Source organism: Trichomycterus rosablanca, chromosome 14, assembly GCF_030014385.1.
Source record: "Trichomycterus rosablanca isolate fTriRos1 chromosome 14, fTriRos1.hap1, whole genome shotgun sequence".
NCBI classification, from domain to species: domain Eukaryota; kingdom Metazoa; phylum Chordata; class Actinopteri; order Siluriformes; family Trichomycteridae; genus Trichomycterus; species Trichomycterus rosablanca.
The window spans coordinates 3,570,564-3,642,652 of record NC_086001.1 but is presented as its reverse complement, the minus strand read 5'-3'; the positions used below and the strand labels follow the sequence as shown (position 1 = coordinate 3,642,652).

At 38.8% G+C, this 72,089-nt stretch overlaps 1 protein-coding gene and 1 pseudogene across 1 annotated transcript in view; both read left to right on the top strand.

The window, feature by feature from the left end:
- Nucleotides 1-1,387, top strand: part of LOC134327094 (CD209 antigen-like protein E) — a 3,675-nt gene extending 2,288 nt beyond the window's left edge. The window contains exons 2-4 of the mRNA XM_063009174.1: nucleotides 239-451; nucleotides 1,033-1,166; nucleotides 1,271-1,387. Of these exons, the coding sequence (XP_062865244.1) occupies nucleotides 239-451; nucleotides 1,033-1,166; nucleotides 1,271-1,387 (464 nt within the window). The remainder of the gene's footprint in view (nucleotides 1-238; nucleotides 452-1,032; nucleotides 1,167-1,270) is intronic.
- A 20,923-nt stretch (nucleotides 1,388-22,310) lies between these two features.
- On the top strand, nucleotides 22,311-71,271 carry LOC134327093 (C-type lectin domain family 4 member F-like; annotated as a pseudogene).
- Nucleotides 71,272-72,089: the final 818 nt, after the last annotated feature.

The following is a 72,089-nucleotide window of genomic DNA, read 5'->3' as shown; positions in this document are numbered from 1 at the left end:
CACGCTGTCAGCATTCAGCAGGCACGCATGATTAAAGCCAATATTAAACTGCATGATTTTTCTGCTCTCATATAAAATTGGACGAGAAATTTTATAATAATATCATAAAGTCTCCAAGTAAATTCACGAGGTGAAACTGTTTAAATTAAAATGTTAAATGAATTATTAAATGTTTAACTGCATGTGGAGCTCACTGATGGATATGACTAAACGTGTCCTGGTGTCTCTTCTTCTCTAGGCTGTGAAACTGCAGGAAGCAGATTATACAGAGGTATTACAGTGGGCTTGTTACTGCTCTGTGTTCTCCTGCTGGCCATCATCATAGTACTGGCTGTAAAGAACAAAAACCTGACCACAGATAACAACCAGTTACAGACCAGTTACAAAGACCTGATCAAAGAGAAAAAGCAGTTACAGAAGGAGAAGGATAAATGTGTCGTTTCTAACCTTGGTAAGTAAATACTAAAATCAAATCAGAAGTCACAGTAGGATTTTATTGCTGTGTCAGTATCAGAACTTCTAAGTTCTCTTTTAATAAAACCAGTTCTATGCAGCTGCAGTTAACACATTTCATGACAAGTTTTTTTCACTGACCCAGACACCTTCTTGTCAGAAATGGTGTAAAAACTATTGAATTGTTTGCTGATTATGTTTTTTTTTTTTGGCAAGCCATGACCCATACATGCGTATGAATACTAGGACTTTCCTGAATGCCTCATAATATCCAAATACATTAAATACATTATACACATATATACAAGAAAGTATTATCTATTAAAAATAGAGCTGGAGAAAGACAGCTAAATATCTTAATAAGCGGCTAATTTTAATGCAGTTGCCTTATGGTAAATGTGTAGTGGTTAAAACTGAAGTGGTTTGCTGCATCCTGCTACTGTTTATAGTGGAATGTGTGACGTATCTGAGGTCTGAGGTTTAAAACTCAGCAAATACAGTCATGGTCAAGTAGATTTTCCACTATGTTCCCAAAGAGCACGTACTGAAGTGTCTGTCTACTGTTACATGAATGTCCAGAACAAATGTGGGGATACAAGTTCGGTTCCAGTCGCTACTACTTCTCTACTGGGAAGAAAGACTGGACAGAGAGCAGAAACGACTGCAAGGAGAGGAAAGCAGATCTGGTGACAGTAAACAGCCGAGAGAAACTGGTGAGTGTGTGTGTGCGTGTGTGTGTGTGTGTGTGTGTGTGTGTGTGTGTGTGTGCGTGTGTGTGTGTGTGTGTGTGTGTTCTTCATTGCTCTCTTTCTGACAGAACTTCATCATGGAGAATCTTGTATGTGAACATGTATGGGTTGGTCTGAGTCAGGCTTCCAATGAGGGAAAATGGACATGGGAGGACAATACAGAACTAAACACAACCTCTGAGTAAGAAACTCATTATTTATGTACTTATTCCAGAGCGACTTACAGAAGAGCTTCCACAGTAAACATTTCCTCACACCAGTTCTAGTAGACGACAGTCCAAGAATACAAATCTGTTGAAACCCTGTTAGAACAAAAAGTACAGTAGAAAGTTTTTAATCAGATAGTACAGAAGAAGTGCATGAAGCTAACCCACGCCCCCTCCGACACGTGGGCAGCAAGCTGTATGCATCTTATCACCCACACATTGACGAGTGTTTGTGCCACGTAGCGTTGTGTACGGATAGACACACCCTAGGAGCACTCTTTCCTCATCTCTGTGTAGGCACCTCTAATCAGCCAGAAAAGATTGTAATTGTACCAGTCTGACAGAGAGAGAGAGACCCCATACAGCTTAGTCCCGCCCATCTGAACAACAGGCCAGTCGTTCATGTGGCCTCTCAGACTTAGCTGGCATCTCAGCTCAGCCGGCAAGGTTCGATACGATGTATTCGAGATCCCAGTCTGGTGGCAGTATGTGTTTTTACCGCTGCACCACCTGAGCAGCCCAAAGCAAAGACTTTTCTAAGGTAGCTTGGAGCTGGTCCAGTTTATTTGGATTACTTCAGGGCACACTGGTTTCATCCCACCAATACAGAACATACTGTACACTGGATAAACTGGTATAAGAAAGAATGAAGGAGGGTTTGGTGCCCTGTGATGGACTGGCGTCTTGTCCAGATTTTCATTTACTGTGTCCAGTGTTACAATAATATACACAGGATGAACGTACCAGGATGAAGCAGGTCCTGAAGATTCGTGCATGGACACACAGACGTGACTGCAGACCTACAGATCATAACACTGCAGTAGATGAAGCCATGCTAATGCAGCCACTGCTGCTCATGTCTCATTATTGATGAGAAGTTCATTTATTGTCAGTTACCAGCACTTTATCCTGGTCAGAATATCAGGTGAAAGTGTGTAAATGTTTACAAGTCCTGATGAGATTCTGGTTCTTTGGGTTTTAGGTACTGGAGTCCTGGACAACCAGATAATCATAAAAACAGTGAGGACTGCGGTGAGGTTTGGAATACCCCACAAATGACTAAATTGAATGACAGGAACTGTTCTTTCAAACAAATGTGGATCTGTGAGAAAAGTGATCCTTAGGGCTAGCTTAAAATGTACAGTAACAAAGCAAAAACTATGTTAAATATGCCGTAAATACAGGCTAAGGTCTAATTTAAAGCTTGCAACTCATTAACCCTAGTGTGACAGGGTACGTACATTTTTTTAAATATTTGTACTTGAAACGATTGTCTTGTTGGTGGTGGGTAAATGTATAAGAGTGCGGCACCACCAGGGGGTCTTTATTTTTTGATATATTAAGAAGAGATTATTTGTTTTTATTGTAGTGGATGATCATGTTCTATTCTGTATGATTACAGTTTGCTAAAACGTTGTTACCTTGCTTACAAGTTTCTGCTCGTTATGTATATTGAACCCCCCAAAATCTTGTACAAATATGATGTAAACATGGCTGAGGAAATAAATCTTTAAGGTTAATGTTACACTGGTAGATGTGTTGAATACTTCTGTGTACATTCAAAATATGTACACATATACTGAGGTGAAAGTTAAAAATAAACATATTCCACTTACTAGCTTTACATAACATTATGATCTGTCAGTGTTTCAATCAACTGCTGATTTAGAATAGCAGGGAACACCCCACCTTACTATCTTGATAAAAAATGCTGGACGTCCCTGGAAAAGACGACATCTTTAAGGCAGCACATGTTGCTCAATGTACTTTTCTGCATTAATTATGTTTCAATATTTTCTCTAATCTTCTCTTAACACAATATGCACTTCAGGGCAGAATTTTGCAAAAAAAGTAATAAATATCCTTATTATAATATCAAACACTAAATCTCCCATTATATTAAAGGAAGAGCTTGTAAAACTCAAGTAAAGGGAATATAGAATGCCTTTATTTGTCATATATACATATACATATGTACAGTACAACAGGAATTCTGAGTTAATGCAGCTGAGTGTAAATGACCTTTACCAAAGACACTGACACACCCCCATACCATGACAGACCCTGACACTGACACACCCCCATACCATGATAGACCCTGGTACTGACACACCCCATACCATGATAGACCCTGGTACTGACACACACCATACCATGATAGACCCTGGTACTGACACACCCCCATACCATGATAGACCCTGGTACTGACACACCCCATACCATGACAGACCCTGACACTGACACACCCCCATACCATGATAGACCCTGGTACTGACACACCCCATACCATGATAGACCCTGGTACTGACACACACCATACCATGATAGACCCTGGTACTGACACACCCCCATACCATGATAGACCCTGGTACTGACACACCCCATACCATGACAGACCCTGGCTTTTGATAACAATCTGGATCCTTTTCGTCTTTTTGGTCCGGAGCACACAGCGTCCATTTTTTCTAAAAAAGACCTGGAATGCTGATTCATCTGACCACAATACTGTGTGATGGTCCATCCTAGTTGCCTCCGAGCCCAGAGAAGTCGATGCCGTTTTTGGACATGGTTAACATAAGGCTTTTTTTTTGCACAGTAACGTTTTAAGTATCATTTGTGCAGTAACTCTGTATTGTAGAGCTTGACAAAGGTTTAATAAACTTATCCCTCACCCATGTGGTTATATCAGCTATTGTTGAGTGGAGGTTCTTGATGCAGTGCCGTCTGAGGGATCGAAGGTCACGAGCGTTCAGATTAAGCTCGCACCCTTGGCCTTTACACACTGAAATTCCTCCTGATTCCTTGAATGGTTTAATGATATTCTGTATGCAAATCCCTTCTAATCTTTCTTTGAGGTTCATTGTTTGTAAAGATTTCAATCATTTTCTCACACATTTGTGGACAAACTGGATCCTCTGATCATCTTTGCTCATCAGAGACTCTCAGCCTTTCCTAGATGCTGTTTTTGTACCAAACCATGATCACAATCACCTGTTTGGAATCACATCATTATTTAGTTTTTTCACCTCATTACTAGCCCTAAATTGCCCCATCCCAACTTTTTTTGGAATGTGTTGCAGGCCTGAAATGCAGGAATGGATGTTTATTAATATCAAACTGTTTGCAGTTAATAGCTGTTTGAAGTAAATAGCCCAAAAAATCTTAATGTTCATAATGTAACAGCACACCTGATCACCACCCATTCAAAACATACAAATAATTTATAATACTTTCATTTAATCTATTACTTTTATTTAATTCTCATTTGACTGGTAGGTTGTATAAATAAAAACTGAATTAGAGCAATCAGTGGATTCTACACAATGAATACATATCAGTAAACACAAATGCATAATACAAACTTTTTCAATACAAAATTTTCCGTTCAAAAGAAATAATTAATTTTACTCCTTAAATCTAAACTTCTTTAAACTTTAAATCTGTCCATGCCAAGTTTAGTAAAAATGTATTAAATGTCTCACAAATTACACAAGGAGTAGCAGATAATGATAATTAATAATACAATCCATACACATTATTCCAGACAGAAGTTTTCAGGTTCATGAGCTCTGGAGTACAAACAGTTTCTTGGTCTCTGTGTTTACCGTTACAGCCGTATGAGTTCAATCTGAAAATACGAGAACAGATACAGACTGGTGAAGTTCCAGCACATTCCAGCCGCTCAGCACATCTAGCTTTGTTTCTTTATTAGTATTTTATTATTTCAAGATACCCTTCTCAATACTTACCAATATAAGCACTTCGCTCACAGATCCACTGCCTGTGTTTAGCGCAATTATCGTCATTCCAGCCCTTGCTTGAAATCTCAACACAGTCCTCATTGTTTACATTATTGGGTTCTCCTTCGGTCCAATAACTAAAATCATAAAATACACTGCAGTGACCCATAAACTCCACAACTTCACAAAAAAAAAAAAAAAACATCAACAAAAATAAAAATATGTATGTCCCAATAGTACTGACTGAGCTCTTGCGGTAGAGCAACATGGAAGAGCAGGCTGCCCATATAGCATCATCCATAATTACAGTGGAAACATGTATTTTATGTTAAAAACTGATATCCCTCACTCACAAAAGTATTCAGACCCTTTGCTGTGACACTCTAATGGTGGTCAGGTACATCCTGTTTGCTTTGATTCACAATGAGACGTGTCTAGAACTGAACTGGATTTTACCTGTTGCAATATGAATTGACTGAACATGGTTTGGAAAGATGCAAAGCTGGGTCTGATAATCTGAGGAGGTACCTGATGGATGGGTGGATGGATGGATGGATACGGACCAGGCATAACATTATGACAACTGAAAGGTAAAGTGAATAACACTGATTATCTCTTCATCATGGCACCTGTTGTTTGACATTTTATTCTCAAAGTTGATGTTAAAAGGAAAAATGGGCGAGCATGAGGATTAAAGCGAGTCTGACATGAGCCAAATTGTGATGGCTAGACGACTGGGTCAGAGCATCTCCAAAACAGCAGCTCTTGTGGGGTGTTCCTGGTCTGCAGTGGTCAGTATCTATCAAAAGTGGTCCAGGGAAAAAACAGTGGAAAACCGGCGACAGGGTCATGGGCGGACAAGGCTCATTGATGCACGTGGGAAGCGAAGGCTGGTCCGTGTGGTCCGATCCAACAGACAAGCTACTGAAGCCCAAATTGCTGAAGAAGTTAATGTTGGTTCTGATAGAAAGGTGTCAGAATACACAGAGCATCACAGTTTGTTGAGTATGGGGCAGCAAAAGGGGGACCAACACAAGAAGGTGGTCATAATGTTATGCCTAATCGGTGTGTATATATATGTATACCTAAATATATATACACTAACAAATATGCTGTATATACTAAAATATATACTATAATAAGGTAAATAATTACTATGTGGTATGGTAAGGTTTTAACCTCCCTCTGTCAGTATCAGCATGGATGAATAATTCCCAGATCTAACTACAGTATATACATGCTAATTCAGTAAACAAACCAGCGTTTACCAGTTAGCACAAAGCACATTAAGTTTTGGAAAAGGTTTTTTAATAAAATATGCTAGCTTAAATGTAGAACAGGGTCTAAATCATTAAACTTGTGGTATATTGATGTAAATGTTTAAGGTTATTTGATTTTATTATAATTTACCCCAATAAAGCCAAACTGCAGGATATAAAACACCTGTATAACACTTTCATTTAGCACACTTCACACTTCATCTAACTGCAGTGTGTTCACCTGCCTAAACAAATGCACCGAGAGGAAACACACACATTTGACTCATGTAGAAATGTTCTTACTTTGTGGTCAGTGTTGATCCATCCACCCATTTCCAGTCGTTCTCATTTACACTGTCACTCAGACCGATCCAAACAAGACTGTTGCCCAACAGTCGAGTGATGAACTCCTTAAACAAAACAATAGGAGATATGTGATTTGCTCTTTCTCTTTTTAGAATCCCCCCCCCTTCCCTACCACCTCTCTCTCTCTCTCTCTCTCTCTCTCTCTCTCCTCTCACCCTTACCTGTTCATCTTTGCTGTTTATCATCACCAGATCTGCTCCATGTTTCCTGCAGTCCTGTCTGCTGTCAATCCAGCTCTTCTTTTCAGTAGATATGTAGTAAAGACTGGAGTTTTTCCATGTGATTATATCATATGTATCTGGTCACACAGTAAGACATGCATATTATTAGGGCTGCACCTAACGGTTATTTTCTTATTGATTAATCTAACGATTATTTTTTTTCGATTAATCGATTAGTCTAAAAGTTTTTTTTTTTTTTCTTAAAGGGGTTTATGTGTACACTTACATAAAATAATGAAAAACAGAATTCATCTTAATGTTTCAATATTTTCTCTAATCTTCTCTTAACACAATATGCAATTCAGGGCAGAATTTTGCAAAAAAAATACCTGCAGTAATACATATCCTTATTATAATATCAAACACTAAATCTCCCATTATATTAAAGGAAGAGCTTGTAAAACTCAAGTAAAGGGAATATAGAATGCCTTTATTTGTCATATATACATATACATATGTACAGTACAACAGGAATTCTTTCTTTGCATATTCCGCTTGTTTAAAAAGTCCTCCACACTTCTTTAATTGACCCTTAAAAAAGAAACATAAAGCAGATCAGAATTACAATGATTGTGGCATCACTTCTGTGTTGTCAGATGTCTAATCAGAAAAACACTAGACCTCAGATTTAGTTTAATTTCATTACTGTATGCCACAGCAACTCTTTACCTGAAATATAGAATCAATATTCTACTTAAAAACTACAGTAGACTTCAAACTTAAATTGTTATAACTGGGAATTACTTCATTCTGGTGTAACATGTAGTTACAATAATCACTGGTAAATGTATTTTTACATCGATGAAGTGCAAGAAAATAAATAAAACTATTTACAGGCTGTAGCGACAGGCTGTAATGTTAGTTTAAACTTTTCTGTTCTTCCAGCGCAAGTAATATACACTGCCCGGCTAAAAAAAAAGGTCACACACACTAATATTAGGTTGGACCGCCTTTAGCTTTGATTACGGCACGTATTTGCTGTGGCATCGTTTCCACAAGCTTCTACTGTACAATGTCACAACATTTATTTCTGTCCAGAGTTGCATTAATTAATTTTTCCCCAAGATCTTGTATTGATGATGGGAGATTTGAACCACTGCACAAAGTCTTCTCCAGCACATCCCAGAGATTCTCAATGGGGTTCAGGTCTAGACTCTGTGGTGGCCAATCCATGTGTGAAAATGATGTCTCATGCTCCCGGAACCACTCTTTCACAATTTGAGCCCCGATGAATCCTGGCATTGTCATCTTGGAACACGCCCGTGCCATCAGGGAAGAAAAAATTCATTGATGGAATAACCTGGTGGTTCAGTATATTCAGGTAGTCAGCTGACCTGGAAATGCTCTTACTGTCACTATTAAACATCCCTGAGTTCTACGGTTGTTTTTCTACAAATTGATTTCACCAAACGTTTAAGTGATCGCCGATCACCATCATTCAACATTTTTTGCTGACCACATTCCTTCCTCGAGGATGATGTCCCCCCCCCCCCCCCAAACCCCCCCCCACCCCCCACTGTCCTTCCACTTTTTAATAATGCGTTGGACAGTTCTTAACCCGATTTTAGTAGTTTCAGCTTCTCCTTAGATGTTTTCTCTGCTTGATGCATGCCAGTAATTTGACTCTTCTGAAACAGATGAACATCTTTTCCACGACCACAGGATGTGTCTTTCCACATGGTTGTTTAACAAATGAGAAGCTACTTACTGCATCAGTTAGGGTTAAATAACTTGTTGCCAGCTGAATCATAATCACCCATGCAGTAATTATCCAATGGGAGGCTCCTACCTATTTGCTTAGTTAAATCCAGGTGGTGACCTCTTTTTTGGCCAGGCAGTGTATAAAACGGGTGAATAATATTACCCTTCTAACCTGGCAGGTGTCAGGAAGGAGGGTGTCCATAAACCCTGTATGTAGAAACAAAGAGGCAGAACTCTTAACAGATACTTAACTTGGCTGCCGGGTGTATTCTCTTTTCCAAAAATACAAAAATATTAAACATTTTTAACCGACTGCAAAAATAACTCAAATAATAAATCTGTTTACATCATGTTTCAATATACCATTGTCTTTGCAAACAAAAATACACCAGTGGATATAACTGCATGAATGTTCTTAAGTTTTATTCTTATATTGCCTCCTTCTCTGTGTAGTATACTCCTCCTGAGCGCCATCTATTGGCTGCACTTTGTATTACACCAACAACTATAATTATAAAAGCCCTGAAATAGACGTCCACATTTGTTTTTAATTAACCCAATAGAATAACAAAAGAAAAAGTATTGGGGTGCCCTTTTTTAAACTTAATTGTTGCCTTGTGACCTATTAAACTGTCATTGTGATTATTACCTCTTAACAATAACAATAACAATCTTACAGCTGCAACTGCAACGATGCAAAAATTACTTTAATTGTTACATTTATTTTACTAACATGGGGCGATAAAGACAGAGAATCTACTACTAACAGCGACTACTACAAGCGTTAGCACCGTAGCTACATGTGTTAATAACCCTAAGTAATAGTTAGTAGTAGTAAGTAAGTAGTAATTAGTAATATATAACGCTAGGGGTAAAGAAGTAAATGTAAACAAACTTACCGGCGTGTTTTGCTGACGTCATGAAAATGCGCTCCGGGATGCTTGTGCTTTAAATACTCGTGCATAGAAGTCTTACTGCTGCGATAAACCATCTTCACTTTCAAGTTTACAGAGCAGCACATTGTTGTATCTTTTAAAAAACACTTTTAAACTTTAGATGCTCGTGTGCTGGATCCCCAGCTTCCCCAGAGAAATCCACCTTTTTAGTCGGCGTGACCATCTTTCGACGCGTCGCCCCACGCCTAAATATCACATCTTCACATGTTCATAAACATATATGAGTGTTTTAAACATTATTTACACAAACATGTTTTACACAACATGGTAAAAAACAGCAGGAAATGAAGTGGGGCTGAAGTAGCCATCAACAAGCTTCTAACCCAACTTTTGTTTTGAGTCTTTGTCCTACTGGAACACCAAACTGTGTCCAAGATTCAGTTTCTGGCTGATGCATTTACAATACACAATGGTTCTGCTGGGTTTACATGCAACTTTTCTAAACTATTTGTGTTTCAACATAATTCTTCTCCAGTCTCTAACTGGTGGCACATTGTATTTTAAGGCAGTTCTTTTCATATTACATTCACAATCTGAAACTTCTAAGTTTGCAGATGACACTACGATCATTGGACTAATCCAGGATGGAGATGAGTCTGCATATCGGCAGGAGATTGATCGGCTGGTGCTCTGGTGCAGTCAGAACAACCTAGAGCTGAACACACTAAAGACTGTAGAGATGACAGTGGATTTTAAAAAGAAACCTTCGACACTGCACCCCATCACCATATTCAACAGCACTGTGTCTACCGTGGAGAACTTCAGGTTCTTGGGAACTACTATTTCCAATGACCTAAAGTGGGAGGCCAACACCAACTCCATCCTCAAAAAGGCCCAGCAAAGGATGTACTTTCTGCGTCAACTGAGGAAACATGGTTTGCCACAGGAGCTGATGAAACAGTTCTACACCGCAGTCATTGAATCTGTCCTGTGCACATCCATCACAGTGTGGTTCAGCTCAGCCACAAAACAGGACAGATGCAGATTGCAAAGAGTGGTGGATAGAGCGGCAAAAATCATCGGTGCTCCTTTGCCCACCCTCCAGGACTTACACAACAAGGACCAGAAACCAGGCAGAAAAAATGATCACAGACTTCTCACACCCTGGACACGAACTCTTTAACCTCCTACCCTCTGGCAGGCGCTACAGAGCCCTGAACACAAAATCAAACAGACACTGTAACTGTTACACATCTAGTACACAAGATGTTGTAGCAGATATATCCTGTGAAAACAGGAGAAATAAAGACACAGGAGAACAGTAGTTGTGCTTCGTTTAGTGTCTCTTCTGGAATGGGCCAGAGAGAGCAACTTCCTGGTTAGCTAGAACATGTTCTCCTGTACAAGAGTGCCCTCTAACGGCCATAGCTGGAATGAACTTACAAGGGTTTTTCTTTTTTTTTAGATTTGAAGAATGAGTGACCCTAATAATTACAAGCATAAAAAAAAAGAATTATTGTGACCATGTATGAATTTCTTTATATAGGGGTCCCACACTCCCTGACAAAAGAAGATGGCTCTTAATGCAAAAAAAAAAATCAAATTAGCCCATATACTACTATCCATCATACTACTAACAGGCAGGCGTTTTAATTCACTTATACACATGTGTAGCAACGGTGCATAGGCATTAGTGTAGTTTGAGGTATACTAGTGTGCCTAACTGGAATGCAACAAGCTGTATTGTCCCAAACAGGTATAAATGGCGTCCCATATACCCCTACACTATTGAGTGCGGTGTAAGGTTGGTATGTGGGGTGACCTAATGACTGGTAGGTGAATATGTTAGGCGGTTTTCTTTCCCGTACTGATTTTCTGATCGGATATGACCTCTCTTCAGTTTGATGCAGGTCACTTCCTGTTTGCTCCTCACTGTTGGCCACCAGATCCTCAGCAGGTAGGTACTCTTTCTCTGATTCAACTGGTTCTGCATGTGGAGGCTCCCAATGAGTTGTTTCTCTCTCAGGATGGCTCACCTGGGGTGTGGGATGTCTTTGGACTGCTGACTGTTCGGTAGGCACTGTCTGGCTCTGTGATACCTCTGTTGCTCGGTTCCGTGGTACTCTGAACCAGTAGATAGGAACTTCACTTTCACTGGAGCTTGTGTCACTGTGTTCCGATCTGTTTTCTGATTGTTTAACTTGTTTCTTGTTTCTTTTAGGTCGTTGTGCAGGTAGATTCATCGATGGACCCGAAGGACTCTCCACTGGTAAGTCATTCACCAACAAAAGTAAGTTGCGATGTAGGGTGCGTTCCTTGGTTTTGTCATTCTCAGGGGAAACCTTGTACACGGGACTGTCACTCAGTTGTTCTCTCACTAGGTAAACTTGTTTTTCCCAGTATGATCTGAGCTTTCCAGGCCCACCCCTCTCCTTCAGATTACGGACTAAAACTCTGTCTCCAGGGTGAAGAATAATTCCTCTCAACTGACGGTCATAGTATTTCTTCCCCTTTTCACTTGACTGTTTGCTGTTCTCAGCAGCAATCTTGTAGGCTTCCTTCATTCTCTTAGCCCACTTCTTAGCATAAGACGCTGGTGAGTCAGCAGAATCTTGAGCCTTCAAGTCAAACACTAGGTCGACTGGCAGCCGGGGGGAGCGGCCAAACATCAAATAGAAAGGTGAGAAGCCAGTGGCCTCATGTCTCGTGCAATTATATGCATGAACAACATGTTGCAGGTGATCTTTCCATTTCTCCTTTTCCTTGTCTCCAAGTGTCCTCAACATTTGAAGTAGAGTTCTGTTTAACCTCTCCGCTGGGTTTCCTTGTGGGTGGTATGGTGATGTACGGGAGTGTCCTACCCCAGAGAGCTGCCTTAAGGTCTTGAAAAGCTCGTTCTCGTACTCACGGCCCTGGTCGTGATGCAATTTTAAAGGGAATCCAAAGTGGGGAATAAAATCATTGAATAGCTTTTCTGCTGCTGTCTTCGCTGACTTGTTTTTGGTGGCATACGCGTGAGCAAACCTTGTGAAATGATCTACCACGACAAGTATATATTCAAACCCGCCTTTACTTCGCTCCAAGTGGAGGTAGTCGATTGAGACAAGCTCAAGGGGCAGGCTGGTGGAAATTCTACCCATTGGGGCTCTAACATGAGTCACTGGTTTCTTCTGTTTGATGCATGGACATCTCCTTGTCACGTGAGTCTCAATGTCCTTTTTCATGTAAGGCCAGAAGAATCTTTCACGAGCTAAGCAAATGACTCTTTCCACACCCACATGGCCCATGTCATCATGGAGGTACCTTAATGCCATGCTTCTGTACTTGGTGGGTAGAACAAGTTGGCAGTGCTGACTGGTTTTACGATAGAGCAGCCCTTTATCAAGGACCAGTTTCCCCCACTCATACAGAAGCTTTCGACTGGAACCATTTACTCTCTGTATGGCTTCATTTGTAAGTATTTGGTGTGTCTCTTTCAATTTTAGTACGTCCCCAATAGCAGGATCTTCTCTTTGTGCTTTTTCCATTTCATCATGGCTAACAGCCAACAAGGGACTCTGAACACTCTGCTCTGTTGACGTATCCAAAGTGGCCATCCAGGCTATGTCTTTACTTTTGGCCACTTGACTGCCTTCCCATGTTGCATGTATGGCTTCAGGAGACAGCTCTTCTACACAATCTGCCACATACTTGTCGATGTCTAATGGCCAGTGAGACAATGTATCCGCATCAACATTGTCGGCACCTGGCCGGTATTTGATGTCAAATCTGAACTCGGAAAGTTCTCCCACCCATCTGTGACCAACTGCATTTAGCTTAGCTGTTCGCATAACGTAGGTCAAGGGATTGTTATCAGTGTATATGGTAAAGTGAGGGGCATAGTAAAGATAGTCCCTGAATTTATCACACACCGCCCACTTCAGTGCAAGGAATTCTAATTTTCCTGAGTGAAAGTGATAGTTCTTTTCTTCAGGTGTAAGTGTTCTGGACCCATAGGCGATGACCCTCAATTTTCCATTTTGGCACTGATAAAGTACAGCTCCAAGTCCCTGCTCAGAAGCATCAGTATGAAGTACAAAGGGCAACTCAAAATTTGGGTAAGCGAGGACAGGGGGGTTAGTCAGAATGTCAATTAACTTCTCTAGGGCATTTTGGTGCTCCTCTGCCCACTTGACCGGGTCTTTAGAGGGTAACTGAGTTCCTTTCCCTCTGGTCTTACTCATTTTCTTTACCCCTGCAGCTGGTGGCTTTGCTTGCAAAAGCTCATAGATGGGTTTGGCAACTCTGGAGAAGTCTTGTATGTAGCTTCTATAATAGCTCAAGAACCCCAGTAATTTTCGTACCTCTCCAACAGTTGCTGGGGCCTTATCCCTAAGTGAAAGTACCGCCTCCAGATCCTTTGGATCGATTCTTACACCATCTGCTGAAACTAGGCGCCCCACGTAGCGGACCTCGCTCTTGAAGAACTCACATTTGGTAAGCCTGAGTTTGACTCCCTGTTCCCGGAGGGCTTTTAGGACTTTCCTTACACCTTCCACATGATCCTCAAATGATTTGGAATAACACAGCACATCATCAAGGTATGGGATACAATGTTCATCACGCAGTGAGTTCAACATTTCCTCCATGCTTCTTTGAAAGGCTGCAGGAGCATTTGATAAACCGAATGGGATACGCACCCATTCATACAATCCCCAAGGGGTAATGAAAGCTGTGAGATGTTGTGATCCATCAGCTATGAAGCCTTGATAATAGGCCTTCCCTTGGTCCAGGATTGAGAACCAACTATAGCCTCCAAGAGTGTCAATGAGATCCTGGATCCTGGGTAGGGGATGCCTATCTAGAATGGTCTTCTGGTTTAGCAACCGGTAGTCAATACACAGCCTTAGTGTACCATCTTTCTTGCGTACACATACTACTGGAGCAGAATAAGGAGATTTAGATCTCACAATCCATCCCTTAACCAATAAGTCTTGAATGTACTCTTTGACTTCTTTGTAGAGTGGCTTTGGGATAGCAGAATAGGACTTCTGAACTGGGATATCATCTTTAAGTGAGATTGACATCTGGAGACTAGGAATACAACCAATGTCATTCTCATCACGAGCGAACACTGTGGATTCTTCATAAAGCATCCTTTTAACAACTTCCTGCTGACTTTCTTCTAAGTGGCTTAAGTTGACAGGAGGGTGCCATAATTCTGCCCGATGGGTTTCCTCAACTCTCACCTCAGGTGTAACGCCAATCTGATTTACAGTGTGGTGGGCAGCCTGGTCAGTTTCAATTACTTTGGAAATGGCATGGATGGTACCAATTACTGTCTTCCGTGGAAGCATGATATTGTGCTTGGTATAATTAGTAATGGGCACTTCGACATATGGACTACTAGTACGACTGACTTCCACGAGCCCTTCAGCCACATTCAGTTGCTCTAATGGTGTGCTATTGTCGTCTGGCTCAAACAGCACTACTGGTTCATGTGGACTAAAGTCAACAGGGATATTGCACTTTATGCGTGTAACTTTGCCTGGAAGGACAACAATGTCCTGGGGCCCCACCTTTGCCGGAGCTTGTTCTAAGTCAGTAGTCCTTGACTGGATGAAATTTACAATGACACTAGCCTCCTCCTCTCTAATCTCCATTGCCCCGCTCAAAAGGTTGGCCAGCGTAAGCAGTATACGTGGTCCACTTTCTTGCCCTTTAATAAGTTCTTCAATAACATTGAACCCTAGTACTGGTCTTTCAAGGCTCATGTGGCTCAGTAAGAAAGGCACTTGAATGGACAAATCTGGATCATCATTCCCTGGCAGGTTCACCCTTGCTTCTACCCAACCATCAAAGGGGAGAATTTCTCCGTTTACTGCATGGACATTAAGAGCTTTGGTCCCCATCAGCTCACTTAGAGATCAGATAGGTAAATCAGGTAAGTACTTGGCTCTCCATGAGTGATCAAGAATGCTCACTTGAGCTCCAGTGTCGAGGAGGACTGTTACAGAATATCCATTTATGTAACACTTGAGCAGACATTTACTACCAATTAGCTGAGCCACTTTTTCATTATTTGGTGGTCCCTCACAAGTGGCTGGCATCAGTGTCGGCGTAGTATTACGTGTTTCGACATCAGAGTGGGACTGCTTCCTTAAGCCGGTCACAGGTTGTCCCTCTGCCGTGACCGAACCTCGTTTCCCGAAGGCTTTGGTTTCCTCATGCATCCTATGACTTTATGCCCTTCTTCACCACACAGGAAGCAATGAGTGCAGTTCGTTAGGCCCTTTCGCACACACTCTGGGCATCCGTAAGGTCGACTCCTTTTCAGCGTGTGGGGCTGATTAACACTGCATGAATATGCATGTTCATTCACTTTAGATTGTCTCAGCGAATCAACAACAGTGGTAAGTGCTTCAATTTGTGCTGTTAATTGCTGTAGTGTTTTGACTTGGCTCTTGGGTTCTAATGTCTTTTCTTGGTTTTCACAGTCAGGAGATAGCTGTGCACTATGGGCAGTAGGTGGCCTTTGACGAGGTTGGTGTCCCAACCTGAGTTGTCGTTCACTTTCATCACTTGTGAGTTTAATTACCTGTCTCAAGAGCACTTCATCAGTGACTGTATCTTCAGAAAGAAGGGACCTTAATTCTCTCCTTATGTCACTGCATTTAGTGTTGAAACCTTGGTAGACTGTGTGAAGAAATACGTTCTGGACAGTATGGGCATCATACCTAACATCCGAGCCAGCCTGCCTGGATGCGAACATCACCTTTTGTTTCAGTCCTATCATTCTGTAGAGAAACTGTTGGGGGGTTTCAGATTCTTTTGGCAATCTGGAAGACTTCATCGGTGGTTAACTTGTGCAGGCTTTTCTTGATGGCCCAGACCAGTCCCTTCCTCTCTGTGTCAGACATGATGCATGCTTTTGGATGCTTGGCTCACTGTGGCACACGCTCCTGGCTAGGATTCCCCTTTCGCTTGGTCACCTTCGCCTCTCTAGCTGCCCACTTGGAGCTCCAGCTCCTTGCACGGACCTCGCGCCTCACTGTCACTCAGGAACCACTGGATCTGCTCAACCAGACTGGACAAGCAATCCCGGACAAGCCCCCATGAATCTGTTACACATCTAGTACACGATGTTGTAGCAGATATATCCTGTGAAAACAGGAGAAATAAAGACACAGGAGAACAGTAGTTGTGCTTCGTTTAGTGTCTCTTCTGGAATGAGCCAGAGAGAGCAACTTCCTGGTTAGCTAGAACATGTTCTCCTGTACAAGAGTGCCCTCTAACGGCCATAGCTGGAATGAACTTACAAGGGTTTTTCTTTTTTTTAGATTTGAAGAATGAGTGACCCTAATAATTACAAGCATAAAAAAAAGAATTATTGTGACCATGTATGAATTTCTTTATATAGGGGTCACATAACAGTTTCTTTCCAAATGCCATCAAACTCATCAATAACAGAAATTGAACTGTTGTTTACTGTTGTTTACATGCCACACTGCACTTTATATATGCTGTATAATACCGTAACTGCATCTTACCTTACTCAACTATTTATTTTACACTATTTTTATATTTTCTGTACATATGCAAATTCTGCTGAACATGTAAATTTGTACATTGTCTACATAGTCTTGTCTGTATATTGTATTGTTTGTAAATTGTAGAGTCTACATAGTCTTGTCTGTATATTGTATTGTTTGTAAATTGTAGAGTCTACATAGTCTTGTCTGTATATTGTATTGTTTGTAAATTGTAGAGTCTACATAGTCTTGTCTGTATATTGTGTTGTTTGTAAATTGTAGAGAGCTAACAGCCGGAAACAAATTCCTTGTGTGTGTAAACATACTTGGCGAATAAAGCTGATTCTGATTCTGATTCTGATCTGATACACGGGTGTGCTTCATTAGTTTGCTTGTTACTTAAGAAAGCAAAATAATTTTTAAAAATCGCTGTCAACAATCTTTGATGTTCGCATTCTGAATAAAGAGATTTAACCAAATGTAATCATTTAACCATTATTAGGGACAGTGGTAGCCTGTGGGTGAGCTTCAGGCTATCATACAGAAAGAAGATTGTTGGTTTGAATCCAGGCTCTGCTATGCAGCCACTGTTGGCCTCTGAGCAAGGCCCTTAACCCTCTCTGCTCCAGGGGTGCTGCACAATGGCAGTCCCTACACTCTGACCACAGTTTCCAGTCTAGCTGGGATATGCAGAACAATAATTTTATTGAACTGTACATGATTATCTGTATATATGATAAAGGTGTTAGTTCTTCTTCTTCTTTTAACCAACTGAAGTTTCCTTAGCTGATATTATGTGATTAGTATGTAGGGCTTTAATAACATTTATTAATCAAATCCTTTGTGGTTAGCAGTGTGTGTATAAGGTGGTATTGGATCTCTGGGCTGGTTTCAGTTAAACGTCCTGTGTTCATTTGTACACCCAGTGCTTACTGTTCTTACATTTTCTTTTATAGTTTTCTTACCAACAGACGGAACAGACGGAAATCCGCGGCACTGACTCTGACACTCACAGCTCTGATTTGTGACGTTGTTGTAGTTGGTCTGTAACTGGTAATTTTCTGTACACAGGATGGGAAATTGAAACCACAGCACTATGATGGCAGCCAGCAGGAGAAGACACAGCAGTCCCAGACACACTGCCGTCGCTCTGTAACATCTGATCCCTGCAGCCGTGCCTCCTGTATGAGAACCAGTACAGTGACTCACAAGAGACCGATCCTCTGTGCAAATGATCATACCATACTGGAACTGGTGTGTTTTATTGGTCTGTGGTCCAGATTATGCACCAGGAGGACCTGAAGATAAATGCTAGGTGCTAGGGCTGTTGCATACTAATGGTGTTGCATACTAATGGTTATGCATACTGCCTCTAGTTCAAGAAAGTAAAATGATTACAAAAGCATTATTATTATTATTATTATTATTATTATTAATAAAAATTTAGTTTTATTCAGTAAAAGAACAGTTTTTAAATTTATTTTTTTAATCTGTACATACATGTAGAATTATATGAGCTTATGTTGCGTGATGATGGGAGTCATACTGCTGGTAAAAGCACTGTCTCAGTTTCAGAGGTTTGAATACCAGACTGGGCTTACAAATACACAACTTGCATGTCATTACATGAACCCAACCAATGGGTGGAACACATATCACATATCATATTGAATATCACATATCATATTGAAAGGATATGATAGCCATAATTTGTACCTTAAAAATCTATGCACTAGTTCCTTTAACTACACTGTGTTAAGACACAGACACGTATCTCACAAACCACAAACCACAGTTTCCACTGTTCCATGTACAAATAATTCATTAGAACAATTGTGTGTGTAATCAAAACCAACTTTATATAATGAGTGTACACTGATCATGACTCAAATAAATAATAATAATAAATAAATAAATAAAAAGAGGCAATAAGGTATTTAGTACCTATAATTTCTTCACAGGACAATATATGACTCAAAACTAAATGTGAGCTGGGTGCTTGGGTAGAGTAAGTGCACCATCAGCCAGCCAGGCATCTACACAAATGTCTGGGAAGAGAGAGAGGAAGGAGGGGTGCCCGAAGCCCTGTGATGGATTGGTGCCCTATCCAGGGTATTCCTGCCCAACGTGTCCCTGATCCGAATCAATGGTTTAAGCACGTGTATTAAGAACATTCTGGTGATCATGGTTAAAATAAATAGATGAGAACTGTTAGCTGTTACTGGTGTTTATGTTAATGTATGTGTACATGTACCTGAAGTCATAGTTCCATTATTCCTTCTGCTCATACGAGTTTTAACATCTTCATTGACGTATATATCTTCATCTAAATTCCAACACTCCATTAGGACAATCAATCAGACTTTATCTCCTTTAATGGCTGTAACTCCTGAATTTTCAATCTTACAGTCTTGTCTGCAGTCGTTTGTCTTACAACTACTGTGTGAATGTGCTAATAGTCAGTATGTAGTGTGTACTTAGGACAGGAAGTTGAGGTGAGAACTATACCACACAGAATCTGTCTCTATACCAGCCCTGTTTAAAGCTCTGTGGAGTTTAAGTGCTTTTTATTTAAATAATTCAGTCTCTGTGTTCGACTTTAACAGCATCGGTATTCTCATGCTCACCATCCGTTTTATTTTCTAATTCACTCTCATTGTTTACATTTATCTGTTACATTTATTGCTTCATCATATTCAATCGTCTGGTGGGTCCGATTCACTGGGTGAAAGTCAGGAAGCACCTCGGACAGGTCGCCAGGTCCGGGTCCTTTCTGTGTTGAGTTTGCATGTTCTCCCCCTGTCTGTGTGGGTTTCCCATCGGTGTTTGACATCGAACTTGACCTGATTAATCATGGGTAATTTGTAACTACTTGTCCTGTCATACATGAAACCAAAATATAAAACATGACAGAAATATTTATTTACTTATTTATTAAGATTTTAAAGTCATTATTAGGGCATTTGGCCAGTTCCTGTCATTGGCTCAATTAGAAAGCAGGGAAAAGGAAACTGAAACCCACAGAATGCAGCTGTGGTGAGTGAATGTAGGTGATCTGTCATACCCATTACATGTTTTTATATGAGACACACACAAACACACACACACATACACAGTTTAATTTATAACAATAAGGAATACCATCATGCCAACTTCTGGTGCAAATGAAATCCACCAGAAAAACAGGACAAACTTTCACGAAATGTGTGTCTGTCAGAACTGTAATGCCACCAGAACTGTAATGACACCAGAACTGTAATGACTGTTACAGAACTGTAATGACTGTTACTGAACTGTAATGACACCAGAACTGTAATGACACCAGAACTGTAATGACTGTTACAGAACTGTAATGACACCAGAACTGTAGATGCAGGTTTATTTACAGATCAGCAACAGTACAGACAAAGACAATCCAAACTCAAAGTCAAACGTAGCAATGTCGATCGACTAGCAAACACAATACACAAGACAAAACTCAAGGCAAATGTTTCTGTAGCGTGACACCTTAACTCTAAGACCTGCAACTACGGAACCACAAACAGAAATAAAGACATAATATAAGCTGAGTGTCTTTATAACTTCCTTCCTCTTAAAGCATCACAGAAATCAGCATCAACGCACAGATGCACACAGACTGACTGAATTCTAATGGGAGAACAACATATAAATCTGAAGACCTCCGAGCCAGTACAGTTAAATGAAGATGTGCGAGGACATTTATGCAAATGTTAAGTTTACAAAAGATCAAAGATTTTATTTAAAGAACAAAAATTCCCGTGATGACATTTATATAAATGAGGACAAACCGCAGACCTGCAGCACCAGAAGTGACCAGAATAAGAAGAACTCAGGTGCAGTAAACAGTGATTTATTTCTCAGTATTCTTTATGTAAATTGTATTTAAGCAGCTATTAATAAATTCAGAAGTGAACTCGTAAGGAACTTGGACACAGGGGGAACATGCAAACTCCACACAGAAAGGACGCTGGCTGCCTGGCCGGAGAAATAAACCCTGGCTCTGTCCTGCTGTGAGGTGATAGCGCTACCAACTGCACTAATTGTCAGCAGCTGTAGTCAGTCATAATAATTAAAAAGGCTCCAAAGTTAGATAGTAGTAGCTCAGCGGTTAAGGTACCGGACTGATATTTGGAAGGTCACTGGTTCAAACCCTACCACTGCCTGATTGCTACTGTTGAGCCCCTAAGCAGGGCCATTAATTCTCAACTGCTTGCATTATGTATGGGTGCGACTGTTGTTGATTTGGCTAAAAGTAAAATAACTTTTTATTATTTATTAACTTTTTATTGAACTGTCTACAACACCACTAAGCATCTAAATTATCCAAAAACTTGACACGACACATATTCAAAAACAGAACAGCTAGCTTCCTGGGTGAGGCTGTGAGTTTGCATTCACATGTTTCATTGCACAGGCAACACATTTAACATGCACCACCGAGCCGTCATATTATGATCAGTGATCATTTAAAAGTCGTGCTTCTCCTTTTCTGTGTGGTCTTGTTTTCAATAGTGTGGTAGCGGCTGTGTGGTTTTTAATGAAAATCAAACAGTCTAGAAACATTAAACCAAAAGGCCAGAACTTCTACAGTCCAAACTGAAGTGACTGTCCATATTGAGGGCATTTTGAAATGGGACTACAGTGGATGTACCTCACTGACCTGTGAGGGTGCAGTAATGATCACTTCAGAATGAACTTTTTGTTAAAAGGCTGGTTTACTCTGAGTGATTTTGTGCTGTCATGTAAAATTGGATAAAAGATAGTTTAATAATGTCATAACGTCACTGAGTCAAATAATACGATTAGATAAATACAATTAATACGATTAGAACAACAGATCTGCAAACCCCGCTCATGTCTTGTCATCAATCATACAAAATAATGCTCTGCCTCAACAAATCCTGATGCAAAGTGGAAAGATTTGAAGCTGTTTATGTCTGGTCAAAGAAGACCTCGCTGAATGTTCATTATTCAAAAGGAAGATGTCATAAGAATGTTTTTCATGTTTTACCATGGCTTTATCCTGGTCAGAGTCGCGTTTGGTCAGGTTTTCCTTTAATCACTGGACACAATGCAGTAACTGGACATCAAACCATTGTGGGGCCTCAACAACCGCCCCACCCTCAGACAGAGCCAATTATATGTGTAGACACATGACGGCTGATAACACTGCTGTTGATTCCAACCATGGATCTAAGTGGTAGTGGGCTTGCAAAATTTACCACAGTGCCACAGAGTACCACTTGAGTGCTGGTAGAGAGTACATTTACCTACATATTAGAACCTGTGGTCACTGCTCTGCTATTTTAAGGAGACTCAGACTAACCTGTTAATATTAATGTAAATTACTGTGTATATTTGCGCATTTTAACTAATCAAACGTCTGTGGAGCTCACTGATGGATGTGACTAAACGTGTGCTGGTGTCTCTTCTTCTCTAGGCTGTGAAACTGCAGGAAGCAGATTATACAGAGGTATTACAGTGGGCTTGTTATTGCTCTGCGTTCTCCTGTTGGCCGTCATCATAGTGCTGGCTGTAAAGAAGGACCAGTTACAGACCAGTTACAAAAACCTTACCATAGAGAACAACCAGTTACAGACCAGTTACAAAAAACTGACCATAGAGAAAGACCAGTTACAGACCAGTTACAAACGCCTGACCATAGAGAAGGACCAGTTACAGACCAGTTACAAAAACCTGACCATGGAGAACAACCAGTTAGAGACCAGTTACAAAAACCTGACCATGGAGAAGGACCAGTTACAGACCAGTTACAAACGCCTGACCATAGAGAAAGACCAGTTACAGACCAGTTACAAAAAACTGACCATAGAGAAAGACCAGTTACAGACCAGTTACAAACGCCTGACCATAGAGAAGGACCAGTTACAAACCAGTTACAAAAACTTGACCATACAGAACGACCAGTTACAGACCAGTTACAAAAACCTGACCATAGAGAAAGACCAGTTGCAGACCAGTTACAAAGACCTGACCATAGAGAAAGACCAGTTACAGACCAGTTACAAAAACCTGACCATAGCGAAAGACCAGTTACAGACCAGTTACAAAGACCTGACCATAGAGAAAAACCAGTTACAAAACCCTGACCATAGAAAACGACCAGTTACAGACAAGTTACAGACACCTGTCCATGGAGAAAGAACAGTTACAGACCAGTTACAAAGACCTGACCGTAAAGAAAGACCAGTTACAGACCAGTTACAAAACCCTGACCATAGAGAAAGACCAGTTACAGACCAGTTACAGACACCTGTTCATGGAGAAAGACCAGTTACAGAAGAAGAATGATGAATGTCAGAGTGTGGTTTCTTACCTTGGTAAGTAAATACTTTATTAAAGATTTTAGGCCATAAAAAGACCTGTTATCAGAGGTCACAGTGGGATTTTATAGCTGATTCTGTGTCATAAAGCTGCTGAAACAAAAATAGTTTCTTCTTATTTTTTTCCACACTGTGCAATGCACCAGTTTCCCAAGACATCCCAACAGCCCCCAGAGCAAAATACTACCACCACCATGCTTTTATGGTACTGTGTTGTTTGGTTTAAAAGCCTCCAAAAATCCTCAGCAGTAGCTCAGTGGTTGAGATACTGGACTAGTCATCAGAAAGCTCCAAGCTGGCACTGTTGGACCCTAAGTGAGGCTCTTAACCCTCATCAGATAAAGGCGTCTGCTAAATGTTACACTTGTAAATATAATCAGCGGCAAATGTAATCCAGAAACAAAAACATAGTTATCACTGTCCTCAGCCAAGCAAGCTTTACATCAGCATGAAGTTAAAGGCTGTAGTAAAAAAAAAGAAGTCAACAAACCTGAAGATTTTTTTTAATTGATCTTTTAGTCACACAATAAGATCATTTGCCAAAATCAACAAAGTCCCAGGACTGCAGAGACATTCATGTCCCTTACAAAGTCCAATGTCCAATTTATGTCCAGTTACTGTCCTGTCAGTTGGCCTGTATGGTACATTTTTGAATACTTCTGTTCAATATACGTTCCCAGTCGTATTACATTCTTACACAGGTGACCTCTGGGAAAGGATTCTTTTACATATACATATATAATGTATTATCAAATTAATGTAATGCTCCATTGGCTCCATTACCCAATTCTTTTTTATGTCTGTAAATATGTTCTAGAGCAAGAATGTACATATTTCAAGTCCAGTGTTTACAGCATCACTACAGAGAAGAAAAGCTGGAGTGAGAGCAGACAGGACTGTATACAGAGAGGAGCAGATCTGGTGATCATTGACAGTGAAGAGGAACAGGTACAAGCGAGACAGAGTATCAGTTTATACCAAACTATAATCTTTTAAAACATTAGAGAACATTACTGCTGGTAAACTCATCACACAAAGGATCACAAGTCTGTGATGAATCACAGGAAGCAATAAAATACAGAACAGAAAACATAAAACAAAATTAATCATTTGAAAAAATTCTACTGGTGATACTGATCAAATTCTAAACAAGCAAAGCCCAACCAATCATCTGCTGTGAATGAAAGGCTGCTGGAGCATGAGTGAAACTGTTTCCAGTCAAAAGAGCTTTTTAACACTGTAGGATTAGAGGCTAGTGTGCTTCAGAAAAGTTAGTTTTTGGTTCTGACCGAGGTCAACTTCCACCCTGAGTTCAGTGTTGTTAGGACAGACACCAGGTACTTCAGCTGAGCAGGAAGTGGTTACAGAAAATAAATAAATCCATGATAATGGAGTATCAGTCCATTACAGGTCAGCACACACTCACCTGTTCACTTACTTACAAGAACAGTGGTGGTTCAGTGGTTAACATACTGGGCTGTTGGTCAGAAAGTGTCACTGTTGGACTCCTGAGCATTTTATCTTGTGCTGTTTACAGAATTTCATCAGCGGATGTTTTCCTAATACCCGAGCTTGGATTGGTCTAAACGATATAGACAGAGAAGGAAAGTGGATGTGGGTGGATGGAACAGCACTGAACACTGGGTAAGATATTACTGAACTGAACTGAACTTTCTCTTTGATGTAGTTATTGATTATTACTCGTGTCTGATTCAGATCTGAAAAAATACAAATTCTGTTTTCAGTTTTTGGTGGGATGGAGAACCAAATAATGCTGAAAATGAGGACTGTGTTTTCACCAGCGACACAAGCTCTTATTTGAAGAGCTGGAATGATTTTTCTTGTGATAAAGCTGTTGTTGGGATTTGTGAGAAACGTCTCTGACTTGATTAATGTAATTCAGTTGGGCTTCTTCAGCTAGTTGAGCCCAGAGTCCAAACTAAACATGGTGAAGCAGCATTTAGTTGTTGGGCTGCATATAACTGGAACAGACTGCCAGGAGATATTAGATGTTCCTCAAATGTAGAAATCTTTAAATCCAGGTTAAAAACTTTTCTTTTTTCTTGTGCCTATGATTGAGCTCGAAAGTGTTGCTATTACCCTCATTTTACCATATTTCTTTTAGTTTTTCATGCTCTCTTGTTTTAATTTTATATTCTCTAAATTGTAGGGTATATTTTACTATATTTTCTTTTAGTCTTCATGTTCTTAATTTTTATCTCTCTTGTTTTAATTTCATATTCCCTAAATTGTAGGGTATATTTTACAATATTTTCTTTTAATTTTTCATGTCCTTAATTTTTATCTCTCTTGTTTGAATTTCATGTTGTCTTAATTGTAACTAAATGTTTGCAAGAAGTCTTTCTAAGGTTCTAGATCTCAGGAATGTTTTAATGCTTTTAATTATTTTTTTCCTAATGTAAAGCACTTTGAATTGCCACTGTGTATGAAAGGTGCTATACAAATAAACTTGCCTTGCCTTCTGTCCTCCAACTATTTGTAAAATTATTTGTTTTAATAAACCACCACAAACTTATTTTTCTGTACAAAATAATAGGGACCACATAAAAGGGAGCTTAATTAAAAATCAAGCAAAAAATGTAAATGACTGACTGATAAAAGTAGTTCAGGAACTAGAAGGAACAGAACTAAGTGGCCTGTGTGCAAATGTGTAGAAGTTATGCCTGTATGCAAAAGTGTGTGTGTGTGTGTGTGTGTGTGTGTGTGTGTGTGTGTGTGGGTGTAAAAGTAAATAGAATGGTATGTTTTGAGAATTGTATAATCTTCTGTGTGTAAAAACTAAAAAATATGAAAAATGTTGTCATTTGTTTGTGTATAATCATACATTCATTGTGATCCAAGTCGAGAAGCTTAATTTTGTTGCCTAATAAAACACAGGTTAAAAATTAAATAAAAAGATTTAAAAGATAAAATGACTGTTTAGACTTGATGTAAAAACTCTGTGTGAGATGCTGGAAACAGTTTGATGCTGGAAATTAAAAGAATGCAGGATAGCAAACATGATCACTGCTCTTTATTCTTCACCAGACTTATCATTCATCTTTACTGCATGTCTCCCCTTTATTACCTTTTCTAACAGTGTCACCAACTGGTCAAACCAAGTAACAGTATTTATCAACATGTACTATTCCAAATGTAACACAATACATGAATATTGCAGACATCCCAAGTGTCCCGGAAGTTGCCATGACAAATAAGGACATTTGTGTACACACACACACACACACACACACACACACACACACACACACACAGGCGAAACAGACTTTATTCCCCGATCACGTATTAAATCCGTTATCTGATATACAATTTAGTGCACTGTGTAGGGAACATAAATCAATTGTCTAATATACTGTCTAGTGCACTATGTAGGGAACATAAATCCGTTATCTGATATACAATTTAGTGCACTGTGTAGGGAACATAATTAATTATGTAATACACAATCATTTAGTGCACTGTGTAGGGAACATAATTAATTATGTAATACACTATCATTTAGTGCACTGTGTAGGGAACATAATTAATTATGTAATACACAATCATTTAGTGCACTGTGTAGGGAACATAATTAATTATGTAATACACTATCATTTAGTGCACTGTGTAGGGAACATAATTAATTATGTAATACACTATCATTTAGTGCACTGTGTAGGGAACATAATTAATTATGTAATACACTATCATTTAGTGCACTGTGTAGGGAACATAATTAATTATGTAATACACAATCATTTAGTGCACTGTGTAGGGAACATAATTAATTATGTAATACACTATCATTTAGTGCACTGTGTAGGTAACATAATTAATTATGTAATACACTATCATTTAGTGCACTGTGTAGGGAACATAATTAATTATGTAATACACAATCATTTAGTGCACTGTGTAGGGAACATAATTAATTATGTAATACACTATCATTTAGTGCACTGTGTAGGGAACATAATTAATTATGTAATACACTATCATTTAGTGCACTGTGTAGGGAACATAATTAATTTTGTAATACACTATCATTTAGTGCACTGTGTAGGGAACATAATTAATTATGTAATACACAATCATTTAGTGCACTGTGTAGGGAACATAATTAATTATGTAATACACTATCATTTAGTGCACTGTGTAGGTAACATAATTAATTATGTAATACACTATCATTTAGTGCACTGTGTAGGGAACATAATTAATTATGTAATACACAATCATTTAGTGCACTGGGAACATAATTAATTATGTAATACACTATCATTTAGTGCACTGTGTAGGGAACATAATTAATTATGTAATACACTATCATTTAGTGCACTGTGTAGGGAACATAATTAATTATGTAATACACTATCATTTAGTGCACTGTGTAGGGAACATAATTAATTATGTAATACACTATCATTTAGTGCACTATGTAAGGAACATAAATCCATGATCTGATATACAATTTAGTGCACTATGTAGGGAACATAATTAATTATGTAATACACTATCATTTAGTGCACTATGTAGGGAACATAATTAATTATGTAATACACTATCATTTAGTGCACTATGTAGGGAACATAAATCCGTTATCTGATATACAATTTAGTGCACTATGTAGGGAACATAAATCCGTTATCTGATATACAATTTAGTGCACTATGTAGGAAACATAATTAATTATGTAATACACTATTATTTAGTGCACTGTGTAGGGAACATAATTAATTATGTAATACACTATCATTTAGTGCACTATGTAGGGAACATAATTAATTATGTAATACACTATCATTTAGTGCACTATGTAGGAAACATAAATCCATTATCTGATATACAATTTAGTGCATTTAGCAACCTCCTTGTCCCTGCTGAGGAGAAGCACCCCATATTGCATAATGCTGCCACCACCATGTTTCACTGTAGTAATGGAATTAGTCAGACATAGTGCTTGCTGTTCTGCTCAAGAAGAACCAGAGAAACTTTTGCCTTGTGCTGACAGAGTCTCAATTACATGCTTTCAGCTTAAATGATGTTTTGGGATGTGATCTTGGTGATATATAATATTTGCACCCTCATTCTTATAAATAGTTTGAGGCACCTGAGAGGGATCAGGTTTGCAGACCAGAATCATCTGCTGTGGTAAAACCTAAATATGGGAGCAGCCGAGAGATGATAAACAATAATGATAAATAGTTCAGCTTATTTATACAAAACATAAAGATTAAGCTTCCAATCATGGAGACGTTTCTGTAGCTCGACTCTTTAACACTAAGACCTGCAACCACTGAACCACAAACCTCTCAGCAGTAATACAGACCTGGTATGGGATGACCGTCATGCTAACTTCCTCTTAAAGCATCACTGATATCAGCATCGACTCACAGGTGCACACAGACACACTGAATCCTAACAGAAGAGCATCATATAGACCTGAGGACCTCCGGGCCGATACAGTAAAATGGAGATGAAAATTTCTGCAAATGCTGAAGTTACTACAGATCAAAGATTTAACTCAAAGAACAACAAAAATTCCCATGATGACATTTATATAAATGAGAACAAACTGCAGACCGGCGGCACCAGAAGTGACCAGAATAAGAAGAACTCAGGTGCAGTAAGGCTTTGGACACAGGGGGAACATGCAAACTCCACACAAAAAAGACGCTGGCCGCACGGTGGGGAACTAAACCCCGGCTCTGTCCTGCTGTGAGGAGATAGAATCAGAATCAGAATATCTTTGTTGTCATTATACCAGGTATAACAAAATTAAGGAAAAGCGCTACCCAACTGTCAGCAGCTGTAGTCAGTCATAATAACTAAAAAGGCTCCAAAGTTAATCAGTGGTAGCTCAGTGGTTTAGGTACTGGACTGATATTTGGAAGGTCACTGGTTCAGACCCTACCACTGCCTGGTTGCTACAGTTGAGCCCCTTGTTGAGGCCCTTCATTCTCAATTGCTTGCATTATATATGGGTGCAACTGCTGTTGATTTGGATAAAAGTGTTTGATAAATAAATTGTTCCCAAAACTGCAGAATTTATTGGCTTTGACACACATTCAAAAATAAAACAGCTAGCTTCCTAAATGAGGCTGTGAGTTTGTTTAGATTTAAAGTCGTGCTTCTTCTTTTCTGTGTGGTCTTGTTTTCAATAGTGTGGTAGCGGTTGTGTGGTTTTTATTAAATATTAAACATTAAGGTGTTGAGCTGTCAGCAATTAGCAGGCACCAGGGCTGGACTGGGAACAAAATTCAGCCCAGCCCACTACAAGCACATCACTCCACACATATCATATACAGTATATATATATTTATAAATTATTTATATATATCTACAACACTTTCATTTGGGATTAATAGTTCTAGCCAACTATCACCCACAATTACAAATTCTACAACATTTCTTAGAATATAAACAGTTTCTTAAATGGTTCTATTGGATTTCCCCATCCTGTCTCATTAAACAGCAAAAAATAAAATCAGTCTTTAAACCTTTAACACTGGTAAATATGCTTTTTTTCCCGCACTTTTATTCACACATTATTCACGTTCAAATAAATAAATCGCATGTGTAAATACTTTAATATGTTGACAAGGGAAATTAACCATGTGAGCTATGCACATAATCACTCTAAAATGGCCTGAACAACTGCATTTTCCTTTCTGTATTATAGAGGACAAGATAGTGTTTACTTTTTCTGAGGAGCATAGACTAATGGTACCATCTCAAATTATATCCACCGCCCTATGTAGTGCACTATGTTGGACATGACATAATCACAAAAATAGTCCTTAAAACGGCTGGTTTAAAGTCCCTGGTATCGAACAGTAGCTTAGATAACTACTTATTAATCATTCAGTGACTGTTAAGAAATGTTTTGTACTGTTAGGAAGTACCCTAAGTAGGGCATAGGCGACATTTGAGATGGCCCACAGTCTCTTCTTAAACGGCGTTACTAACGAAGCAGAGGCTCTGAACTCTAACTATACCTTTCTGCTCTCTGGATATGCTGTAGTTCCTCACTGCCAAACAGGTTGTCCAGTTTCCTGCACTTTTCTGTATCTGCTTGCAGCTCTCTGAAGTTAGGGTGCCAGTACGACTGCAGTGAAGATTCACTTCGGTGGCCATAATTTCCCTCGCCTCCAACCCTGCATCAGAAAGTTTCTGCACTGACAGTGCAACTTTTAATGCCAAGATGTAGGTGGAAGTACTTGCATCATTTATGCATACATTATGTGTAATTCTGCACATTTTTGTATGCATTTTGCATGTTTTTTTTTTTGTATATTTATGTATATAATTACTGGTGCTGGTCATAAAATTAGAATATCATGAAAAAGTTGATTTATTTCAGTAATTCCATTCAAAAGGTGAAACTTGTATATTATATTCATTCATTACACACATACTGATATACAGTATTTCAAATGTTTATTTCTTTTAATGTTGATTATAACTGACAACTAATGAAAACCCCAAATTCAGTATCTCAGAAAATTAGAATATTGTGACAAGGTACAATATTGAAGACACCTGGTGCCACACTCTAATCAGCTAATTAACTCAAAACACCTGCAAAGGCCTTTAAATGGTCTCTCAGTCTAGTTCTGTAGGCTACACAATCATGCGGAAGACTGCTGACTTGACAGTTGTCCAAAAGACGACCATTGACACCTTGCACAAGGAGGGCAAGACACAAAAGGTCATTGCTAAAGAGGCTGGCTGTTCACAGAGCTCTGTGTCCAAGCACATTAATAGAGAGGCGAAGGGAAGGAAAAGATGTGGTAGAAAAAAGTGTACAAGCAATAGGGATAACCGCACCCTGGAGAGGATTGTGAAACAAAACCCATTCAAAAATGTGGGGGAGATTCACAAAGAGTGGACTGCAGCTGGAGTCAGTGCTTCAAGAACCACCACGCACAGACGTATGCAAGACATGGGTTTCAGCTGTCGCATTCCTTGTGTCAAGCCACTCTTGAACAAGAGACAGCGTCAGAAGCGTCTCGCCTGGGCTAAAGACAAAAAGGACTGCTGAGTGGTCCAAAGTTATGTTCTCTGATGAAAGTAAATTTTGCATTACCTTTGGAAATCAAGGTCCCAGAGTCTGGAGGAAGAGAGGAGAGGTCCACTGTGTTTTCTGAGGTCCAAGGTCAATGCAGCCGTCTACCAGGAAGTTTTAGAGCACTTCATGTTTCCTGCTGCTGACCAACTTTATGTAGATGCAGATTTCATTTTCCAACAGGACTTGGTACCTGCACAGTGCCAAAGCTACCAGTACCTGGTTTAAGGACCATGGTATCCCTGTTCTTAATTGGCCAGCAAACTCGCCTGACCTTAACCCCATAGAAAATCTATGGGGTATTGTGAAGAGGACGATGCGATACACCAGACCCAACAATTCAGAAGAGCTGAAGGCCACTATCAGAGCAACCTGGGCTCTCATAACACCTGAGCTCTCATAACACCTGAGCAGTGCCACAGACTGATGGACTCCATGCCACGCCGCATTGCTGCAGTAATCCAGGCAAAAGGAGCCCCAACTAAGTATTGAGTTCTGTACATGCTCATACTTTTCATGTTCATACTTTTCAGTTGGCCAACATTTCTAAAAATCCTTTTTTTGTATTGGTCTTAAGTAATATTCTAATTTTCTGAGATACAGAATTTGGGGTTTTCATTAGTTGTCAGTTATAATCATCAACATTAAAAGAAATAAACATTTGAAATATATCAGTCTGTGTGTAATGAATGAATATAATATACAAGTTTCACTTTTTGAATGGAATTACTGAAATAAATCAACTTTTTCATGATATTCTAATTTTATGACCAGCACCAGTATATACTTTTTTTGTTGCACATTTTGCCTTCTTTTGTTTATATAGCTATTTAAAATAGTTCATTCTTAGTCTATATTCTAATTTGCATACTGCATTTTTTGCTATTTAAATATTTGTATTTTATTCATTTCACTTATATATATATATTTGGTTGTTCTACATTTATCATATTTAATTTTGGTTAACTTCTAATTGCACAACTGCACATTTTTCATTTTTGTTCCATTTGTTGATATTGGTGTTTAGACCGTACTTCCTCAGAAGATGAAGGAAATTTGGCATGTCAACCAAAATTCTCAGTAACTTTCACAGATGCACGGTCGAAAGTGTCCTTACCAGCTCCATCACAGTCTGGTATGGAAACTGCACTGCAGAGGACAGGAAGGCACTCCAGCGTGTGATAAAAACTGCACAGAGAATTTCTGGAACGTCCTTCCCTGCACTACAGCACATTTATCAGACCAGGGTTGTCAGGAGAGCCCACAACATAAATAAGGACAGCACACACACCCAAAACTACCTCTTCACTCTTCTGCCATCAGGCAAACGTTTCAGAAGCATAAAGGCCACAAGACTGACCAACAGTTTTTACCCACAGGCAGTCAGGCTTGTGAACAAACATGGACTATTACATACACAACCTACCTCATGAGCATTAAACCTCATCATACAATGCACAATTGCACATCACAGTGACTGCAACTACGCATAATTTGCACCTTAAAATAACCCAGTGAGCCCAGTGCATCCTTTCTCCTGTTCTCTGCCTGAGTTCTCCCCCTAGTGGTGGGTTTAATTGCCGCTGGACCAGTAAGATCAGAACTAGTGGTGATGCGATACTGCAAAATTTGGTATTGACGCGATACCAAGTAAATACAGGGCCAGTATCGATGATACCGATAACAATACCGATACTTTTTAATAATTAAGGTAGATGCATCATCAAATGGCTAAATTTGAATGAATGTTTGTGACCTTTAAGTGTATTATTGTAATAAATATATTTTTGTAGGTAGCTGCTCTCAGTAGGGTGGTAAATAAATTCAGTTGTTCAAAGTGGGTAAATACATGTGTAAATTTCTAATAGTGACCGAGTATGTGTCCTTGTTAATTTTAAATAAAAAACCGATGCTATTCTGTTCACATTTATAATCACAAAGTCAAAAGAAAATAGCTCTTAATCATCTAAACACAGAATAACAGCCTCACTACGCATGCTCCGATTCATTTCCGTAGGCTGCACAAAGTGGGTAAGGTGCATCAGTACTTTACATACGTATAGTTTACACTATTATTTCTATAAAATCGCCCCAATTTCTGTATCTGCAAAGCAAAGTATTCAAAAACTTACAATCTTTCAATGCCTACCAATGTACTGGTGTCTGTTAGGATAATAACAGCATGACGGAACCACAGTAAACACAGCAGAGCAGGAGGGGTGGAGTAAGGTGAGCATGTAAGATGTGAGAGGAGCGAGTCTGTACAAATATGATTTTTACTTTCTAACGAAACGGGAGAAACGTGCTGAATGTAGCGGAGAAAAAGTAAAACCAAAGTATCGATTCCATCACCCTAGTATTGATCCGATACCAATACCAACGTTGGTATCGATATCATCAATATTTGGATAGATCCACCCACCACTAATCAGAACCTGTCTACTTCATCCGTGCGTTTGGGTCCAACCTCACTTCCCCTCGTAACAAGCTTAAGTGTAGAACATCATCTAAATCGTTAATCTTGTGATATATTGATGTAAATTATGATGCATAACAATACACAATGGTTCTGCTGGGTTTACATGCTCTAACTTCGCTAAACTATTTGTGTTTCAAAATAATTCTCCGGTCTCTAACCGGTGGCAAAATTGTCTTTTAAGGCAATTGTTTTCATATTACATTCACAACGTAACGGGTATAGGGACTAGACGGACAGACACACGCAGAGATGTATATTAACCAAAATATATTTATTGATAAAGACAAGACAGGTAGAACAAGACAAAGGTACAAAATCAAACACTTGACCTATGCTAAGCTAAATGCTAAACACATGAAACACGAACCTAAACCCTAAGCTAAGCTAAACAGGAACTAGACAGGACAGGACAACACAAACTAAACGGGACTACAAAGACTAAACAGAGATAAACCAAACTAAAGCTAAAGAACAAAGGCGAACACACAGAGCTAAGACAGAGCTAACAAACAAAGAGGCTAACGAACAGAGACAAAGGCTAAACAAGACTAAACAGGATTACTAGAACATGAACTAACTAGACAGGAACATATGACAAACAAGACAGGAGCAGAGCAAACAAACCAGATGAGACGGATAAGAGCAAGGCAATAGTTCAGACGGGAATCAGGAATCAGGAATCAGGAACCAAAGCCAGGAGAGTCACCAAGAATAGTCTCCAACCAGCCTTTCCCAGAGCCTCTCTTAAATACTGGCAGCTGGGGCTAATTAGCCCCAACTAACCAATCAAGAGAGGGGAGCTGGCTGGAGACTGAATGTGCTCATGGAGAGGAGGGCGTGGCACACAGGAGCTTCAGAGCACACTGAGGCTCCAAGTGTGACACACAATCTGATACACGGGTGTGCTTCATTCGTTTACTTGTTATTTAAGAAAGCAAAATAATTCTTAAAAATCGCTGTCAACAATCTTTGTAATTCACATGATGACATTACAGGGCATTCTGAATAAAGGAATTTAACCAGGTTTAGGTTTGTAACTGGTACTTTTCTGTACACAGGATGGGAAATTGAAAGCACAGCACTATGATGGCAGCCAGCAGGGGAAGACACAGCAGTCCCAGACACACTGCCGTCGCTCTGTAACATCTGATCCCTGCAGCCGTGCCTCCTGCACGAGAACCTCGATCATACCATACTGGAACTGGGGTGTTTTATTGGTCTGTGGTCCAGATTATGCACCAGGAAGACCTGAAGATAAATGCTAGGTGCTAGGGCTGTTGCATACTAATGGTGTTGCATACTAATGGATTTGCATACTGCCTCTAGTTCAAGAAAGTAAAATGATTAAAAAAGCATTATTATTATTATTATTAATAACAATTCAGTTTTATTCAGTAAAAGAACAGTTTTTTTATTTATTTTTTTTAATCTGTACATACATGTAGAATTATGTGAGCTTATGTTGCGTGATGATGGGAGTCATACTGCTGGTAAAAGCACTGTCTCAGTTTCGGAGGTTTGAATACCAGACTGGGCTTACAAATACCCAACTTGCATGGCATTACATGAACCCAACCAATGGGTGGAACACATATCACATATCATATTGAAATGATATGATATGATAACCATAATTTGTACCTTACAAATCTATGCACCAGTACACTGTGACAGACACGTATCTCACAAACCACAGTAACTACTCTTCCATGTACAAAGAATTCATTAGAACAATTGTGTGTGTAATCAAAACCGACTTTATATAATGAGTGTACACGGATCATGGCTAAAATAAATAATAATAATAATAAAGAAATAAATAAATAAAAAAGGCAATAAGGTATTTAGTACCTGTAATTTCTTCACAGGACAATATATGACTCAAAACTAAATGTGAGCTGGGTGCTTGGGTAGAGTAAGTGCACCATCAGCCAGCCAGGCATCTACACAAATGTCTGGGAAGAGAGGGAGGAAGGAGGGGTGCCCGAAGCCCTGTGATGGATTGGTGCCCTATCCAGGGTATTCCTGCCCAACGTGTCCCTGATCCGAATTAATGGTTTAAGCACGTGTATTAAGAACATTCTGGTGATCATGGTTAAAATAAATAGATGAGAACTGTTAGCTGTTACTGGTGTTTATGTTAATGTATGTGTACATGTACCTGAAGTCATAGTTCCATTATTCCTTCTGCTCATACGAGTTTTAACATCTTTATTGACGTATATATCTTCATCTAAATTCCAACACTCCATTAGGACAATCAATCAGACTTTATCTCCTTTAAAGTCCAGCATCCAGGAAAGGAAAGTCTTTGATGACAGTCTTTGTTTGTCAACAACTGCATGAGAAAAATATTGAAATGTTTAAAAACAATGTACCTCAAAGAAAGATTGGAAGAGATTTTAAGGGGATTGGAAGGGGCATATTTCTCCCTCTACAGTACATATTATCATTAAACAGTTTAAGGAACCAGGAGGAATTTCAGTGCGTAAAGGCCAAGGGTGCAAGCTTAAGCTGAATGTCTGTGATCTTTTATCCCTTAGACGGCACTGCATCAAGAACCTCCACTCAACAATAGCTGATATATCCACATGGGTGAGGGATTAGTTTATCAAACCTTTATCAAGCACTAAAATACAGAGTTACTGCACAAATGATACTTAAAACTTTACTGTGCAAAAAAGAAGCCTTATGTTAACCATGTTCAGAAGCGGCACCGACTTCTCTGGGCTTGGAGGCATCTAGGATGGTCTGTGGTCCAGATTATATCAGCAGCGATCACGCTGTATAATTCTTCACTGGTTTGGGACATTATCGAATTCTAAAAGACTTCTTAAGTTTTTTTAAATGACAAACTACGTTTTTTATTACATAGTGTGTACAACATTACTTGAGTACTTTAATTCTTTGTACTTTAATACTTTTTGCTTTAATGTACCAGGAGCTGCTGTAATAACTGACTTTCCCTATGGGATTAATAAAGTTATCTATCTGTCTGTCTGTCTGTCCGTCCATCCGTCCATCCATCCATCCATCCATCTATCTGGCACCAGGAGGACCTGAAGATAAATGCTAGGTGCTAGGGCTGTTGCATACTAATGGATTTGCATACTGCCTCTAGTTCAAGAAGGTAAAATTATTTAAAAAGTGTTATTATTATTAATAACAATTCAGTTTTATTCAGTAAAAGAACAGTTTTTAAATTAATTTTTTAATCTGTACATACATGTAGAATTATGTGAGCTTATGTTGCGTGATGATGGGAGTCATACTGCTGGAAAAAGCACTGTCTCAGTTTCAGAGGTTTGAATACCAGACTGGGCTTACAAATACACAACTTGCATGGCATTACATGAACTCAACCAATGGGTGGGACACATATCACATATCATATTGAAATGATATGATAACCATAATTTGTACCTTACAAATCTATGCACCAGTTCCTTTAACTACACTGTGTTAAGACACAGACACGTATCTCACAAACCACAACAAATGCATGAGAAAAATATTGAAATGTTTAAAAACAATGTACCTCAAAGAAAGATTGGAAGGGATTTTAAGGGGATTGGAAGGGGAATCTAGGATGGACCCTCACACAGTGAAAATGTGTATTATGGTCAAATGAACCAGCATTCCGAACAAAAAAGGATGCTGTGTGCTCCAGACCAAAGACAAAAAAAAACCATCCAGACTGTTATGAGCAACAAGTCTTAAAGCCAGGGTCTGTCATGGTATGGGGTGTGTCAGTATCAGGGTCTGTCATGGTATGCGGTGTGTCAGTACCAGGGTCTGTCATGGTATGGGGTGTGTCAGTACCAGGGTCTGTCATGGTATGGGGTGTGTCAGTATCAGGGTCTGTCATGGTATGGGGTGTGTCAGTACCAGGGTCTGTCATGGTATGGGGGTGTGTCAGTACCAGGGTCTGTCATGGTATGGGGGTGTGTCAGTACCAGGGTCTGTCATGGTATGGGGGTGTGTCAGTACCAGGGTCTGTCATGGTATGTGGTGTGTCAGTACCAAGGTCTGTCATGGTATGGGGCGTGTCAGTGCCAGGGTCTGTCATGGTATGGGGTGTGTCAGTATCAGGGTCTGTCATGGTATGGGGGTGTGTCAATATCAGGGTCTGTCATGGTATGGGGGTGTGTCAGTATCAGGGTCTGTCATGGTATGGGGTGTGTCAGTACCAGGGTCTGTCATGGTATGGGGGCGTGTCAGTACCAGGGTCTGTCATGGTATGGGGCGTGTCAGTGCCAGGGTCTGTCATGGTATGGGACGTGTCAGTATCAGGGTCTCTCATGGTATGGGGTGTGTCAGTGCCAGGGTTTGTCATGGTATGGGGGCGTGTCAGTGCCAGGGTTTGTCATGGTATGGGGGTGTGTCAGTACCAGGGTCTGTCATGGTATGGGAGTGTATCAGTACCAGGGTCTGTCATAATATGGGGCGTGTCAGTGCCAGGGTCTGTCATGGTATGGGGCGTGTCAGTGCCAGGGTTTGTCATGGTATGGGGGCGTGTCAGTGCCAGGGTTTGTCATGGTATGGGAGTGTATCAGTACCAGGGTCTGTCATAATATGGGGGCGTGTCAGTGCCAGGGTCTGTCATGGTATGGGGGTGTGTCAGTGCCCTTGGTAAAGGTCATTTACACTCTGTGATGGCAGCATTAATACAGAAAAGTACACTCAGATCTTAGAGCAACATGTGCTGGATGTTTATTAATAAATGAAATGAAATTGAGCAGATAAAACATGAAATATATCAGGTTCATCTTGTCTGACATCAAATAAAACCAAAGTAAATGTAAGAAACTCTGTGTTTTTATTATTTGCATTTTTCATACTGTCCCAACTTTTCTGATTTGCGGTTGTACATTCTAAAACCTTCTCAAAAACGAATGTCATCGAAATTAAGTAATGGGTCACTTTTGTCAGCAAGAACATGTCTAGCTGGTGGTACTCGCTGATTTTCATTGACATCGTGCAAGTGATCTATTTGTTTTCTTTAACAAACAGCATTAATCTGAAGTTAAACCTGCCTCCTGTGAGGTTTAAATTAAGCCTTAATTAAGTCCTGCAATAGCTCTAATCTTCCTTCAACAAATCAAGTTAGATAATTCATAATTGGACAAAATCTAGGCCTATTTAAGTCATGACTGAGAAAGCAGATTTAGTGTGTAATTTAGTGTGTAAATTGCCTTAAGAGGCCATTGTTTTGTTTCCTCATTTATCTTATTTCCACATTTATCCGCATTTAGTGTCGCATCCTGTTTGTTTGTTTTTTTCTTCGTGTACTGTGTTCATACCTAAAATACTTAATTTGTTTAGAAATGGACAGAAACCCCTCTGCTCAGGTGGTAAAAATAATTGGAAATTAATACAAATCTAAAACTGAGATGAGTTCCTCCCCTAATTCTTTCTGATCTCCCTGTCCCTGGTGAGGAGAAGCACCCCATATTTCATGATGCTGCCACCACCATGTTTCACTGTAGTAATGGAATTAGCCAGACATAGTGCTTGCTGTTCTGCTCAAGAAGAACCAGAGAAACTTTTGCCTTGTGCTGACAGAGTCTCAATTACATGCTTTCAGCTTAAATGATGTTTTGGGATGTGATCTTGGTGATATAAAATATTTGCACCCTCATTCTTATAAATAGTTTGAGGCACCTGAGTGGTGCAGCAGTAAAACACACCGACCCACTACTGCTCAGTTCTGGGGTTGAATTGTCAGCAGTGCTATCGGTTGGTTGGGTGTCTACACAGACATGATTGGCTATGTATTAGGATTGAGGATGGCTAAGCATCCTGGTCATTAGGAGGTGCATTTGACTTGTCAGTGCACACTCAGTGCTAATCCCAAGCCCAGATACAAATAAAGAGGGTTGCAGCAGCAAGGGTGTCCGATATAAAACTGTGCCAGATCAGGACCAGAATGATCCACTGTGGTAAAACCTAAATACAGGAGCAGACAAAAGATAATAAATGATAATGATAAATAGTTCAACTTATTTATACAAGGCATAAAGATTAAGCTTCCAATCATGGAGACGTTTCTGTAGCTCAACTCTTTAACACTAAGACCTGCAACCACTGATGTCGCAGAGGGCGACTGTGGCAGGAAAAACTCCCTTAAAATTACAGGAAGAAACCTTGAGAGGAACCAGACTCAGCAGGGCCCATCCTTCTTGGGTGGTCTGGAGGATACTTTAAATAAATACACGATTTACACAAAGCATACAAACACAGAATTAAATGATCTAAAAGTTATAACTGACAATGAATAAATAAATAAAAATAATAGAGTTATTATTCATTCTAGTCTGCAATGAAGTCTGTAGTGAGTTCTTGTCATTCTTGGTGCAATTACTCCAGATCCGTCATATCCGGCAGGAGCAGCATTGTTGGCACGTTAGTCTCAACTTCGATCCTTAACCTTGGTGGGTAAATAGGTTCTTATCAGAATGCCCTCGGGGTAAAACAACAGAGAATGTAGTTAATAATGTACAATGCTAGTTGAGTAAAAAAGCATAACTAAAAGGGAGAGCGAGCAGGTAACAAGGTCATGAAGGCTTTCATAGGACATCAGCGTCCACCTCCCCACTGTCATCAAACCTGAGTGATCGGACAAGAGAGGCAGAACGACAGCAACACAACATCCCTGATCAGTTTCTATCACCAAGAAACCCCAAGCTCTGCGCCTTTGTCTATACTAATAAAAAGCCTAAGAAAATAAATGTTTTCAGTTCAGACTTAAAAATTGAGACTGTGTCTGAATCCTGAATAGAGGCAGGAAGATTATTCCAAAGTTGTGAAGCTTTGTAAGAAAATGCTCTTCCACCAGCTGTGATCTTTTTAATTCTAGGAACTATAAGTAACCCTGCATCTTGTGAACGAAGTGGACGTGCTGGGTTGTAGTAATTAATAAGTTCACTCAGATACTGTGGAGCCAGACCATGTAGCGCTTTATAAGTTAGTAAAAGTATTTTGTAATCAATGCGGAATTTAACTGGCAGTCAGTGTAGAGATGATAGAACAGGACTGATATGATCAAATTTTCTAGTTCTAGTTAGCACTCGAGCTGCTGCATTTTGAACTAACTGGAGTTTGTTTATGGATCTACCAGAGCATCCTGTTAGAAGAGCATTACAATAATCTAACCGAGATGTTATAAAGGCATGGATTAGTTTTTCGGCGTCATTAACAGATAGTATATTTATTATTTTAGAGATATTACACAGATGATAGAAAGCAACTCTAGTAATATTATTGATGTGTGTATCAAAGATCTGAATCTATTGTGACACCCAAGTTTTTTACATCTGGGCTGGAAGTAACAGAAAAAGTGTTTAGGTTTAGCACCAGGTTAGACAACTTGTCTCTTGCAGCTTTAGAGCCAACAAGTAAAACCTCTGTTTTATCTGAATTAAGTAAAAGAAAGTTACACGACATCCAGTTTTTTATGTCGTTTCTATCTTACTGATTGTGTCAGTATCATTTGGTTTGGCTGATATATACAGCTGTGTGTCATCTGCATAGCAGTGAAAATCTATGCCATGTTTATGAATAATTTCACCTAGTGTAAATAATAGCGGTTCCAGTACTGACCCCTGTGGAACACCACACTTTACTTTTGTAGTTTCCGAGCATTTATTATTTACATAAACAAATTGAGAGCGGTCAGTCAAATAGGATTTAAACCATCGACTCACAGGCGCACACAGACACACTGAATCCTAACAGGAGAGCATCACATAGACCTGAGGACTTCTTGCCAGATACAGTAAAATGGGGACCGGAGATGACCAGAATAAGAACTCAGGTGCAGTAAACAGTGATTTATTTCTTAGTATTTTTTTATGTAAATTGTATTTAAGCAGCTATTAATAAACTAAGAAGTGAACTCGTAAGGAACTTTGGACATAGGGGGAACATGCAAACTTCACACAGAAAGGACTCTGGCTGTGCATAATAACTAAGAAGACAGTGGTAGCTAGTTAAGGTACCGGATTTGATATTTGGAAGGTCACTGGTTCAATCCCCACCACTGCCTGATTGCTACTGAGCAGGGCCCTTAAGTCTCAATTGCTTGCATTATATATGGGTGCAACTGTTGTTGATTTGGCTAAAAGTGTTGTGTTTGTCTATCATAGAAAACATAGTGGCTCCCCTCAGTTGTGAAAACAGTTCCTCAATGTGTGGAATTGGATAACTATCCACGATGATTGCTTTATAAGGCTCACTACACATCCTAATTCCACCAGAGTTTTTCTGTTTGACCACTATTGGAGAAACCCAGGCTGATGCATCAATTCTCTGATTGATGTCAGCTTCTAGCAAATAATTCAATTCCTTGGACACTGCCTCTCTGACTAAAAAGGGTAGACGTCAAAGTGTTTGTTGCACAGGCATAACGTCCTGTCGTTTTACTCTTTGCACAGCTGAACACAGGCTTTTTGGAGACTTCGCTAACTGGTTGAACTGAAGAAAGTACTTTGTTGCTTACATACCAAGTAGGGGTGTTCCTGTTTTTACAATATAGAATGTAGCGGGGACAGAACAGTCCTTATGTTTTGCTTTTCTGTTGCTGTGACCCAGTACAGGTAACTTATCTTGTGAGTATGCAACCAGTTGTATGTTGCTGGATAACAATGGAAGGTCATCAAAGTATTTCTGATAAATGTCCAGAGGTAGGAGTGATACAGATGATCCAGTATCAACCACCAGTTGGAGAAGCTGTGTACCCATTTTTGTGTCTAACTCATTTGTACATGAAATCTTATTTGCAGCAGGGGCTGAAATGTTCATGTAGAGTACAGTCAGTTCTGGAACTTCTATCTCGTGAACCTGCTGTTTAGCAGCTGAACGACACACTTTAGCAAAATGTCCAATTTTACCGCACAGTTTACACGTTTTCTTAAGCGCAGGACACATGGTTGACATCTGTAACATTTACATGCTGTCCGTGAACCACTAGGAACATCAGATTTTACTGCATTTTTATTATTGCTCTTAGCGTGTAATACTTGTACCGCGTGCTCTATCGGCTGCTTAAACACGCTAGCACAGGGGTCACCAACACGGTACAGGACATGTTCTAAAATAGCACAAGTGATTATAGTGTTCTGTCTAAAAATTGTCTTTGCGTTGCATTTGAAAATGACATATCTGAATATAAAATGTCAAAAACAAAAATGTTGTATGTTCATATGAGCGCCGATCTGGTTTGGGTGCGGAGTATAACGCTGAGACAAGCAAGTGAGCGCTGCTACGATACGGAGCGAGATGCGAGTTTTACCATGAAAAAAATAATAATTAAAAAACATACAAGAAAAGCGAAAGAAAACTTAATATTTTCACAATGATTGGAAGGAATGTGGAGAGACACTTCAGTACGTGTCAAAAAAACATCCCTGTACATTGCAGCTTTTTTTTTTTTTAAATCGTAGATAACTGATGATTTGTACAAACATGGGGCCGAGTACAAATAAGTACAAACGGGACATGATTTGAGAATGTGACTGTTAATGATTTCCTAAAAAAATTCTACAAATGTGCTCATTCATACTAAACTGTCAGGAAGAATATTTACAAAAATATCAGAGCTGTGATAACTCTGACTTTCAAATATTGAAACAGATTTAGATTAATAAAGATAAATAATGTTACGTAGAAATATATCTGTGTTTCCTACCATGGTAAATCGTTGTTAATAATTTTTCTGAGGAACCATTAACATGGTTCAGTATGATCAGACTCTCCATATATATGAATGTTTATAGTATTAATAATAATAATATCATTAACGGTGAACCGTGCAACTTTATGTTATTCAAGAAGTTTGTATCAAACCAGTAGCCCTTCGTATTATTCAGTACCCTTGAAGTAGCTCTCGGTCTAGAAAAGGGTTATAAACGTTCACAATTGCGATGACGGCATGCTTTTTCCACAATCTGATCTCTTAACATCTCATCTTCTTTATCTCTGAAATCACACAGAAATGTAATATCATGTAGGGCCGCTACATACTGTGCAATGGTTTAATCCCCCTATTCTTTCTGATCCCCCTGTCCCTGTTGAGGAGAAGCACCCCATAATTAATAATGCTGCCACCACCATGTTTCACTGTAGTAATGGAATTACTCAGACATAGTGCTTGCTGTTCTGCTCAAGAAGAACCAGAGAAACCTTTTTCAGACACACTGAATTCTAACAGGAGAGCATCATATAGACCCAAGGACCTCCAGCTGATTTTGTGCTCTTATATAGGAGTGGATAAGAGATTTTTAAATAATGTCATAACTTTAAGCCAAATAATACGATTAGATTCTCTAACAACAGGTCTGCAAACCTCCATCACGTCATCAATTATACAAAATAATGATTTGCCTCATTAAATTACAATATGCAAAGTAGGAACATTTGAAGCTGTTCATGACTGGTCAAAGAAGAGTCTTCAGCACTGGTAGAGAGTACATTTTCTTACATATTAGAACTTGTGGTCACTGATCTGCTATTTTAAGGAGGCTAAGACTAACCTGTTTATATTAATGTAAATTACTGTGTATATTTGAGCATTTTAATCAATCACACATTTAATCACACTTTTTAACTATTTAACAAAGTTACAGTGTTAAATTTATAACATGTAAACACTTTTATTATCTTGTCATATATTTAAGTCTTAAATGTTTCACTGATGGATATGACTAAACGTGTGCTGGTGTCTCTTCTTCTCTAGGCAGTGAAACTGCAGGAAGCAGATTATACAGAGGTATTACAGTGGGCTTGGTACTGCTCTGTGTTCTCCTGCTGGCCGGCATCATAGTGCTGGCTATAATGCATGACCAGTTACAGACCAGTTACAAAAACTTGACCATAGAGCACAACCAGTTACAAACCAGTTACGAAAACCTGACCATAGAGAAAGACCAGTTACAGAAGAAGAATGATACATGTCAGAGTGTGTATTCTTACCTTGGTAAGTAAATACGTTATTAAAGATTTCAGTCCAAAAGAAAACATGTTATTAGAGGTCACAGTGGGATTTTACAGCTGATTCTGTTTCATAAAGCTGCTGAAACACAAATTAATGTTGAAATGTAACTTAAAAAATTTTTTTTGGTTTCTTATTATTTTTTTCCACATTCTGCAATGCATCAGTTTCCCAAAACATCCCAACAGCCCCCAGAGCATAATACTACCACCACCATGCTTTTATGGTACTGTGTTGTTTGGTTTGTTTATCCTCAGCAGTAACTCAGTGGTGATCACAAAGTTCCAAGCTGGTACTGTTGGACCCTTAAGCGAGGCTCTTAACCCTGTATTGTATTCAGTCATAATTGCAAGTTGCATTGGATGAAGGTGTCCACTAAATGTCACACTTGTAAATATAATAAGTGGAAAATGTAATCCAGAAACACAAAAAACATAGGTGTCACTGTTCTCAGCCAAGCAAGCTTTACATCAGCATGAAGTTAAAGGCTGTAGTCATCATTCTTTTTTATGTCCATAAATATGTTCTAGAGAAAAGATGTACATATTTCAACTCCAGTGTTTACAGCATCATTACTGAGACGAAAGGCTGGAGCTTGAGCAGACAGGACTGTATACTGAGAGGAGCAGATCTGATGATCATTGACAGTAAAGAGGAACAGGTACGATTGGCACAGAGAAGTCACCTACTCATAACCTCAAGCTAAATGACATTAAAGAACAACCTACAGTGGCTTTATGTGTAACGCTGACACATTAGATTAAATAAATGTGTTTGTTTCTCCACAAACTATTAAAATAAGATAATAAGACTACGTTATATAAACACCTCTAATAAACATTTAAACTTTAAAATTTTAACTTTGACTATTCAGAATAGTGGGGTGGCTCGGTAGGTGGAGTTAATGCTGATTCTTCAGCAACCAAGAGAACTGGGTTTAAGCATCACATCTAGTTACTCTCTCTGTGTAGTTATGAGGTACACTGATGTCTTCCTACCAACAAACTGCCAGTAGGTGAAATGGCTACTTTAAAGTGCACTAAATGTTAGTAACTGAACAGATAAGCATGTTGACCTGCACTGGATTGGCACTTCCACCCTGAGTTCAGTGTTGTTAGGACAGACACCAGGTACTTTAGCCCAGCAGGAAGTGGTTACAGAAGATAAAATAAATTCATGATGAATAAATCCATGACACACTCACCTGTTCACTTACTTACAAGAACAGTGGTGGCTCAGTGGTTAACATACTGGGCTGTTGGTCAGAAAGTGTCACTGTTGGACTCCTAAACATTTTATCTTGTGCTGTTCACAGAATTTCATCAGCGGATGTCTTCCTAATACCCAGGCTTGGATTGGTCTAAACGATATAGCCTCAGAGGGAAAGTTTATGTGGGTGGATGGAACAGCACTGAACACTGGGTAAGATATTACTGAACTGAACTTTCTCTTTGATGTAGTTATTGATTATTACTCGTGTCTGATTCAGATCTAAAAATATAAAAATTCTGTTTTCAGGTTCTGGTCGAATGGAGAACCCGGTAATTATGGTGGAAATGAGAACTGTGTTGTAATTGGCTACACAAATTCTCCTTTGAAGAGCTGGAATGATGCTCCTTGTGATTACTCTTATGTTGGGATTTGTGAGAAACATTTCTGACTTGATTAATGTAATTCAGTTGGGCTTCTGTCCTCCAACTATTTGTAAAATGATTTGTTTTAACAAAACACCACAAACTTATTTTTCTGTACAAAATAATACAAGACCACATAAAAGGGAGCTTAATTAAAATCAAGCAGTAAAATGTAAATGACTGACTGATAAAAGTAGTTCAGGAACTAGAAGGAACAGAACTAAGTTGCCCGTGTGCATTTCTGCATGTATATGTGTTTGTAATCAAAGTGCCCTAGCCCGATAAATGTGTAGAAGTTAAGCCTGTATGCAAATGTGTGTGTGTGTGTGTGTGTGTGTGTGTGAAAGTAAATGGAATGGTATGTTTTGAAAATTGTATAATCTTCTGTGTGTAAAATTAAAAAAAAAGTTTCAAATATTGTCATTTGTTTGTGTATAATCATACATTCATTGTGATCCAAGTCGAGAAGCTTGATTTTGTTGCTTAATAAAACACAGGTTAAAAATGATCACATCCGTGTAAATTATACAGAGAAAAATTACTGCATGGACTTGCATGTAGGTGTTCGCATGTAAAACACTGTGTGAAATACTGTAAACAATGATGAGTTTTCTGTTTTACAGCTACTGTGTGAATGTGCTAATAGTCACATATGTAGTCTGTACTGAGGACAGGAAGTTGATGTGAGAACCACACAGAGTCTGTCTCTATACCAGCCCTGTTTAAAGCTCTGTGGAGTTTTAGTGCTTTTTATTTAAATAATTTAGTGCTTGCATCTGACTTTCTTTATTTTACTGTGTAAATTGTAACCTTGTAAACCAGCATCTGTTTTATTCCTTAATTCAGTCCTATTTTTAATTTATATGAAAATGTTTGATGTTAGTAAATTTATAGCTGGCAGCTGCAGCTGAGGTGGAAACATTTTAATAGGGAGGCAAGAGGGCTTTATTAATTCAACCCTTCACATTCTAACATAAATTGAATACACATCTGCTTAGATATGTAATTGTTTAAATGTTGATCCATGTAATGTTTTCTGTGCTGCCTGCTCTAATATGTCGTTTATTAAAATGCTAATATTATTTTAAAAAGATAGTGTACGCTCAAACTAAATGTGAGCATGATTACACATTTAATTCTGAATTGTGTGTACTTACACTGAATATGTATGGAAAAGTATTTGCTCTTTGGTCACATTTTTCAAAATTTCAGATCTGCCAAATGATTTTAAAATGAGATAAAGACAACAGTAAACACAAAATACAGCTTTTAAATCTATTTATTATTTTATTTTATTTTATTATGCTTTTTAGTCTGGTATATTTCAATGACTTTAATGACAGTGAGTGGCACCAGGCCTTTGCTTTTTAACAGGGTGAGTTTATTTTTATATTTAATAAATGGAACATTTACAAGCTTCATTTTTTTGTGTTTTCTGGTGCTGTGTGTAATTAGTTGGCAGATCTGAAACATTTTAAATTGACAAGTTAGCAAAAAATATAGAAACTGAGCGGGGCAAATACTTTTTCACAGTTCTGTAACTAGAATAATAAACAGCTGATTATACTGTACAGATAAATAAATAACTCTGTAATCAGATTCATCTGTTGTTCTGTTGTGTTGAGTATTTTCATACAGCATCACTTGTGTTTCTGTGGAAATTTCCTCAGAATTCAGCCACTGATTTCTATTAATAAGCACAAAGACCAACACAAACAAACACAAATACAGTCAAATGAGCTTCTGCTTTCAATCACACACATCATTTCATCTGTAACTCAGTATAGCTAAAATAAAGCCTTCATTATCATCATCATCAGTTCAGGCTGGAGAGCATCACGAACACTTCGATTAACACCAGAACTGATAAAGCTGATAATTCTAACTGATTTAAGTGTGAAAGTTTTTCAACATTTGACTGTTAGATCAGATTATTGGATGAATCAGAATGGAGATGAGTGAGGATATATATGAGAATAATGAAATTAACATAATTGAGAACACCAGAAACGAGCAGCAGCCTCCAAACACACACACACACACACACACACACACACACACACGCACGCACGTGTGGTAGTTTCAGGAGGGTCTAGATCAGTCACATCACTTTATTTACAATGTGCAGGGTGACAGAGAATGAGAGCAAAACAACAAACAAGTAGTTTTGTTAAAATTAACTAAATAAAACAATAAGAGTCCAATTGTATCATGTACATAACATGTAATCTGTGTGAGGTAACAGTAAGAGCCATGCTTGAGTTTCGGGGGTTCAAATCCCGGGCTGATACAGGCCAGCAGCTTCAGTTACAATGTGATTTCTGTCATTTTTACAATGGTGTGAGGGTGGCACGGTGACTAAGTGGGTAGCACTGTCGCCTCACAGCAAGAAGGTCCTGGGTTCGATCCCCAGGTGGGGCGGTCCGGGTCCTCTCTGTGCGGAGTTTGCATGTTCTCCCCGTGTCCGCGTGGGTTTCCCCCAGATGCTCCAGTTTCTTCCCACAGTCCAAAAACATGCCACCAGGGTAATTGGAAACACTGAATTGTCCTATAAGTCGCTAGATGCACAAACCAGTGCATTGTAGTGCCGGTCCCAAGTCCAGATAAAATAGGGAGGGTCGTGTCAAGAAGGGTCTCTCTTTCACAATTTGAGCTTTGAGTTAGGGACCGTCCTAAAACTAACTGAGAAAGGAGACATTTACTCTGCACTTATCCAGACAAATAAATCCATTTAAATCTGGTATGATTTGTATTTTTGGAAATATAATTTGTATATTTTAAATATAAATTTATTACAGATTTTTTATTTTTTATTTAAATGTAATGTAAAATAAATACTATGTTATTTCAAAAAATAAGGTTTGTGTAGTATATGTGAGAAACATGATGTAAACACTGGACTTGAAATATATCCATCCTTGCTCTAGAACAGGGGTGTCAAACTCATTTTCACCGAGGGCCACATCAGCATTATTGTGGCCCTCAAAGGGCCGATTGTAACGTATCCTGCTGTGATTGCAGTCTGTTGTTTTTCTTGGAGGCTAAATTCTGTATTTATATTGTTCTACTTTACCACAGACGCGGCCTCATAACACAAGAGACGCACCGGTTTCCCTTCCTGAAGCACAAACTTGTTTTCACTTTCATTAAATTTCCTCCTTCTGCTTAATTTTCTTACTTATCTTCTTGCACATTTAGGGATTATGTGTAAATATTTCTTAACATCATCTACTGGTGGGATGTGTCACTTTGCAGGTCACAAAATCAGCATGCATTTGGAGAGATGCAGTTAATGTAGGATTTTACAGTGTATTTTAAGACAATCATTCTGCCCTCACTAATAGTTTATCCCCCTTGCTCAGCTAGACAGACAGACAGACAGACAGACAGACAGACAGACAGTCGGTTTATTTGCTCGCCAGCTGTGTGATTCACTGTGTGCACCAGAATGACGTAAAAATACAAACAATAAAAACAATAAAGAACCTAATACAGTAAAAGCACACAGCTGTAGTCAAGTGTTACATCTGGTACAATATGAGATTTAAACCAAACGTAAAATAGCGCTAACGAGTTAGCATTTTGTGTAAAGATACTAATTGCTATAGTAACGGTAACAATTGTATTTAATTACGGTAAATTTGTAACTAAAACGCTGTGATATACTCACTAAACATCTACAAACAACTGAGAATATAAACGCCACTACTTACAGACGATGCTTTGGTATTATACTGCAAGATAATTATCTATATTTATTATTATTGTTTACATTTATATACATGGCCGTCTGTTACTCTCGCTTTGGTTAGCGTTGTTAATTTTCTAGTGTTTGTTTTTATGTTTTATAATTATCTATGTACAGCACTTTGTCACAGCTGTTGTTGTTTTTAAAGTGCTCTATAAATAAAGTTGACTTGACTTGACTTGACTTGACATTACTACCCGCGTTCTTTTGCCGTAAAAAAGTCACATGACTTCTCAGCGAAGGTCAAAGTTAGTTGCCATGACTACGATGCCACCGGTTGCCGCTTAAAGGCGCAGGTGTCCCATTAAATTATAAGCGCGTCTCTGTAACGACTTGAACCATCACAACAATTGTACAGTCGTTTAAGCTCTCGCCGTGAGTTTGACACCCCTGCTCTAGAACATATTTACAGACAGAAAACATTATTAAAAAACTTATTTGCTTTTTTTTTTAACTACAGCCTTTAATTTTATGCTGATGTAAAGCTTGCTTGGCTGAGGACAGTGACACCTGAGTTTTTCTGTTTCTGAATTACATTTGCTGCTGATTATATTTACAAGTGTAGCATCTCACACAGAGTTTTTACATCAAGTCTACACATTTTAAAATTTAAATCAAGCTTCTCGACTTGGATCACAATGAATGTATGATTAAACACAAACAAATGACAACATTTTTGTTCGATATTTTTTTTTTTTTACACACTAAAATATCGAACAGAAATGTTGTCATTTGTTTGTGTATAATCATACATTCATTGTAATCCAAGTCGAGAAGCTTGATTTTGTTGCCTAATAAAACTCAGGTTAAAAATTTAATAAAAAAACTTTAAGGATAAAATGACTGTGTAGATTTGATGTAAAAACACTGTATGTGATGCTGGAAACAGTTTGTTGTGTCTTGGTAAGTGAACCGTAAATGCAAGTAATTGAAAGAATGCACGATAGCAAACATGATCACTGCTCTTTATTCTCCACCAGACTTATCATTCATCTTTACTGCATGTCTCCCCTTTATTACCTTTTCTAACAGTGTCACCAACTGGTCAAACCAAGTAACAGTATTTATCAACATGTACTATTCCAAATATAACACAATACATGAATATTGTACAGAACACAACACAATGATGAGTTTTCTGTTTTACAGCTACTGTGTGAATGAGCTAATAGTCACATATGTAGTCTGTACTGAGGACAGGAAGTTGATGTGAGAACCACACAGAGTCTGTCTCTATACCAGCCCTGTTTAAAGCTCTGTGGAGTTTTAGTGCTTTTTATTTAAATAATTCAGTCCTCACATCTGACTTTCTTTATTTTACTGTAAATTGTAACCTTTAACGGCATCAGTTTTGTTCCCTAATTATTATTTATATTTAAATGTTTGACTTTATTTCTGACATTCAGTGGTAAAATGGATAAGGAAGTCAAAAAGCACCAGAAATAACCCCACTGCACACCAAAAAAGGTCTTCTGTTTTCTCACTGTGCATTTAGTGTCGCATCCTGCGTTTTTTTCTTCATGTACTGTGTTCATACCTAAAACACTTCATTGTGCTGCTCAGGTGGTAAAAATATTCAGATATTAATACAAATCTAAAACTGAGATCAGTTCCTCCCCTAATTCTTCCTGATCCCCCTGTCCCTGCTGAGGAGAAGCACCCCATATCATAATGCTGCCACCACCATGTTTCACTGTAGTAATGGAATTAGTCAGACATAGTGCTTGCTGTTCTGCTCAAGAAGAACCAGAGAAACTTTTGCCTTGTGCTGACAGAGTCTCAATTACATGCTTTCAGCTTAAATGATGTTTTGGGATGTGATCTTGGTGATATAAAACATTTGCACCCTCATTCTTATAAATAGTTTGAGGCACCTGAGTGGTGCAGCAGTAAAACACACCGACCCACTACTGCTCAGTTCTGGGGTTGAATTGTCAGCAGTGCTATCGGTTGGTTGGGTGTCTACACAGACATGATTGACTATGTATTAGGATTGAGGATGGCTAAACATCCTGGTCATTAGGAGGTGCATTTGACGTGTCGGTGCACTCTCAGTGCTAATCCCAAGCCCAGATCCAAATAAAGAGGGTTGTGTCAGGAAGGGTGTCTGATGTAAAGCTGTGCCAGATCAGGTTTGCAGACCAGAATCATCCACTGTGGTGAAACCTTAATACAGGAGCAGACAAAAGATGATGAACAATAATGATAAATAGTTCAACTTATTTATATAAAACATAAAGATTAAGCTGGATGGAGACGTTTCTGTAGCTCGACTCTTTAACACTAAGGCCTGCAACCACTGAACCACAAACCTGTCAGCAGTAATACAGACCTGGTATGGGCTGACCGTCATGCCAACTTCCTTCCTCTTAAATCATCACAGAAATCAACATCGACTCACAGGTGCACACAGACACACTGAATCCTAACAGAAGAGCATCATAAAGACCTGAGGACCTCCGGGCCAATACAGTAAAATGAAGATGTGCGACAAAATTTATGCAAATGCTGAAGTTATTACAGATCAAAGATTTAATTTAGAGAACAACAAAAATTCCCATGACGAACTGCAGACCGGCAGCACCAGAAGTGACCAGAATAAGAAGAACTCAGGTGTAGTAAACAGTGATTTATTTTTCTCAGTTTTCTGCATGTAAATTGTATTTAAGCAGCTGTTAATAAACTCAGAAGTTAAATCATAAGGAACAAGATCATGAAGATGATCCTATATTTTAGGAGGCTTTGGACACAGGGGGAACATGCAAACTTCACACAAAAAAGATGCTGGCCGCACGGTGGGGAACTAAACCCCGGCTCTGTCCTGCTGTGAGGAGATAGAATCAGAATCAGAATATCTTTGTTGTCATTATACCAGGTATAACGAAATTAAGGAAAAGCGCTACACAACTGTCAGCAGCTGTAGTCAGTCATAATAACTAAGAAGACTCCAAAGTTAGACAGTGGTAGCTCTGTGGTTTAGGTACTGGACTGATATTTGGAAGATCATTGGTTCAAACCCCACCACTGCCTGGCTGGAATGATTTTTCCTGTGGTAGGCAAGGCAAGGCAAGGCAAGTTTATTTGCATAGCACCTTTCATACACAGTGGCAATTCAAAGTGCTTTACATAAGGGAAAAAAAATTAATTTAAAGCATTAAAACATTCCTGAGATCTAAAACCTCAGAAAGACTTCTTGCAAACATTTAGTTACAATTAAGAACATGAAATTCAAACAAGAGAGATAAAAAAAATTAAGGACATGAAAAATTAAAAGAAAATATTGTAAAGTATAACCTACAATTTAGGGAATATGAAATTAAAACAAGAGAGATAAAAAATTAAGAACATGAAAACTAAAAGAAAATATAGTAAAATATACCCTACAATTTAGAAGAGCATGAAAAACTAAAAGAAATATGGTAAAATGAGGGTAATAGCAAAAATTTCTAGCTCAATCATAGGCACAAGAAAAAAGAAATGTTTTAACCTGGATTTAAAGATTTCTACATTTGAGGAACATCTAATATCTCCTGGCAGTCTGTACCAGTTATATGCAGCCCAACAGCTAAATGCTGCTTCACCATGTTTAGTTTGGACTCTGGGCTCAACTAGCTGACCTGAGTCCATGGATCTAAGAGATCTACTGGGTTTATATTCTCTAAACATTTCTGAGATGTATTCTGGGCCGAACCCATTCAGTGATTTATAGACCAGTAGCAGCACTTTAAATTCTATTCTGTAACTAACTGGAAGCCAGTGTAGAGATTTTAGAACTGGAGTGATGTGCTCAGTTCTCTTCGTCTTAGTTAAAACTCTAGCAGCGGCGTTCTGAATGAGCTGTAACTGTTTAATGGTCTTTTTGGGAAGTCCAGTTAAGAGACCATTACAATAGTCCACCCTACTGGAGATAAAAGCATGGATCAGCTTCTCTAGGTCTTGTTGGCACACTAGACCCTTGATTTTGGCTATATTTCTAAGATGGTAGAAGGCTGTTTTGGTGATGGTTTTTATATGGCTGGTGAATGTGAGATCTGAGTCTATTAGAACGCCAAGATTTCGGACTTGGTCTTTGGTTTTTAGAGCCCGGGAACTGAGGTGTTCACTGACACTGGTCCTCTTTTCTTTGCTACCAAACACAACAATCTCTGTTTTGTCCTTATTTAACTGTAAAAAATTCTGGCTCATCCAGTTATTGATGTCCTCCAGACACTGACACAGTGAATCTATTGGGCTGTAATCATCTGGTGAGAGAGCCAGATATATCTGTGTGTCATCTGCATAACTATGGTAATCAATGTTGTTATCCTGTAGCATTTGGCCTAATGGCAGCATATAAAGATTGAACAGAAGAGGTCCGAGAACTGATCCCTGGGGGATTCCACATGTCATAGCCACCCTGTCGGATTCACAGCTGCCAATAGTGACGAAGTAACTCCGGTCTTCTAAATAAGACCTGAACCAATTAAAGACTGTTCCGGAAAGTCCAACCCAGTTTTCCAACCTATCCAGCAATATTCTATGATCTACAGTGTCAAAGGCAGCACTAAGATCCAGTAAAACCAGAACTGATATTTTACCCGAGTCAGTATTCAGCCGTAGATCATTTAACACTTTTATGAGAGCCGTTTCAGTGCTGTGGTGAGCTCGAAAGCCTGACTGAAATTTGTCAAAATAACCACTGGAATTCAAAAAACTGCTGACTTGATTGTAAACAACTTTCTCAATGATCTTGGCTATGAAAGGAAGATTTGAGATCGGCCTGTAGTTGTTTAACACAGACGCATCCAGAGTTCTCTTTTTTAGGAATGGCTTAATGGCAGCTGTTTTCAGTGACTTTGGGAAAACGCCTGATTCTAGTGAGCCATTAACTATTTGTTGCAAATCAGTTTTTACAGAGTTAAAAATAGTTTAAAAAAATTCAGATGGCAGTATGTCGAGACAACATGTCGATGATTTAAGATGCTGAACTGTTTTCTCCAGTGTTTTTTGGTCTATTGTATTAAATTGTGACATAATAGTCATGTTATTTCTAGGTGTCTGTAGGGGCAGCATGGTTTCATCGTTTGACTGAGTGGCGTTGATGGTCAGTCTAATAGTTTTGATTTTTTCACAGAAGAAATGAGCAAACTCATTACATTTCTCTGTGGACAGAAGTTCTGGCGTGATCCGTTTTGGAGGATTTGTAAGCTTGTCGACCACGTTGAATAGAGTGCGGGTGTTGTTGATGTTCCTGTTAATGATCTTAGAGAAGTGCAGCTGTCTAGCCCTGCATAACTCCGAGTTAAAACTACAAAGGCTTTGCTTATAGAGATCATAGTGGATTTGAAGTTTAGTTTTCCTTCACTTACGTTCAGCTCTCCTGCATTCTCTTTTCAGAGCTATTACCATCATTGTGTTACGCCATGGTGCTTTCTGTTTGCTCAACGTTTTCATGACTTTTACAGGGGAAACCACATCCATGACAGTCAATATTTTCATGTTAAAGTTATCCAGGAGTTCATCAACTGACTCTATTAAAGTTGGTGATATAGCTATGGCCTCCATAAACTGAGAACTAGTGCTTTCATTTATGCACCTTTTCTTAACAGAAACAGAGCTAGTTTGAGCATCTGGAGTGATCAGCATTTCAAAGAAGACACAAAAATGATCAGAGAGGGCCAAGTCCTTGACCATAACAGAAGAAATGTTAAGACCTTTAGAAATAACTAGATCCAGAGTGTGCCCTCGAGTATGTGTAGGCCCTTTCACATGTTGCAATAGACAAAATGTGTCAAAAAGTCCAAAAAGTTCTTTGGTGTTATTGTCCTTGTTATTATCTAAGTGGATGTTAAAATCCCCAGTTATGATGAAGAAGCTGTACTCAGTGGAGATAACTGACAGTAGTTCAGCAAATTCATCTATAAAATGTGCAGAGTATCTTGGAGGTTTATAAATAGTTAAAAATAAAATTTTGGGAGTACCCTTCAAAATAAAACAGAGGTATTCAAAAGACATAAAATTGCCAAGTACAGTCTCTTTGCACTGGAATACATCTTTAAATAAGGCAGCTACTCCTCCATCTTTTCTACCACTTCGACACACATTCATAAAACTGAAGTTTGCTGGTGCTGTTTCATTAAGAACAGTGGCACTGCTGCCTTCTGCTAACCATGTTTCAGTTAGAAACAGAAAATCTAAACTGTAGGATAGAATTATGTCATTCACTAAAAATGATTTATTGGCTAGAGATCTAATATTAAGCAGAGCTAGCTTTAAAGGAACCACAGGAGCCCCTGGGGCAGCCCGAGGTTGTGGTGGTACAGGTACGAGGTTAGACTGGTTGACTTGATATGCTGAATGCGTTCTATTCTTTCTATTTCTAATCAACACAGGAATAGAAAACATTTCAGACATACTGGGTCCAAGCTTACTCTCCGAACTGTTGTCAGTATCATATCTGCTATAGCAAGGACCCTGAACACATCACAACGAGTTATCATTGTTTTGTATTCTGCAGCCGCTATCAGTAGCACTCGCTGAACATTCTGAACTCTGTACAGCCAGAGGAGATGAAGTACAAGGCTGCTGCTGACGGTGTTGAAGTGGCCTCAGAGAACGGGGAGGGGGCTGTGGACAGGGGGGAAGGGGTGCCCTGCGCTTTTTGGGTGAAACCTGTGGACTGGCTGAGATGGAGTGTGAGAATTTAGTCCCAACACACACCAGCTTCTCCATTTTCTCTGTGAAATCCATATGTGGAGGTGAGGTTGTTGAGAGAGAGAAGTTGGAGGATGACTGTGATGTCTCTGCTGTTGACTGCTGTGTCACTGCCTGATGATGAAGGTCATAATAGCTTTCGTCAAGAGTCAGAAACTCAGCCTGAGCTGTGTTCTCCAGTGATGGGGATTTTATGTTTGATGGTCCTTCATGGTTGAAAGCAGGTGAGGGAGGTTGAGGATGCACGTATTGTGTCGAGTCAGTCCAAGAAGCAGATGGGTGGCGAAGAGCAAAATGGAGGTTGTCCTTTAGTGCCTTCACTCCAGTCTTGCTTAGGTGGGTGCCATCTGGGTAAAAAAATTCTCTGCACCCCCAGAATAGATTAAAATTGTCAATATAACCCATACCTTTCAAACTGCAGGTTCTGCTTAGCCACGTGTTGAGGTTGAGTAGCCGTGAAAACATATTAGATCCTCGGGCCGGGAGAGGCCCACTGATGAACTTCTGAGCAGTCAGCTTCTCAAGTGTATTAAACAGTTCAGTGAAGTTGTTCTTTAAGATTTCTGACTCCTCTCTGCGAATGTCATTTCTGCCCACGTGCAGAATAATTCGGTCGATCGCTCCATGCTGGGAGAGGATGTTGGGAAGTTCCTAATTTAATTCCGAGACAGTCACATTCGGGAGACAGCATGTTAGCATTGATCTGCTGCCTATATTCTTGATGGCAGAGTCACTGACGATCAGAGTTTTCGGAGCGTTCTCTGCGTCAGGCAAGGGCCTCTGCTTAATCAGCCTCGTGTTTTTGCTAGCCCGCTTTGAGTCCCCTTTTATAGTCAGCTTCTCTGGTTTTGATTCGTTACCATTACCACTGGGGGTAACCTCGATCAGATTTCTGAGCGGTTCGAAACGATTCAGCAAAGGGATCGGTTTTTGTTGCGACCCTGCTATTTTCCCACGGGGTGCAATTGTGCTAGCTTTTGGAATAGTTTTAGCTTTCCGAGCCCATGATGAACAGTCTGGTGTGGAAGACATTAAGACAGCCACCTGCTGCTTTTGTGGTTTTGGTTTTGCTCCAAGTTTGTGCCACCGACTTATTCTCTCACATGGTTCGTTTCTGTTCCCCTGTTTTGACTGACTTCTGTCAAGCTTCGGGAAGTCTGTTAAGCTGTCTAGCCTTAGCTTAGCTGGTTGTTCTGTGTTAGATTTTGACTCACCCTCGAGTGATCTGGAACCATTTCTCCTGTCCGTTCCAGGTAGGATTGTGAGCATTTTTGTCTCCAGCACAGCGATTTTCCGTAGGAGTCTGTAGCAGTTGGAGCAGCACGAAGAACCCGCTGTAGTGATAGGAGCCATGGTAGTCCTGATAACTGTGCCCGAGTTTAGTCTGATGGCTAGTGGAAAACTCCGTTAACTACATAAATGTCTAGTTTAATGTAGTTCTGTAATTCTGTGCCTTTCCAGCCGATCTATTGTCAGTGTCTACTGATTGAGCTCTATATTTTAGAAATAAAAGATAAAAAATAACTAAAATAACTAAAAACTAAAAGCAAGCGGAGAGCACACAGAAAGTGTGCAGCCAGAGCGAGCGTCAAGGACAGCTGTTGTTGGGATTTGTGAGAAACATTTCTGACTTGATTAATGTAATTCAGTTGGGCTTCTGTCCTCCTGCTATTTGCAAAATGATTTGTTTTAACAAAACACCACAAACTTATTTTTCTGTACAAAATAATACAAGACCACATAAAAGGGAGTTAAATTAAAAATCAAGCAGAAAAATGTAAATGACTGACTGATAAAAGTAGTTCAGGAACTAGAAGGAACAGAACTAAGTGGCCCGTGTGCATTTCTGCATGTATATGTGTGTAACCAAAGTGCCCTAGCCCGATAAATGTGTAGAAGTTAAGCCCGTATATGGAAATGTTTGACTTTATTTCTGACATTCGGTGGTAAAATGAATATGGAAATCAAAAGCACCAGAAATTCCCCCACTGCACACCAAAAAAGGTCTTCTGTTTTCTCATGGTGCATTTAGTGTCGCATCCTGCGTTTGTTTTATTTCTTCATGTACTGTGTTCATACTTAAAATACTTAATTTGTTTGAAACCTAAATATGGGAGCAGCTGAGAGATGATAAACAATAATGATAAATAGTTCAACTTATTTATACAAAACATGAAGATTAAGCTGCCAATCATGGAGACGTTTCTGTAGTTCGACTCTTTAACACTAAGACCTGCAACCACTGAACCACAAACCTCACTGTAAGCCCGAACTGTATATCTAATCAAACATTTTTAGTACAACATACTAGGGTTGCCAACCGTCCAGTAAAATACGGAATCGTTCCTTATTTGGAAACTTAACGTGGTGTTCCATATTGAACTGATACGGGACGCGCTTTGTTCCATATTTTTATCAGTGGCAGGGGCGGCACGGTGGCTAAGTGGGTAGCACTGTCGCCTCACAGCAAGAAGGTCCTGAGTTCGATCCCCAGGTGGGGCAGTCTGGGTCCTTTCTGTGTGGAGTTTGCATGTTCTCCCCGTGTCCGCGTGGGTTTCCTCCCACAGTCCAAAGAAATGCAAGTGAGGTGAATTGGAGACACTAAATTGTCCAAGACTGTGTTTGCTGTGACCTTGTGAACTGATGAATCTTGTGTAATGAGTAACCACCGTTCCTGTCATGAATGTAACCAAAGTGTAAAACATGACGTTAAAATCCTAATAAACAAACAAACATATCAGTGGGAGAGAAATGCTGCAGATTAGACTGAGACAGGGCGATATGTATGAAGCAGAAGGAAACTTCTGCTTCTATGGGATTTAAAAAGCGTTTGGTTATTATTTTAAGTAGTATTTACTTTTTAGTAACGCCATGTGTGCGCAGGCTTATCAGCATAACAACCTTTTCATTACTCCGCTGTTTGAGTAGCGCAGTGGGCAGAGCGCATCACGCATATTTTCCACCCAAGGTTCGAATCCGGCTTAGGGTGAAACTAAAGTAACACAAGCAGGGCCGGCACTATTGGGGCGCTGGGGTGCCCCCCAGATTTTCTCAATGCCCTCTTAAGCGACGCAGTCCAGAACTGGGGCTGCATATCAGTGTGAAGGTGGATGATGTAAAAATGTTGTTCGCACTATTGAGAAAAAATGTTACATGATGTTGTTTTGCCTAAAATATGGTTCTGATTTATTATTATAAAGCATGAAAATAATAAATGTTAAACAGCCTAAATAAACCATTTTGATAATGTTCCTATGACGGTGTAAGACCCGTTATATTTTTTATAGGTGCAACCCTAACACCCCCACCCTATGCCTTCCACCAACCCGGCAGCCCAGGGTGTTCCTTATTTCCAGTTCTGAAAGTTGGCAACCCTATAACATACATAAATTATTTACGTTTTTTTGCTCTACTGTAAAATGCAGAGTACATTGTACTCATTTGAGTACACATTTAAATGTGCTAAAAGATTTAAGTTTAATAAACAAATAAAATTACTTTTCAATCAGATTAACTTAAAAAAGTTAATTTACGTGCAAGTCCGTCTTTTTCAGCTTGCTGTCGGTGAATCAGGCAAAAATGATTTTCTTGTGTTCGGGTAGCCATTTGTTTTAACTTTTGTAACCTGTTGTTGCAAATTACTTTTTGCTTTTCATTTAAGGCTTTTTGCTAAAGTAAACTTGTCTTTCTCGAATGTCTTTGTTAAACTAAGTCGACGAACATTTTCTTCCTGACTGTGCTGTTTTTGAGTAGCATGTGCACCAGTCTAACGGGGCTTTTTCATCTTCCATTAACCCAGGGGTCTCAAACTCAATTTACCTGGGGGCCGCAGCCGCTGGAGGTAGAATCTAGGAGCGGCTGGGTCGCATCAAGTATTCCACAAAAAAAGGGTTTCAGGTATTCCAAACAAAAGTACAACTGATCCAAACTTCTGAATCTTTATTAATAACAGTTCAGAACATGAACAATTCTTCAGAACAGAGGCTTCTTTTACCTACTCTTTGCTGCCAGAAACCTTCAAAGATCCATTATTCCCAGAATTGTTTTACATCTTGAAGGTTTTCTTTGGGTCATTTAGTGAAAGTCACAACACTTGTAACCGTGACTTGTTTTGAGTTATGAGATTTGCAGTGTGATTGTTGTTTGATATTTGTTGGTGATGAAAAGAAGGCTGGTCTATAGAATCCACAATTAATGCCAACTTCACTGGTTATACAGTTTGAAAATGTTTTATGGGATGTTCTGTATTAAAATGACACATTACACATCCCTAAATGTTTTAAATGTTCTATCAACATGTTTTTTCTATTAAATTTTAATTAAAAACAACTATTGTGAGATATATCCACTTGTCCTGTTTGCATTACACAGGAGAGACCCCCCCTATTGTTAAGAAAAAAAATTTTTACTAACACAAGTAACGAAGTAACGCTTTACTCTGAGTACGTTTTAAATGAGTTACTTTTTTACTTGAGTAGGTTTTTAGACTAGTAATTTTACTCGTATTTCAGTAAAAATGATTTAAAGTAGTAGTACTTTTACCTGAGTACAATATTTTAGTACTCTTTCCACCTCTGCCCAATACCTGAGTGTTTGGGATATTATTCAGAAAGCCCTTTCTATATATTCTGAGAGGAATTTGAAAATTGTATCATTGTTCATAGCTTTTTTGAGCACTTAGTTTTTCTTATCATTATTAAATTTATCTCTCAGGTGTTTATGCATTTCACATTCATAAACAAAGTGATCTAGATTTTATTCTTTTTGTTTACATCCTACACATCCTTCTGCTCTACCAAATCTCTCTGCCACTGAGCTAACTCTGGTGTCCATGTTACTTCACCTCTCTTAATTCTTAATATCAAGTGCATTGTCTGTTTTATATATTTTAAATTCTTGCTCTTTTTGATTAAATTGTTCTTGGTAAATTAGTTTTCTTTTGCGATCGCACCTTTCTGTCCTCTGTACCGTGCACTGGCTGACAGGATATATTTTCCTTCCACTTGGTGTCGCTCTGAATCACGTTTCAGCCAAGTGACGTTGCTAATACGTTGCTAAGTGAAAAAAAGAATAAAAAGCGAAGCGTAAAGAGTTGCGCAACGACTCGGCAAAATAGGTGCATGTGAGAAAACCGCGCGGGCCGCACTAACAATGAACTTTGACGTTATGTCGGGGGCCACAAAATATCGGCCTGCGGGCCGCGAGTTTGAGACCCCTGCATTAACCCAACTCCAGTCTAATTTTGTTGTACTTTACTTAACAATTTTGTTTAAAATAAATGATCTTAAGGTTGACACTAAATAAATAATCAAACAGCGCTGCTTTATTTGCCGTATTTAGGCTACATGCTAGCATGTTAGCATGCTAGCCTTCATACGAAGCAAAGAGTGTGCTGGCTTGTTTTATTTTAATCCTTAAATGAATGTTATTAATGTTGATTTATAAAACGGATAGTTCCGGTCAGGGCCGGCGCTAGGGGGGGCTGAGGGGGGCATTGCCCCCCCAAATTGTGTCTTTGCCCCCCCAAGCACAATGCAAGCAACGGCTATTTTTAAAATTATCTCTGAACCAATCACAAAAATGCATTTTGTTTTACAGTGTGAAGATATTTCCTTGCTTATTCCTGATTGGCTCTTTGAGTCATATAAAAATCGGCAGACTGCCCCAAACAGTTCAGTTCGGCAGTATATGTTCTGTTAGTGTGAGCGAGAGGCAGGTATACTGGTAAACACTTTTTTTTTACAGAATTAGTATTCTTTTGTTTTCTTTATATTTTAATTTCCCAATAATATAAATATTCTCACTCATTCCTATTTCCACGTTTGAATATTCTCAGTCTGTGTGTAGGTACATTTGTCAGCTTTGACTTAAATTTGTATTAAAGCCTTTCAAGAAATAGAGTTGTTCTATTAGTAATGGCAATTTAATTAAGGGGGCGTATTAAAATGAAATACAATTAGATAATCTTTTTTCTCCATTTACATAATCAACATGTATTTTTTAATCATTGGGTTTTAAGTTTAAGTTCGAAAACATGCATTTTTATTTCTTTACCTCATACATCACTTTAAGCCAGTATCAATAGCTTGGCTGTCATCATTCATGCACAAATCAAGCCTTGAATATATTTCTGGCTTCAAAAACATGACTATCAACATGCCCCCTCATTAGGTTTTACTGCCCCCCCAAGCAAAGTAGTCCAGAACCGGGGCTGGTTCCGGTCCTAAAATCTGATTGGCTGAGCCGCGTTCGAAGCCGTTGTAAAATTAAGCAATAGAACACGAGAGGAAGTGTGTTATCGCGAATAACATCACGGCTGTGATAACACACGACCTCGAGTGTTCTATTGCTTTTATACAACAGTTTTTACAAAATAAAGAAAGAAAATAAATCAAAAAGTAGTTCCACAACGAATATAAAGTTTAACACTACAAAGCAGACATCCCAAGTTGCAAAAACTCATTTTAGGGAGGTAAGAACAACAAGAAGAAGAAGGCAAGAACCTCCGAAGGGCAAAAAAAAGAAATAAAAAAACCTCTCGCACACACCAAAGGATATGGATGAAAACAGAACTACTAGGAGCTGCTAACTGGCTTAACTAACTGTTCGCGTTACAAACACATTAATGTTCCCTACATAGTGCACTAGATTGTGTATCAGATCACGGATATATGTTCCGTACATAGTGCACTAGAAAGTGAATTAGACAATTGGTTATGTTCCCTACACAGTGCGCTAGATTGTATATCAGATAACGGATTTAAAACGTGACCGGGAAAAAAAGTCTGTGTCGCCTGCGTGCGCGTTTGTGTGCATGAAGCTTGTCGTTAATGGCAACGCGTCAGCGGAGTAATACCATTGTGGTGTGAAAAGGCCGTGCTGTTATCACCAATATCAGCACGGCTAGAACGCTTCTCAACCAATCAGATTGTAAGGTCGGAACTACCTGTTGTATAATCCCCGATAAACGCACACCTATGACCACCTCACATCATTCCATATTAATACGCCACTGAAAAGAAAAAGTTAATGTTATGTTCGCCCTCATGTCGCCTAGCAACACTGTTAATCGAACTACCTTGCGTCGCGGAAGAACGCTTTATTGTAAGTTTATACACAATAAATACATTTATGAATTAAACATTGTTGTATTTATTGTATTTTATGTTGACCGCCGTTTTATAAAAGCAATAAGTCACTCGAGACCGTGCGTTACTGCTAAAATCATAGCAGTAACGCACGGCCTCTCGTGGCTTATTGCTTTAATTAATACTTCTGTTTCTTGTTTCTTTGTTTTGTTTTAGAAAGCTGCCAGCCAAACGTTAAGAAATCAGCTTGCTATGTGAAACTGACTACAGGTTCATGGTTACTCTAAAGAGCTGTTTGTGCTTTCATCAGAACTTTATATACAGTTTGTACAGTTTTCAAGATGTTTTCTTGACATGTTGTATTTTAAGTAAATACTTCTGAAGTGAAATAAAAGAAAAATAATTTTATTATTCTGTCTGTTTTTCCATAAACATTTCTAATTGACATTTAAAATGTAATTAACATTAAAACTAAGAAGAAATCTATATTTTTTTTTTCTCAAGATAATTAACCCTTTTCACATTTCCGGGTTTGGAATGCGGAAGTAAAAAATAGCAGGGTAAACAGTGCAGCTTAGCCGTACCGGTAAAATGGAGCAGCATAGCAAGTGCTACTGTAGCGGACCTTTTTGCTCTAAGAATAAAAGAAAACATCCACATTTAAGTTTTCACGACTTGAACATTTGCGCCTTAAATGGATTACTGCAATTAGGAGAGAAGAAGGTGCCAAATTTACTATTCTGCGTGGCAGTAGGTATGTGTGTAGCCTGCACTTCAAGCCTGAGGAGGTGTAAGTGAAAGATGGAGGCAGCAGAATAGACTTAGGAAGGGATCCGTTCCATCGCGATTTGCCTGGAATGATTTTGGGAGTCGGAAGGATCGTCAGGCACCATACAAGAGGGCAAGTACTCGCCTCGGTTTTAACATTGAAGCCGCAACGGGAGAGACAGACGAGCAGGAACCGGGAGCGATGCTAAATGAGCCTATGGCTAATGTTATGAGCATGATTACTGGCATCCTCCATCTCCCGGTGAGTAACATTACAACTAAATATAACAGTGTAAAGATACTATATTTATCTGAATAACAGTGTAAAGATGCAATACTTACCTGAATAACAGTCTAAAGAGTCTAGAATGTAGCCTGAATGAATGTCCAGCACATAATTTGACTTCCTTTTAGATATTTAATGTAAAAGAGTATCGTAATGTAATGTGTTCCTTCCTTTGTCACAGGTGCAGTGGATGCTGCATCTGCAAGGATACAGGAGCTGGAGCACAAGGTGATGGAGCTGGAGAATGAAATAAAGCAGATTCTGTTTCTGACAGACCAACCTAAGCTGAATCATTTCAATAATAATAACAACAATTCATTAACAGTCATTTTCAGGTTCTAGAATATTTCAGTTCAGATTCATGTGTTTTTTCTAATTTACTTCGTACAAAACTCTGCTTACATGCGTAAACCTTTAAATCACTTTTTTCTCCCTCAAGCAAATATGGTTTCTCTATGGTTAGTTGTTCAGGTGTTCTGGTTATTGTCTAGAGGATGTTTTTGTATGTTGATGTTGCTTCTGTTGAAACAACACTGAATATGGAAAAATGTTTCATGAATTAAGATGATCATTTTAATGAATTTAAGTAATTCAAGTTTGCATACTTTTATAAATATTTACTAATATAATAAATCAAATACATTTTAACCTGCTTTTATTCTGTGCCTTTTGTTTGATTGTCAATTCAGTTACGGTTATTAAAACTAATGCATTCTTTAGAACACAATATTAATATTGTCTCGGTGAACATGTTTATTTTTGAAGTGCATTTAAGGGTAAAATGTTTCTTTTTGTGCACTTAACTAACAAAAACAAATGTCTAAATATATCCTTAGTGCTGGTTTATGTACATTTTTTAAGGCAAAATTCAAACAGAAATAAGAAAATTCAATATTTCAACAAACAAATTATGCAAATTATGAACTCCATTACAGCGGCGCTTTGTTTACCCTGCTCAATGAAACCGGAAATACGTCATCGGGCTCTGTGAAAAGGGCGTATTGGGAAAAACAATTGGTATAACAAAAAAAAGAAAGTTTAATCAACTTCTCTTTTAGGTGTAATAACTTAATGATTTAAGTTAAGCTAACTCAAGTTTTCATTATACATTACTTAACTTTTTAGGGCAACCAGTTTCCTCAAATGTTTTAAGTAAATTGAACTTATCCGGGCTTACAGTGAGCTGTCAGCAGTAATACAGTCCTGGTTTGGGATGACCATCATTCTAACTTCCTTCCTCTTAAAGCATCACATATATCAGCATCAACTCACAGGCGCACACACACACACACTGAATCCTAACAGGAGAGCATCATATAGACCTGAGGACCTCCGGGCTGATACAGTAAAATGAAGATGTGCGATGAAATGTCTGCAAATGCTGAAGTAACTACAGGTCGACGGTTTCATACAAAGAAAAACAAAAATTCTCATGATGACATTTATATAAATGAGGACGAACTGCAGACCGGCGGCACCAGAAGTGACCAGAATAAGAAGAACTCAGGTGCAGTAAACACTGATTTATTTCTCAGTTTTCTGCATGTAAATTGTATTTAAGCAGCTATTAATAAACTCAGAAGTTAAATCATAAGGAACAAGATCATGAAGATGATCCTATATTTTAGGAGGCTTTGGACACAGGGGGAACATGCAAACTCCACACAAAAAAAGACGCTGGCCGCACGGTGGGGAACTAAACCCCGGCTCTGTCCTGCTGTGAGGAGATAGAATCAGAATCAGAATATCTTTGTTGTCATTATACCAGGTATAACAAAATTAAGGAAAAGCGCTACACAACTGTCAGCAGCTGTAGTCAGTTATAATAACTAAGAAGACTCCAAAGTTTTACACTCCTTCCCGCATGTTGCGATCTTCCTCAGCAGGTTTTTTGGCAGAACCAGCCATTAACCTTAGTACAATGGGTACCAAGGCTTTTTCCTATGTTGCACCTAAACTCTGGAACACACTCCCCACCCATATTCGAACATTGCAATCCATCGCAGAATTCAAAACGGCTCTTATAACTCTTAAATCTTTTTAAACTGGCTTATTCACTTTAACATATCTTGTACTTTTTGTTTTATGCTTGTGTGTTGTGATAATTTGTTTGTTAAATTGTAATAACTTATTGTATGTTTTAATTCTTGTTTTAGTTGATGTAAGGTGACCTTGAGTGTCATGAAAGGCGCCAACAAATAAAATGTATTATTAAAATGTATTATTAAAGTTAGATACTGGTAGTAGTAGCTCAGTGTTTAAGGTACCGGACTGATATTTGGAAGGTCACTGGTTCAAACCCCACCACTGCCTGATTGCTACTGTTAAGCCCCTTGTTGAGGCCCTTAATTCTCAGTTGCTTGCATTATATATGGGTGCAACTGCTGTTGATTTGGATAAAAGTGTTTGATAAATAAATTGTCCCAAAACTGCAGAATTTATTGGCTTTGACACACATTCAAAAATAAAACAGCTAGCTTCCTGAGTGAGGCTGTGAGTTTGTTTAGATTTAAAGTCATGCTTCTCCTTTTCTGTGTGGTCTTGTTTTCAATAGTGTGGTAGCGGCTGTGTGGTTTTTAATAAATATTAAACATTAAGATGGTGTGCTGTCAGCAATTAACAGGCGAACATCCACGCTCCAAAATGAAGTGATCGTCCATAATGAGGGCCTTCTTTTAAAAATTGTAATGTTGCATTCTGGTTTTTTTTTTGTTTGTTTGTTTGTTTGTTTGTTTGTTTGATTAAAGTATAGTTTGCACTTTCACAAGGCTGATTTTTTTGCTCTCATATAAAATTGAATAAGAGATTTTTGAATTCTGTCATAATATGATTAGATTCTGCAAACACCCATCACATCATCAATTATACAAAATAATGCTTTGCCTCATTAAATCACAATGTGCAAAGTAGGAACATTTGAAGCTGTTCATGGCTGGTCAAAGAAGAGTCAAGTCAAGTCAAATGTATTTGTAAAGCGCTTTGTCACTTATCTGGTCACTTCTGTAATTTAACTGTAATATATATAAATAATCTCTAGCTTGCACTTCTGGTTAGATGCTACTGCATTTCCTTGGCTCTGTACTGCCTTGGGTTCACTCTGCTCTATGACAAAGTTTAATCGAATCGAATCGAATCTTTTTTTTAGCTGGCATTGTCTCAAAGCAACTTTACAGAATCCAGAAATCAACAGACCAAAAACCCCTGTTGAGCAAGCCGAGGGCGACAGTGGCAACAGAAAAACTCCCTTAAAAATACAAGAAGAAACCTTGAGAGGAACCAGACTCCAACCTTGAGAAGAAGACACCATGGCATATTCATTATTCAAAAGGAAGATGACATAAAAATATTTTTCATGTTTTACCATAGCTTTATTCTGTTTTGTTATCACGTTGTGTCCAGTTTTCCTGGAATCACTGGACACAATGCAATAACTGGACACCAAACCATTGTGAGGCCTCAACCAACCCCCACCCTCATACAGAACCAATTATGTGTGTAGACACATGACAGCTGATAACACTGCTATGGATTCCAACCATGGATCTACATTTACATTTTAGCCATTTAGCAGACGCTTTTATCCAAAGCACAGCACTGTGACAGTATACTGTCTAAGCAATTGAGGGTTAAGGGCCTTGCTCAGGGGCCCAACAGTGTCAGCCTGGCAGTGCTGGGGCTTGAACCATCAACCTTTGGCTTACAAGTCCTGTACCTTAACCACTAGGCCACACCTGTCCCTTTCTAAGTGGTAGTGGGCTTGCAAAATTGACCACAACATTTACCACAGTGCCACTTGAGCGCTGGTAGAGAATACATTTACCTACATATAAGCACCTGTGGTCACTGCTCTGCTATTTTAAGGAGGCTCAGACAAACCTGTTTATATTAATGTAAATTACTGTGTATATTTGAGCATTTTAACTAATCACACATTTAATCACACGTCTTTAAAATATTTAACAAAGTCACGGTTTTAAATTTATAATGTGTAAACACTTTTATTATCTTGTCATATATTTAGTCTTAAATGTTTGACTGCATGTGGAGCTCACTGATGGATATGACTAAACGTGTGCTGGTGTCTCTTCTTCTCTAGGCTGTGAAACTGCAGCATACAGATTTTACAGACAAATTACAGCGGGCTTGTTACTGCTCTGTGTTCTCCTACTGGTCGTCATCATAGTGCTGGCTGTAAAGAAGGACCAGTTACAGAAGGAGAATGATGAATGTCAGAGTGTGGTTTTTCACCTTGGTAAGTAAATACTTTATTAAAGATTTCAGTCTATACGAAAACATGTTATTAGAAGTCACCGTGGGATTTTATAGCTGATTCTGTTTCATAAAGCTGCTGAAAAAAAAATGAATGTTCACATTCTGCAATGTTTCCCAAGACATCCCAACAGCCCCCAGAGCATAATACTACCACCACCATGTTTTTATGGTACTGTGTTGTTTGGTTTAAAAGCCTCACATTTTCTCTGCCAAATTTCCTATGTTGGCACAAAACTCTACTATAATACAGTGTTTGCTCAGTGGTTGGGATACTGGACTAGTCATCAGAAAGCTCCAAGCTGGCACTGTTGGACCCTAAAGTGAGGTTCTTAACCCTGTATTGTATTCAGTCATAATTGCAAGTTGCATTGGATGAAGGCGTCCACTAAATGTCACACTTGTAAATATAATCAGCGGCAAATGTAATCCAGAAACAAAAACATATGTGTCACTGTCCTCAGCCAACCAAGCTTTACAGCAGCATAAAGTTAAAGGCTGTAGTCAAAAAAAGAAGCCAACAAATCTAAATATTTTAATTGATCTTCCAGTCACACAATAAGATGTATTTGACTTCCACCTTTGGCATTAAATAGACAACAGGAAATAAGCCCCCCGCCCAAAAAAACTTAATTCTTTTTTATGTCCATAAATATGTTTTAGAGCAACAATGGATATATTTCAAGTCCAGTGTTTACAGCATCATAACTGAGAAGAAAAGCTGGAGCTTGAGCAGACAGGACTGTAAACAGAGAGGAGCAGATCTGGTGATCATTGACAGCAAAGAGGAACAGGTACAACTGGCACAGATTACTGTATTTATTTCGCTGACACAGTAGATTAAATAAAAGTGTTTGTTTCTCCCTAAACTATTGAAATAAGAAAGTAAGACTACATTATATTAACATCTCTAATAAGTGTATGTAAACTTGTGACTATTCACTATGGCATGGTGGCTTGGTAGGTGGTGTTAATGCTGATTTTTCCAGATCCAAGAGAACTGGGTTTAAGCATCACATCAAGTTACTCTCTCTGTGTAGTTATGTGGTACACTAATGTCCTCCCACCTACCAAAAACTACTAGGAGGAATGCCAGTAGGTGGAATGGCTACTTTAAAGTGCACCAGGTGTTAGTAAGTAAATAGATAAGCGTGTGTTGTGCCTGCAATGGATTGAACACTGAGTTCAGTGTTGTTAGGACAGACTCCAGTTACTTCAGCTCAGCAGGAAGTGGTTACAGAAGATAAATAAATCCATGATATCTTGGACAGAGTCTCAGTCCATTACAGGTCAGCACACACTCACCTGTTCACTTACTTACAAGAACAGTGGTGACTCAGTGGTTAACATACTGGGCTGTTGGTCAGAAAGTGTGATTGTTGGACTCCTGAGCATTTTATCTTGTGCTGTTTACAGAATTTCATCAGCGAATGTCTTCCTAACACCCGAGTTTGGATTGGTCTAAACGATATAGACACAGAGGGAAAGTGGATGTGGGTGGATGGAACAGCACTGAACACTGGGTAAGATATTACTGAACTGAACTTTCTCTTTGATGTAGTTATTGATTATTACTCGTGTCTGAAGATTTAGATCTGAAAATATAAACATTCTGTTTTCAGGTTCTGGAAGGACAGAGAACCCAATAATTATGGTGGAAATGAGAACTGTGTTGTAACTGGCTATGGCACAGCTTCTCCTTTGAAGAGCTGGAATGATTATCCTTGTAATTACGCTTTTGTTGGGATTTGTGAGAAACGTCTCTGACTTGATTAATGTAATTCAGTTGGGCTTCTGTCCTCCAGTTATTTGTAAAATGATTTGTTTTAATAAAACACCACAAACTTATTTTTCTGTACAAAATAATACAAGACCACATAAAAGGGAGTTTCATTAAAAATCAAGCAGAAAAAAATTAAATGACTGATAAAAGTGAGTGAGTGAAAGTAAATGGAATGGTATGTTTTGAAAACTGTATAATCTTTTGTGTGTAAAAACAAAAAAATAATCAAAAAATATTGTCATTTGTTTGTGTATAATCATACATTCATTGTGATCCAAGTTGAGAAGCTTGATTTTGTTGCTTAATAAAACACAGGTTAAAAATGATCACATCAGTGTAAATTATGGCACAAAGATAAAATTACTGCATGGACTTGCATGTAGGCGTTCGCATGTAAAAACACTGTGTGAAATACTGGAAACAATCATGAGTTTTCTGTTTTACAGCTACTGTGTGAATGTGCTAGTAGTCACATATGTAGTCTGTACTTTAACAGCACCACAAAAAGTAGTCACTGTAGTAATGGAATTAGTCAGACATAATGTGCTTGCTGTTCTGCTCAAGAAGAACCAGAGAAACTTTTGCCTTGTGCTGACAGAGTCTCAATTACATGCTTTCAGCTTAAATGATGTTTTGGGATGTGATCTTGGTGATATAAAACATTTGCACCCTCATTCTTATAAATAGTTTGAGGCACCTGAGTGGTGCAGCAGTAAAACACACCGACCCACTACTGCTCAGTTCTGGGGTTGAATTGTCAGCAGTGCTATCGGTTGGTTTGGGTGTCTACACAGACATGATTGGCTATGTATTAGG